Source organism: Vigna umbellata, chromosome 2 (genome assembly GCF_029865625.1).
Source record: "Vigna umbellata cultivar VRB3 chromosome 2, Vumbellata_1.0, whole genome shotgun sequence".
In the NCBI taxonomy this organism is placed as follows: Eukaryota; Viridiplantae; Streptophyta; class Magnoliopsida; order Fabales; family Fabaceae; genus Vigna; species Vigna umbellata.
This window is the reverse complement of record NC_142166.1, coordinates 44,563,673-44,635,761: the sequence shown is the minus strand read 5'-3', so window position 1 is coordinate 44,635,761 and position 72,089 is coordinate 44,563,673. Positions and strand designations below refer to the sequence as shown.

Here is a 72,089-nt window from a genome sequence, read left to right as displayed (position 1 = left end):
TCAAATTTATGGGAGTTATTTATGTATGAGTATGATTAGAGGAAAGTTGGAGTGTGACTATTTTTTATGTGTCGTGATTTTTTTTTATCAACGAGTGGTTCCTTAGAGTTTCAGAGGAAAATGACGTTGATGTTTTCATTTTTATAAACATATACACTTCAAAGTTTCTTATGTTTTTATGAGGGAAATGATTGTGTGGATAAGTTAACTAATTTAGTTTTGATTCATGGAAATAAATATAAGTTCTTTAATGCTTTGTCTCTATACATTAATTTAAATTTTTTTCATAATAAATATAGTTGGTTTGGTGTAATTTTTATCATCAGTTTGGTGTAATTCTTCCTACTTTGTATTTTTTTATTTTATTTTTTCTTTATAACAAATTTTTATGTGATGTCAAATTATTTATGAGTTTTAAAGTCTGAACATGACTTAGATGTCAAAGTTCGTAATGTATCATAACTTTATTTAGAAAAAAAAAAATCTCATTTATATATAAATATATTGATTACATTACTTTTATAATATATATTATACACGACATTAAAATTTTGACCTCTTAAGTGACATAAAAGAAATTTTAAAAGCATAAGATATAATGGTCCAATAATACTTAAATGATCATGTCATCCTTAAAAGGCATTTGCATAATTTAATATGTACAAAAACTCATATACTATCGAGATAATGCATAATTTTTTTATTTATAACAATTTATTTTATTTTATATTTTTCTTAAACAGAAAAGTGTTTATGAATACACTTTTCAATTATTAATATCTGGTACAGTAAATAGGATGACATAAGATGATATATTACTTATAAGCAGAATTTGACCAACTTTTTATCTTTTCCCACCGGATCACCATCATTATTTATTTTGCCCATTTCTGTCCATTAGACTACTTTTATTAGCGGATAGTGAGGAAAGAGGGAGGTTGTTATTAAAATAAAAATATAATTAAATATTATATATATAATAAGTTATTTTATTTTAATATTCATCATTACTATAATCGGTCATTTTGATTTACATATTTTATATATAATACTTATTATTATTATTATTATTTTATTTATACTTTTAAGTTATTTATATACTTGGACACTAAATCATATATATATATATATATATATATATATATATATATATATATATATATATATATATATATATATAAGCCATGCATTATTTATTATCTAATCCCTATTATTACTTTTAATTTACTTTTTTTTAAATGGATTTCCTACTTTTCACAAGTGATATAAAGCGTTTCCCAGTTTGATATGCTTTTATGTAAATGATTAAAAGTTGAATGATTATAAATGATAAAAACTGAAGCACTTCTGTCATATCCCAATTCGACGAGGTATTATTTTCATTCCTAAAAAAGCTACTGTGTCCTTATCCAGCATTTTCCAGAGGAGATTTATGGCTACTTTCAACCTAAAATTTTAACAAAATGATTGTGATTGTGAGGGTTTTTTTTGTCTCATTTAACATTTTCATTTCCTCTTTGAAACTTTTAAAATCGAAATTGTATTTCTGACAAGAATATTTTCTATGTAACATGGTTTGTTTCATAATAATCCATTGTTAGGACATAATTTTCTCTCCTTCCGTTTCAAAGCTTTGTTTCTTACATATGCAAAGCAGAGCTTCTCAAAGATGGTGTATAAAGTTAAGCTTTTGACAAAAAATACTTCATTGTTTTTCTAAAGTTGTTCCTCCACAGTCGGGCAGCATATAAGGAACCCAATTCTAAGATCAGGTTAGGATAACAGGTCATGTATAAGAAAAAGGCATTGATTTATGTTTTACTTTACCATAGTTACTGTAAATTGAAAAGGAAATCGACCCCAGAGTTCACTGAAAGTGTCTTTCGTTTTTCCAAGTGGTAGGAGTTGATGTGATCTTTGACCCAGGACACTAACGAATTAGAGACAAACCAAGGTCTTATTGAATAAAGTTGAAATTACAGACAAAAGTAAAGTATCTTTTAGATTCATTAATATAGAAAGACTACATCGCTACTTTCATTTGACTAGATTTGAACAAAACAAGATCTGTGTAACCATTCGATCTGCTACATCGGATTAAGCGAAAGTCACAATAATTGGCGTATCAGTATGCATTTTCAGCCAAGCACGAGTGCTGCTACATGCTCAAAGTCAATGTGTAAATATTTCAATGCTCGGTTATTTTCTCACTGTAGTTTTAATTCTAACTCCAAGTTTTGTGAAAGTTATACAAGTATAAATATAGCAGCATTTTCAAATTAGATGTTCTGATATTGTTTCACTACCTCAGTACAGTAGGTATGTATCCTTTTTCCTGTAGCGTAACATGCTTGGTTTCACGCTCAAGAATGAGCATACTTTTTGATTTTGATACTAGAACTTTTGTAATGCATGTAGGTAACCCCTTTTCTCCACTTTGAAGTCCATGAATTGTGTGAAGTGGGTGGGTGTGTGCAATATCCGATGGGTTGCACGTGGAGCCAATATTATTATTATTGAGAACATTAAAGTCCGAAAACAAAAGCCAGCTGTCTTTTATGAAAGAAGCATTCATGAAAATTGTGTTTGTTGTGTTGTGATCTACAAAGTAAGAAAAGAAGAGAAAAATGGCAAGACATCAACAATTCAAACACTTGCTACTACCAAAGAAGAAGACTTTACCAAAAAAATCAGAGGAAAAGGAGCTTTTTTGACTTGAAAGAATGAAGCCAAAGAACCTTTTGCATGGTCTCCGAGGGCTATAATTGAAATCTTGGGGGGCTTTTGAGAAAAACAAACATTGCAGCAGATCATATCCATGCCAGCCACACTTAGCTGGTTTGTCCCTTATAATAATGTCAGCTAGTTTTATATTTTTATGCTTAAACTCATCTTTACTCATGGAATCTTCTAACTGTGGAAACCCTCCAAGAGTTCTGATTCAACAAAAGGGAAAAAGGATTCTTGCATAACAATCATTACTTAGAGGCCATAGCATGATAATTTATTTTTTCAAAAACAAAAAAAGAAGACAAAATTCATTAAAAAAATGAAACTCTCACCTCTATCATCATAACATGGAAGGAAGGTGGGTCACAAGAAAGTTTGTGGTCTGGCCTGGTTGGGAAGATCCCCAATGTACCACCACTTTCATAATAAGTGGAATGCATTTATAGTGCTTAATCACACTAACCCTAATTAAGATAAGGATTAATCTGGAGCCCATGTATGAGAAAGAAGAAATCTTAAGCAATATGCATTTGGTCTAGGGTACATAATCATGGGATAAAATCTCCTTTCCCCTATTTCCTGTTCTCTGTACACCAGTGGAATTTTCACTTTTGGGAAATACTAGAGATGATTAATTTGGATAATTAATCAAATGATGGACCTAGCATGCGTTGATACATGCAACAAAGTGAGAGACAATTAGCAGAAAATTAGACGAGTTGTTTGAGTATGATTTAAGTTTGTTATGTATGAAAGGAGACCAGTGACTGATTATGAATGTAGAGCCATCATAGATTCAAACATGCATCATCATCAACAGAACAAAGAAAGGGGTGTCGTCTCCCAGAAGCCAAAAATCTAATCGATGTCTTTTATCAGTCCTATAATCATAACTTGGCGAAAGGTCATTTACAGTATACAGGCATTCAAACCTAAAAAGAAAAAATGCGTCGCCTTATCATTGTATTTAATATAAAAAGTTTCTGTTCAATGTCTGTGTCTGCTGGTTAGATTTTGTGATTGTATTATTATGACAATCACAACGTTCAATGTGACTGAATCATTAGGTCGCAGCAATACCAAATGCAGCATATGTTTTAGAATAAACCGTTTTCTAAATTTAGATTTATGTCACGTAACTTAATATAAACAGTGTGTATTTAGTACGTAAACAAGTACCATTTTTTGAGACATAGGTGTATCGAAATGTTCATTGACTTGTTTGTTTCACTGTGATACTGAGTTTCTGCATTTAGGGTATTGGTATGTATGGTGCACTTGTTTTGTTTTGTTTTTCGGCTGTATATTCTGTAGTAAATTTTGAAAAGAGTGTTTGGCAACAGGACAAAAGATATCATGAAACCGTATTGAACAAATAAATGGTGGTCCCTGAAAATGAGTGTAATTGTTGGGGTTCACTGTGGTGTAAAGATGAAAGGAGCATTCACTTTCGGATTTCTGTGATCATGAGAGAAACTCTTTTCTTCCATTCCCATATTTGTTTTCCTTGTTTTTTAAATTAAGATCAAACTCTTTTTTTCTAACACAAAATCACTCACATTTATATTTAAAATATAAGTAAATTTTACTACTTTCATTTTACTTAATAATAATAATATCATTAATAATATATTTTCTTTTTACATGTGATTATCAGTAAATTTAATTAACCAAATTTCTTAGTTAACATGAAACTTAATCAATTCTATTTATAATTGTTTTAAATGAAGACGGAAACAGTATATCACCAACAACTTTCACAACATTATACTTTAGTGATGTACTTAAAGTGGACATTATGTGGAAAGTTGTTAAGGTTAGAGATAAAATTATTAATCATAACACATCATCAAATCCACACTTTAGAAAAATAAGACTGAATAGGTATGTTAATAGTTACATAAAAAAATTGAAAAATGATTACCTCAATTCAAAATTTGAAAACTAAGTTAATTTAATGCAAAAAATGTTGTATTTAAATAAAATAAAACCGAAATAAGATATAATTTTTTTGTTTGTTTCAAATCCATTTAGAAAAAACATAAACAAGTGACCTTAATTTTCTTCCTCTTATTAGGTCACGTGTACAGATCGTCAAGGTTTGAAATCTTTCCATGTGGTCATTTCTTTCAGTGCATTTGACCTAAAAAACACAAAGAAATTCACCGTTGAACCCTTAACAAATGAAATGACCAGTGTGAACAAATTAAAAATTAAAGAACATAGACTAGAGGTCACAAATTTCCAACAAGAGGGATAAACAGGAAACTCCAATAGTTTAAATGAAGAAATTGAGTCAATTTCCATAGAATGTCTTTTCTAGTTTTATTTTATAATTTTAATTTTGACTTTAATAATTGTCTTTTAAAAAAAATTATTTGTGTTTAAAAAAATCATTTTGGAAACAAATATAATACAATAAACTGATTATATATATATTTTTTCAATTCTGTTAGTTTTTATAGATGAAGTATATTATATACAATTGTCTTAAATATTAAAAAAAATTGGTTATAGTGAGTATTATATTTAATTAGATTTATGATAATTTATTTTTATCTTTTATTGTTATTTTTGTTATTATTTTTTAAATAATTAAGGGTTTATTAAATAATTTTGGAAAAAGAAACATTTGGATTTTATTTTTTAAAATATCATAAAATTAAAGAATATATTATCATTTATAATTCGTTTAAGTATATTTTTCAAAACTCATTTAGTTTGGCCAAATTCGTTTAGTGAGCAAGATTAAATACCCTAACGAGTTATGCCAATTCGTTCAACGAGAATGTTGAATTTAGTATGAAAAATTAAGTATTTAAACATGTTTTCAGGAGGGTTTAGTCATTCTTCCATTCTCACAACTATAAATCATCTAAAGTGTTGGAGGAAAACTCTTGAAGTTTGTTTGGAGTGCCGAAAATATCGTCTTTGTAAATTAAAATTAAAATTGAAATTGAAATTGAGATGCTCTCAATGTATGAAAATAAAGTGAATAAAATCCAGTTTTTGTAAATATCTCTGTTAAATTTATTTTGCCCATCAAATTTTAATAAAACTAAAACAAGAGTTTTTTTTTTGTATTTTTTAAAAATTTTGTTGTTTAATTGAGTTACAAGAACCATCTAATATTGCACAAGTCTCTAGAAAAAATGATATATGAATTTTCCATTTTATTATCAATAGAATTTGACACACTTACCAATATTGTAAGAATTTACCAAAGACTTAAAAAAACAAAATTATTCTTAAGGAAAAATATATGATTAAACTATTAGTGATATTAAAGGATCAAAGCATTTAAGTCAAATATTATAATATTAAGATTGAAAGATAAAGTTATGTATTTTTTTAAGTGCTTTATGTAATAATTTAAACTTATGATATTAACTATTTATATATACGCAATAAAAATATCATATACAATATATATTCAATATATAGTATGATACACTATTGTTTCTCTCATCGGTTTGCATTAACAAACTTCTCACCTGTTCTCTTTGACATGTATAAGAAATCAGATTACCCATATAAAGTATTTGCTAGCTATGAATGAAAAGGAATATATAAAATATTATATTATATTTCATAGAAAAATATCACATCAATTAAATATAACATATACATTTAGAATATACAGATGAATACAAGTTTTATCTTATAAATTAGTTTTATAAAATTAAATTTAAAATTTACTTATTAAAATTAAATTATTAAAATTAAATTAAAAATAATTAGTCAGATTCATAATATATATAAATAAGTGTAAATTTCATTTTTCAAATTAATTTTATAAATTTAATTTAGATTTAAAATTTAATTCTTAAAAAATTATAAATATATAATTTCTAAATATAAATATAACTTTTAGTTGATCCATCCAAAGGTTATAATAAGAATCCGATTTAACATTGAACTAATAAAAGTACAGTTTAGAGGTTTAGTGGTCCAATCATAATTAAATTTAAACTAATAATTAAATACTTTATAAACATAAAAGAAATCTGTCATCATAGTTTTATAGCACTAAAAATTAAATTAAAATATCATTTTATAATTTCTTAAATTAAAGTATTCGTAAAATATCACATTAAATATATCTTACGCTTCAGTTTATGTTTAAACAAAATAAAATAACTCGTATGAGAAATAAGATGTTCAGATCTAGAATAAAGCAAAACTCAAATTCATATTAAGATCTATCAAGACATAATAACAATTGTAAATGAATATAAATGATTAATATATGTTTGTAAGAAAAAAAATATGGTAAGATACTTTATTCCTTATTTAATATTTTATTTTTTAAAATTAATTTTTAAAATAATTTTGAAGCTCTTTACCGAATTTAAACTTTTATATGAACCGGTTTTACTGTTATTGAGATTTATAGCTTTGTTGATAAATAATTATATAATTTTTCGCATGAGTTTATAAAAGCTTTACAGAAAATTAAAATTCATAAGAAATTCTACAAATCAGTATATAAACAATAAGTTTATTTTAATTTATAAAAACCTATACTCTAAACCTATATTTATCATGCAAACCAGGTGGTAAACAGTTCACGGGTTAACAAAAAGTGGAAGAAAAGTCATCTACAAGAATAAAAGAGAGATCCAGCTGTTGGGAAATATACAAAGATGTTGCATTGCTTTCATATGATTAATTTATTAATCACATTCAATTTATTTACATTTACTTTTACTTTTACACTCATCAGCACTATGTCAAGCATGCCCTTATAATATCAACCAAACATTTCTTCTTCAACAACTTCTGCTAAACTACAAACCTTCAACAAATTAAGGATTAAAACAAAAAAAGGCAAAAAGTGAAAACTCAAACAAGTAAATAAAATCTATAACCATAGGTCAGAGGAATGCTCATGAGATATATGGAAAATCACAGAGTTGAGTTGTCATGTTTTCAGCGCTGAAACTCAACAAAAACTAGTTCTCTGAAAACTCTCTAGGGCTTTCACTACATCTCTTGCGCATGGCCTTGCAGTGGGATCGGTTGTGGTACAGTGCAGCGCTAGATTCATCATCTCAACCATGTCTTTCTCATCCCTCAATGCATCTCCACCTTTCATCACAGGATCAATCCACGTGTCAACATGACAATCAGAGTAGCAATATCGGGCCCACTCCACAATAGTCTTGTGCATGCCATTTCCTGCTTCTATGTCTATGCCGCTCCTTCCCGTCAATAGTTCAATCAGCATCACTCCCAACCCATATATCTCACTCTTCTCTGTCACATTTTCCCTTTCTCTTGCCTCTGAAAATGTAGAATATTCAAGTATCATCACTCACACAATCCGAAACCAAACATTAACTTATGACATAACATAAGACATTGTGGATTATTATCATGAAACTCTCTCTCTCTATATATATATACCTAAATATGAATGTATATATATGTAAAATAGTGATTTAGTATAGTACCTTGGGCAAGGTATGTCGAAGAAGTGATACCCTTGACATCCAAACATGTCATTATGGGAGGGGTGACCTTAAGGCGAGGGACACCTTTGATGTCGACCCTAACTATCTCCCTTGCAACCTCTCCCACCAAAACCATGGATGAAGCGTGAGAATGCAGGAATTTAATCGCTTTTGCAACGCCAACAGCAATCTTGCAACGCTGTTTCCAACTCAAACTGTTCACAATCTCGCTTAGTTTCTTACCCTCTTCGTGTTCGTACACCAAGTACCCTCTCTTCCCACACCTACACGTCGCAACAAGATTGAAGATATTGGGGTGACGAACCTTTCCACCCTTCACTGTTTCTTCCCACATACTCGTCGAAAGAGAATTCAACTCACTGATTTCCATCACCGTGAACTGCATGCCATTCTCCATGCACTTCCCTTCGTAGGAAACCCAGTTCCTTCCTTTGGACACGACTCTTCCCTCTTTAACCGTAGAGAAAACGTTTTCTACCTTCATCAACTTCGCTGCTTTGTCACAAAATAACTGCACTTCCCAGGTTCCGTCTTGGTTTTCCACTTTTCGCACTTCCGAGAAGCTCTTTCTCTTGTGAACATAAAAGACGAGTAAAGAAGCTCCTGCGAACGCAACCAGTGTTAGTAGAAAACACAGCATGATGAAGAGCCAAGTTGGGTTCTGGTTATTGCTTTTGCACAGTGGCAACCCGCTTGAAGAGTCTTCATCACGGTCACAAAGGTTGTTGCCGGTGACTGCACTGGCGTTGATGGCGAGGAAAGCACCGGTAGAAGGTAAACTTCCACGAAAATGGTTGTGTGAAATGTTGATCTGAACGAGAGACTCGGCGCTCCCCAAATCCTTCGGAATCTCGCCGGAGAATTGGTTTTCTGACAGGTCAAGGAGACCGAGAACCGGCATCTCCGAGAATTTCATTGGAATTTCACCACTGAGCTGGTTGTGACTCAAATCTAAGGCCACAAGCTTCTTGCACGAGCAAATTTCTTCTGGAATGTTACCGAAGAGTTTGTTATAGCTGAGCTTCAATTCCACCAGCTCTGATAAGCTTTTATAATCTAGAGGAATAGAACCTGAGAATTGGTTGTTTGATAAGTCCAAGTCCTCAAGAATTTGTGTCCCGAAAGAGGTAGGGAGTTCTCCTGAGAAGTTATTGTTGGCCAAACTGAGCATTTGAAGCGACGGCATGTTCCATTTTCTGTCATTGATCCTTCCGGAAAGTTGGTTTCCAGAGATATCCAAGAAGTACACCTGAGGCAGTGTGGTTAACTCCGGTGGTAATTTCCCCGAGAACTTGTTGTTTTGCAGTCTCACTCGGCGAAGGCTTCTGCAAGAGGTTAAGCTCTTTGGGATTTCTCCTTCGAAATAGTTGGAGAAGAGGATCAGCTTGAAAAGACTACCTGAGTGGCATATGTTATCTGGAATCTTCCCAGCGAGGTTGTTGGTGGAGAGGTCCAACACAGTGAGGTTGCTATGTTTTCCAAGCTCCTCAGGAATCTCACCTATTAATCCATTTGACCATAGCTGAAGGACCTGGAGCCGAGGCAAAAATGCAACACCCTTTGGAATCTTCCCAGTGAAGTTGTTTGAGAAAAGGTGGAGAATCTCCAGCCTCTGGAGCTGAACCACGCGCTCAGAAATCAAACCCGAAAGAGAGTTATCACTTAGATCGAGTGAAATGAGCTTTTTCAGTTCGAAAATGGATTGGGGAATTGGACCACTCAGTTTGTTTTGATAAAGAAAGAGATATTGAAGCTCGGTGAGGTGTCCGAGAGATTGAGGAATCGGTCCAGTGAGGTTGTTGTAGACAAGGTCGAGATGATTCAAAGAGAGTAACTCTCCAATGCTAATTGGTATCTCACCTGAAAGGTTGTTGTAGCCCAAGTAAATCCACTTCAAGCTCTTCATCTGGCCAATTTCTTGTGGTATCTTATCCACTAACTGGTTTGAAGCCAACGTAAGGTACTGCAAAGTGGTCATGTTGGTGATGGAATTCGGAATCTTTCCTACCAAAACGTTTCCTCCAAGATCAAGATACCTTAGGCTGGAAAGCAATCCAATTTGGTGAGGTATGTTCCCTGAAAACATGTTGTTGGAGAGATCCAGACTTTCAAGGTTCGAGAAAAGCACGGAAAACAATGGTTGAGGCAAAGAACCAGTGAAGTTGTTGTTGCTGAGGTTAAGGTAACGAAGTAGAGACAGAGAATTGAGAGAGTAGTTAAAAGTGATTTCCCCAACAAACTGGTTATTGGAAAGGTCGATGTTTGCGACGTATGGAAGTTGAAAAATAGAGGAGACCTCGCCGGTCATGTTTTTTCCCGAGAGCATCACAGCGTTAACGTGGGAAGAGTTAACGTTGTTGTCGCAGGTGATGCCATGCCACCTGCATAAAGTGGCAGAGGAAGTTTCCCAGTTGGAGAGAAAGTGAAGCGGGTCATCGATGGAAGCTTTGAAGGATAATAAAAGCTGAACCTCTTTTGGATCTCCGTGGGATGAGTGGAAATTGAGCATGAACAAGAAGAGGCATATAAATGTCATGGATTTTGTCTCTGAAGATCCTTTGGCCATGTCTAGCTTCCTGATGAGTTTTATTTTTTGTGAAGCAATTCAGTGTTCTATCTTCAGCCTTGGATTTATCTCCTCGGATCCCAAGCTGTAAAAAGTGGATAACATGATTAACGTAACTTTATAATTAGATTAGTGATCAGTGATCAAAGTTCAATAGCATGTCAATTAGAATAATGATGGGCAGAAAGAAAAAAACATATACTAAAGTATAATGAAATATTCTTTATTCTATGTGTGTATGTTTTGGAAAAAGACAAAGGAATATATGTCTTGTGGTAACAAAAATGAAAAACACTTATGCAGCTTTTGCAGGTGGCTATGAGTGATGAGTTTGACTTCTAGCTACCATTAATTTCATGTGAGTCAGTTCATGTGCTAAGGGACATTATGCATGCGCCAGGATATATATGAAGTTGGAAGAGAATTTGTAAAAGTGGCATAGATAATGAAAAGATATTATTACGTACCTAACTATCATTATTGGAGGAGTACTTAGTTTCTGCTGACGATGATGCTCGGAGTCAAAATGAATTGAGGATAGAGAAGAATTGGATTTGAAGTAAGTAAAGAAAGGGAGAGAGGGATATGGTGAAATATTCTTGGAAATACTATTTGAAGAGGATGGGTTGGACGTGAGAGAGAAGGGTGTGTGCGTGCTTAAATAGATGGAATGCTACAAGAACTGGAAGTGGGCACTTGAGTTCATTCCTAACTACGAAACTGCCCCTTGACTTCTTAGAGATTGGCGTTTGAACACAAACGGTTGAAAGGGAAACAGGGACAGATGTTGGAAAAAGGCTCTGATTTTGTCGGATTGTTACCAAAATGCTCTTTTTTGACCGACTCACTGGCAGAGCACTTGAGAAAGTGACAAAGAATTTCTGTAACCGTTGAAAACAAACTCTTCAAACTCTTGCTATTATTATATTTAAATCACTAATGAAAAGGTTAAAAATGTGGAAAGCGCACACAAGAGTTGATAAATGTAATTTGGTGAATAATGATCATGCGTCATATCAGCTTCACGTTCTACTAAACGGTATCTATAATTTGCATAGATGAAAAGCATACGCTTAATTAACGGTTGGTCGATGAGAAAGTACGCTTTTGATTTTGAAGTATATATATTAAAATTTACTGGCCCGTCTGTAGTAATTATAGTTCGAATCGCGAACAAAGATACGACATGCAGGATGGTGCAGAGTGGTTTAATTTACTTTTGGTAAAGTTTTGGCTATCTTGGTACTTCAGCACTTGTTTGTTTTATGTTGTCAGAACATTATATGTTTGGTTTCTATTTGATGTTTCATTCCAGTCTTTCGTCTGTCGGACAAAACAACCATGCAAAGAAGAAGCGGGTATTTGAACAGAATAACTGATTCAATTCTATTTCTAAGACGAGGACAACACGTCCATGCATGCCAGCAATCTTCTTCACTTCTTTGCTTTGAACATTGTGTTGTCGGAAATGGAATCAATAAGAAACAAAATATTAAAATGATGAATATTCAAGATGTAAGAGATTATTATGCAATTTAATTAGATTGAAGATCATCTAGGAAAGAGGGTAATTCATGGTTTATTCTTTCGTTGACTGTAATCAACTCACATGGCGATTGCTTACATTTATCATTGAGTGAACAAGGGTTTATATATTCATTGGTGACTCGTTCAGATTACGTTCTGCTAACTAAAAATTATAATGGAGTGCACAGACATGGCTGCAGAAGAAATTAAAGAAATGGGGTGTGGGTGTAATTTTGTTATAAGTAGAGGGCAGAAGTTGGTGGAGCGCAGGATAGAGCAGCTTTCCATTGGCATGTTAAAAAGCAAGATTCTTGAGGCACTTTTGCTTGGACTTTATTTTGTTATCTTGGATTCTCGTTCTCACAAAGCAGAAAGAGGTGCAGAGAGAAAGAAAAAAGACTTTAAGGGAGAGAAAAAGGGAAAGAAAAATAGGAGATGGAAGTGAGGCAAAGGGGAATGAGCAGAGCCATGGGAGAGAAAAGCTGAAAGAGAATAGGGAAAATAAAATGGAGGAACAAAGTAGAAGAATGTAAAGAAAAAAAAAAGTTGCGAGTCTTTTACGTTACATAGACTGATGATTAGTACTGAGGCCGTGGGCACATTCACCTTATAATAATAATAATAATAATAATAATAATAATCTTTCATTCTTATTCAGTTGTCTTCAACCTCTGTATCTATCCCTCTGTGCTTTGAGAAGTAACGGACCCACCATGTCTTTCTCGAAGGAATATACAGTGTGTGGTCTTTGTCATACCCGGCATGCTTTGCCCATCTCCATTTTCTAGGGTTTTACACTCTAAATTTCCATTTCACCAATCTTATTCTCATCCTCCACTCCACTCCACTCCACGCCACCCCATTTTCCTTTCCTTTTTCTTGTCCTTCATTCCCACTATCTTCATTCATTATAATAAAACCATGCACTTTTAACATTCATAATTAATACACAAACACCATTCAACGGTTTTTCACCATTATCATGTATTTCATTTTCAAATTACCAAAATGTTACAATTTTTTTTAATAAAATTGCATATAGATAAGTCCGAAATGATTTCATAGCAAAGATGTGTGTCCATATGTAGTAACTTCACTAAAAATGAACTGAAATTATGTTAAGTTATAACAACTTTTATAAAAAATAATTTCAAAATAAAATTATGTCATATTGACACAATTTTTGTTAATTTTACTATAGAAGTAAAATCGTCTTATGCCATGACAATATCAATTCTAAATGAAATGAATTGAAGTTATGTCGATTTAAATTTTTTCAATTAAAATTGTCTCAAATTATAAGGATTTCACTTTTAAATAATTTTTAATATTAATTGTCATTATTTAATACAATTTTAGTTCAATGAAATGTTTTTTTCTTGATACGGACTTTTCTTTATCATGAAAATTGTATCAAATTGACATAATTTTCTATATATGATTTTTTTTTAAAATTTGCGCCATTTCCAAAATAAAATTACTCTAGAATGATGAAAAAACCTAATTTGGACAGTCCTAGAGCACAGGATATACTCTCATGCATATTGTATGCGAAATTGGAGTGTTTATATATATCTTCGTAACATTTTTATCGAACCCCTTACGCAAACTTTATGACATATGAAACATACTAATTAAAATCTAATCGATATTATTTGTGGTTAGAAATGAGAATTGAAATTAAGTAGCAGTGATGAGAGTACGGTTGGTGATATATAGAGAAGTAAACAGAGGTGATTCGTTGTTATTTAAAGCATGGCATGAGGTTGAACTCGTTTTGACATAGCTGTCGGTGATGATAACGATTGTAGCTAAAGTAGAAATATTATGGTGGGAGTGTGGTGCAGTTACCTAGCTAGCTATAGCAATAGTGATGTCGATGATGGTGGTCACTGCTCACTGCTCATCGTTATGGGCAGCAACGACTACTGAACTTTAAATTTCTTGCATGGCATGCACCTTTGATATTTAAATTTAAATTATTAGCTTTGAATTCAGAACAATTTTCCAGTGGATTTTAAGGTTGTGGAGTAATATTATCAATGGTGTAATATTCATGGCACATCACATATTAGCCACTCACTAAGAATGCTATGAAGCTTTATTAAGCTCGGTGTTTAATGATAACTCTGTAAGTAGATTTAGCTCCACAGTGGATAGCTAGTATGAAGGAGTAAAGCAACAACAACAGAAAACACTATTAGCTGTTTCAATAATTGAACCATTCAAACGTAAAAAAAAGAGAAAAATTGATTAGTTTATATACTTATATCATGAAGAAAAGTGGAATTGTGCCCATATGCTGTAAAGATAAGTAGTGCTTTGTTTGTCTTGGGTTAGTGCTTTCATTTGTACTAATCTATGGATTAGTATATATATATATATGAATCACTTTTGAGCTATATATGTATGTAATATATGTGTCTTCTCCTTAATAAATTCATTCACATTCTGTAATTATTCAGTATAATGAGGTATGCATGACGCGAAGCCGATCCATTTTCCTTTGATGGGATCTGAGTCTCTTTAAAATTTGTAGGGTTCCATGTTCTTCTTTAGTTGTCCAGTTCAATCACTCAGCTATACTTTAATAATGCTTTGATAGATTAAGCAGCATTATTCGATAGAAAAAGTTTTAATGCACTTTCAAAGAGAATAAATTGAAGTAACCCGTGCAGAAATATATATATTTTTTTTTTCCTTTTATAAAGGGCACTATAATATATACATATATTAATTAATGTTGAGCTAAAAGGTCCACTACGATGGTGACTAACTCACTAACATGGAGTATTAGAGAGATTAACGAAATTAAACACCACTTGGTGCTAACCCTAGCAATGGTGTCAAAACTCCACAGATTCCACTTAGAAAAAGTGATGAATTATAGTCAATTTCTTTGTTAATCATTCACATGAAACCCATCTAGAAACACTTGCAACTGGGATTTAAGCTGGCAAGGATCCACAAGTGTATCAATCAATGTAAGCAACCATTGGTTCAAATAAAGTTGATGTTGATGGATCTGCACTTAAGCAGTTTATTTTACTGTCAAATAAAACTAATTTTGAATAGTTAAATCTAGGATGTTTTGTACTATGAATTTACATTGGAACTGCTGCTACAATAATTGATTTCAAAAATTAATTAATAAATCAACCACTCATTAATTCTATATTTTTCTACCACACATTCCTTGTATTGGATCATTTCTTTATATGCCCTAACATCATTAATCTGGGCCCTACACCATTTGGATATATTTAAAGATAGAACCAAATTACATTGAATCACTATAAAACTACTTTCGTTAACCAAATAGATTTTATAAAGTAATTTAATTCCGGACTTTGTTGACAACGATCTCATTTTTTAAGATTCAATTTATTTAATATTTACATATTCTCGATTTTTTAAAGAATAAAATCACTTCGATTTTATAAACCTTTTTATATAAAGTGGTTCAATTGAAAATTTTAAGCAGTTTAATATTTTTAGATTTCACACCCTGTAATAATGTCTAACCTTCTGCATCTTACGCCATATAAATTACTTTAGGTTGTCTCTGTTCTGTGTTCAGGCTAATAAAATGTCTAACCACATGCTTCTTATGAAATACATTTTATTGATTATTTTTCTTTGTACAACCAAATTTGAAATTAAATCTTTCGATGACTTTTTTGTTGTGGTAGGTTAGTTTATTCCGACCCATTGTTTTTCAACCAATGACGAACTATATATTTTATCAAATGTATCTATGTCAATTTGGTTTAATCATCATATCAATCTAGATTAGAATGACCTTTGTTTTATTTTGTAGGTAAATCAATTGATGTCACTTATATTAGAACAAATGAATAACATAAGTCATGAGATGGATGTTCAGTGGGAAATTTTCATGTAATATGGTCTTAAAATGCCTAAATTATTGGGTGAGATTAAACCATAACAAAATCAAAGTTTATCTTTTGTTGTCTATAAGTAACACATTTTACGTTCAACGATTTCCAAAGATCCAATATTTGATTACTCAAAATTATCAACATAATATTCTTGTAACATTCACAATATCTAGATGCCTACAAACCTCAACATACATTAAACATCCTTCTACTAATACATAAGGAATCTTCTACATTTTCTTTTCGTCAAAGAAATTCTTAAGACATTGGTCAAGCCTAAAGTTGTCTCCTCTAGGCACAAAGCTACTATGGGCTTCACAATTTTACATGTCATATAATTTAAGAACATTTTCAATATAAGATTTATATTTTAGATAATTTAAGAGTATCCAAAGTACAATCTCGATGTATATATACAAAAGGTACATTACCAAGATCTTCTATTTCAAAATTCTTAACTAAAAGTCTCTTGGTTTCATTCATTAAATTGATATTATTATTCATAAGAAAAATATAATTAACATACAAAATTAAAAAACATTTTTATCCCCATAAAACTTATGATATAATCATCAACTGAACCAACCTCCAAACAATTCGGAATAATTACATAGTGAAACTTAAAATACCAAAATATATAAATAAAGGATAATACAATGTAAATGTATGACCATAATTGACTAATTGATTTCACCAGTAAAAAAAAAAACTTATCATATTTTTTGCACATCAATTAAAATATATTTGTCAACATATTTAAACATCATTATATCATACCAAAATATGAAAACAAAATAAAATCAATTATCTAATTATTAATATATTTTCACCAAATTGTAATAAGTACACATGTATGATTTTATTTTCACTAGAAACACGCTAAAAAGTATATAGAATATTATAATGAAGATATAAGTTCAAAAAGCGAAAAATCTATCATGTTAACCATCAAAATTAAAAACAAAAAAAAATGTATACTATTTATGGATATAAGTGAGATTGTCCTTTGTATTTTTATTTATCCATTACAAAGTACAATCATCCATTAATTACCACCTTAAAGTCATGCATTAAAGGTATCATAACCTTTTAGATACATAATGTAACACTCCAGCACTTAGAATACCACTAAGATAAGTAAAATTTGTAAACTTTACAATCTTTTATTTCGAAACTATGATACCACTACACTATTTAATATTAATGGAAATTGAAACTCTCATTTATTTTTTTTCAACAACTGAAGAGTAAAATTAAAAAAAAAGTATAATATTAAACCAATACTAAAATCAGTTCCATGTTCATAAAATATTTTATGGTTATACATAACATTATATTACCTTTCCACGTAATAATTTTAGAAACAAAAAATAATTAGTATTTAAATATTAATTTACAAACTAAAAATTATTGATATTTAACAATTTTTATTATAAATAAAAAATATAATTGAACTATGAATTGGTTGTTAAATTGGTTTCTAACATTATTTATTAAGATTTTAATTATGAAATAAATTAGGATCTAAATTAATCATTAATTAATTAGAGATTAATTTAAACACTAAATTTTAAAACCAACACATAAAACAAAATCACCAACCGGCAAAATGTTGTAATTTCCTAAAGTATTAAGAAAAAATAAATCACATCTATATTGATAAAATCATGTCGTAGTTTCATTATACCTACACCCTAAACAATTTATGGTAATTGCAAAAATCCCCAAAAGCTTAAGTCATATTTATATATTTTATATCAATACATCTTAAAAAAATTCTATTAGTGAGAATTAAACTCAATACTTTCCATATATTATCCAAATACTCTATCCAAATGAATTATATAACTTATTTAATTATTACACTCATTCCAAAAATTATAATTTAACTAAAGTCAACACTTTCATTATTTAACTTAACACTGTCATTATTCTACTAAATTAAAAGTTTGTAGGATCTTACACATAATTACTAAGACACTTAACACCATCATTTTTAATTTAACACTATTAATATCTTTAATATATAATTATTCATATATTAGATCAATAGCGAAGGATGTAACTTTTAACCTTTCAGATTAATTTTGTTAATAAACGTAAAATATCATAGTGAAATTTTTATACATCAAAGATTGGAACTAACATTGAAGAGTTTATATATTTTAAAAAAAAAAGACTGTATCCCTAAATATTTACAAACAATTCCAGAAATAGATTTATGAACAAAACACCTTTATATTTATTTCACTATACATAATACATTTTGAATGTAAAATTGCATCAGAGTCTGTTTTCTTTTTCTTCTGTTACATGGGCCAATGCTAAAAACTCGGTTACTACTTTTTATGTTCATTTCATACCATACACGTCTTAGTCTAATTATCTTTTCTTTTTATTTCTTTTATAAAAACTTTCACTTGAATTGTTTTAATTCAGCATCATCAAAGTCATCCTGATTGTGCGAAGGGATTTTTGGGTTTTTTTTTATATCAGGGAACATGTATCGTATATGTGAATTTAGATGTCTTTTCGCATATTATATATATATATATATATATATATATATATATATATATATATATATATATATATATATTGATAATTTGTGTGACTCTAATCATATTTAACTCTAGCAATTCCTGCTTTGAACTCTCTTTCTTGAACATTAATGTGTATCCAATTAGAAAAATTAGAGCTTAATATTCCACATGAATTTAGCTAAGAAGAAACTTCCTCCCTCACAATTCCTCATATGTTTAATCACCTGCTTCGAGAATGTCAAAAAAGAATAAAATATTAAAAATAATTCAATAATTCATTTAATCACTTACCTAAAAGAAAAGTATTAAAATAATAAATATTTATGAATAATATGATAATAATCTAAAAGGGATAGTAATCAATTTGTAAAATAAAATTTGCAATTATTGATATATTAATGTAAGATTGTTTTTAGAATGTTGTAGGAAATCATTATTGGCTTAGGCTTGTGATTATGCAAAGAACATCAACCTGATAGCCAACTTCGATAAACCTATTCCGAATATTAAAGTCTAGAAAAATGAAATCAACTCACAAGTATTATAAATATTATTTTAATCTTCATTATGTAGGAAATCAGGAGTTTACCTGGTAGATGACACTGCTTAAACGTACAGGAAAAGAGCAGATCTGGAAAAATAAAATAAAAAATTAAATATCTTGCTGCGTATATGTATATATATCATACATGTTCCATCTTAACTTTACTATTTATATAAGTATATATAAAGAAGGAGGAAATCCGAAAGAAAATGCGTATAGGATCACAACACAACACAAGACATGCATGCTAATTTGGTCTCGAATTTGGTACAGTTGGTAGATATAACCATCAAATTGAATCCGTTCAATAAAAATTAGACAACTCATTCACAGTTGGATTTTTATATATATAATCGTGGTGTAGAAATGAAATACTTATAATCCACTTTATTAATTGTTAAATTTGTATTAAAATGTATTATATTTATTCTTATCAGGAAGATGTCTTCTCAAGGTGGAAACTGAAGTTTTTTAGAATATGAGCTTGAATTTTTAAGTTATAGACATCAAGTTGGTGATGAACATTAAGAAGTTTACCTAGTAGTGTATATGAATATTAAGTAAATACTCTTAAAGCATCATTATATATTATAAGCTTTTTCATTCCTAAGCCAAAACTCAGTAATCAAATAGTATAATCACTCATATAAGTAGTTGAATAATACTGTATATATATACATATATCTTTCATACTAATATTTCGTTGTTAGTATATGAATAAAAAATCATTGATAGCTATTACTTATATATTCAAGATTTTGAACATATCTTAATTACCTATATTTAGCTATAATTACATTTCTAAANTGTGGAATTGGAATGGCTTCAAGCAACTTCTTGTTTCTGCACGAAGCTTGGTCAAAGATGTATATGGCTTAGCTTTGGAGACATCAATATCTAACCTTACTTTTTTTTATTTGCAAAATATGGCCTTCTCCTTTATTTATATTATCACATATTTAAGAACGCTCATTTTTTGTCTTTTCAATCTTGCTAATCATGTATCAGATCACACCTCCGTCAATATGCTTAATTTGGTTTATACCATATTTAATATTTTATTTATCCGACCTTTTGGATCAAAAACTGTTCAAATCGTAGGTTAAAATCGAGCCACTCGATATTTGAATGAAAAAAAATAACTTTTGAATTATGTATAATCAAGTCTCTATTTTTTTTCTCTAATTTTTTCTGTTTCCATAATTTGAGAAAATGATATATGATGTGTTATAAGTGAAGCATGTTGGTATTTTTTACATTATGAATGTGAGAGAAGTTATAAAGAGTAGGAAGATAAACCCTAGTTTCATTGGTTTGGGCTTATTGTGTGGGAGGTGAGGTCCAGGCACATTGACCCGTTAGGATTAAAACAGATACCTCAACAGTAACAAACATACACACAAATTTTAATAGAATAATGATTATTTAACACACATCAAATTTTTATATTTATTTGATACTATCTTTACTTACTTTTTACTTTCTTCTTTCTTAAAAAAATACAAAAATTTACACTTTTATAATCATTTTACCCTCATACTTTGTGTCAAATCTAATAGGGTAATTTTTTTTAAAAATATTCATTGACACATAATTTTTTTTACATTCATTTGATATTATTCTTTCTTATTTTTTACTTTTTTTCTTGAAAAATTATAACAATTTATATTTTTATGATCATTTTATTCTTGTACTGTGTGTCAAATGAACGTAGAAGTATGTCATGATATTATTATTTTCTTTTATTGATTTCTCCAATTAAGAACTAAGTTAGTTTTTCATGAAAATGGCTTGTGAAAGAATCTTTATCTGAGGTGCTACTTTAATTGCACAATTAATTAATCACATAAGGTTATCTAATTCAGAAAATTATTCTCACTCAGTTGTTGCAGTTTCTCCTTTCCTGAATTTTAAAATGTTTCATGAGAAATCATGTCCAGAATGCATGAGGAAGAAAAAAATATTCCAAATTCAATCTGAGCAAAGGGACAACGGAAAACAACATACGTGGTGGCCTTAAATAAATGCATGAAGGTAGTGTGAGTATAGAGAATGACTTGTGAGACTTTTTTATTTTAGGGTTTAGTCTTGTGACTACGTATTTGCCATTTGCCATACAAGTATACGTATATCAGTGTGTATGCATACATCACTCATTGGTACAGTGATCTCGTTCACGCTCAGTGGAAGAGTGTCATGTGACCACCGCAATCTTAGCTTCCTCTCAGTCTAATAATGCACTGCTTATTAATTTAATATACTCGAGCTTTTGTTTATAAATAAGATTGGGGTAAATTAAATAACCCTCTTCTTCCCTTTTCTTTTTTGCTTTATTCTCTGCATATTCTTTTGAGACTTTTTATAATATATTGACTGAACAAAACACGCAACCTACAATTTCAAGCAAAAGAAAAAGGAAATAAAAAGAAGAGGAGAAGATTCATATTTAGCTATTCAAATGAGTAATTTAATAACACTGTATACAATAGAATTAACAATGATGGGAAGACGTTATCTTGATATAACGTTATATTAATATTATATAATATAGTATAAGATATAATATAGTCCTCTGGATTTGTGTTGTCTGAGGTCGTACATACACTCCCACAAGTATATAAAATGCATTCGTGAAAATTCTTTTTCTCGATTTCATTACTTAGCCAATCAGCTAATTAGTTGAAAATAGATGAATCACATGGGAGTGATGGAGATGGAGAAATGGCTGTGAAGTTTCCTTTTTCCATCTTCTGTCACATGCATTGTGAACTGGGCTCAGACCAAGCAAGAACAAATTCTTTCACGTGCATGAAAATTCAACCTATTATACTTCGACCACTCAAACTTTTAAGAACAAACCAACTTTTACTCTTACGTTTATTTACTATATTCATTTGCTCACTGTGAAAATCAAACTGTTTGATGATTCATTCAGATATCTCATGTCTATTTAGTGTTTCACAGAGGGAACCTTTTTCACTTCTTCCCATGTTAATTCTCTGTAATTGTTTTTTTATCAATCTTATAATCATTTTCTTCTTATTTTATCCACTACTTCTCTTCTAACATGTTTTATCTTACATAATAATTAACGAGTGCAATACTTTTTCGAATAATTAATATTTTTAAAATGTATGGAATTTCTTTTAAATTTAGATTTAATATAATATGCATGTACCTTTCTTATCAATTATAACTTTAAACAACTGTTGATGTAACAAACACTGAACTGATGTGGTCAATCAATTCAGTAAAATCAGTCTAGAAATAGAATTTTAGATATATAGGTAGCTAACTGTTTTCACATTTTGATTAAATTTATTATTGCTATTCTAAAAAAAATTAAGATTTTTTAATCTCAAAGTTAATTGTATCAAATTTAAGTTCAGTTAAATTTAAAGTTTATATGGTATCAAAATAATAAATTAAAATTTATTTTAAAAAGATTTTGTTTTATTTTTATTAAATCATTTATTAATATTTAGTTTTACGTTTAAAATATATATTTCACGAACTAAAAATTGTAATTACTTATAAAAACAACACTCATGTATATAAGATATCAATAAAGTGACCTTATTTGCAATAGAAAAAAAAAGTCTACCTAATATTTTATATTAGGAATACTTTGTTTATATAACACATTAACGAATGCGAGTGAATCACAACTGTATATAAGAATGAGTCATAGAAAAATTAGAATAGAAAATGGACTAATTGTTAAATATATATTCTCAAACCTTACAGTGTAACTCGAGGTTCTTAGTTCGGTGTGGAGCATCATTTTGATGAAGTTTTGACCTTTGGAATTATAGGTTTACTCTAACAAGGACTATTTAAGATTATAATTTATTTGGTACATACTCTAACTATTGGAAAAAAACATTTAATCATCATTCTCATAAGACAAATCTTATGTATAGTTCTAATAAAAAAATTAAAAAACTGGATGATTTAAAGAAGACAAAGAGAAACTAAATATATAAAAAAAATATACATGACTTATAATTTTAACAGCAATGTGTATGGTTGGATGATATGTATATAAAAATAACTGTGAGCAATAAATAACAATTTTACTGAAAGATTTAACTGAAAGAAAGAAAATAAGAAAATAGGAGAAAGGAACATTTACCAAAAACTGAAAATTTTATGCTGACGACTCAGAAACATGACTGGTGCCTAGATTTGCCACCAATAATACCCTGACATGAATGGATGCGAGATCGATGTATTTGCATGCGATTTTTACTAAAATGTCGTCACATATTCTTTTTCTTTGCTTTTTTATGTGCAACTTTTATGCCATTCTAATGCTTATCCTCCTTTTATCACATGAAATATAGAACAAAGAAACAATATATTAATTATTATTTTTGGTGTTTTTCTCCTACATTAGAAATTTAGGAGGTTTCGTACCGTACAGTGGTAGCTCAAGTCTTTAATTGTTTGGACATAGTTAACAGTGTGCCGGAAAATTGAGTTAGACTTTGTTAAAGTGGTCCATACAAAAGCAACTGTTATTACCCACTACTACTATTAAACACTTCAATTAATTTTTCTTTAAATACTACTCTTATTTACAAACATAGTACAAACCGTGCTTAAACATAAAAGTATTAAGTTATTGTTCAATATTATTTCTTTTTATATACTACCCATCTATATCATAATTTAAAGATATAAAGAAGTGAATTGGGAAAAATTTTAGTTTTCGGAGTTTTCAAGTCTGTCAAAATGACTTGAAGAAACATGAGAGCAGTCTACATATAGCATAAAGTGAAAATTTTCAAATTACAGAAAAAGAAATAAAATAAATCCCTAGAAAAATTAGGTAGGAAATTAAGGAAAAGAACTGTAGGTAGCTACAAAATACCCGAAGCTTCACCGGAACTTTACTAGTCTAGCAGGAGATTGGATGAGGTGTGGGAAGTCGGAGCCCATTGCTGATGGATCAAATAATCCTCACCGTTGGATGGAACATCGAACATCATGTTCTGCTGATGTTGCAGATGGAGCAATTGCTGCTGCTGGACCCTCACCATTTCCTTCTGCCGTCGCAGCTCCAACACTTTCCGGTGCGAGTTCGAGTGTTTTGTCAGCACGAAGGTTGGGCTTGCGGCGGGCCTGTACTCCGGCACCAGCCTGCCGGACTTGTACCTCACGCCGCATGCATTGCAAAGTGTTTTAGGACCCATGGGACCCGTCCGCCACTGTGGCGTTTTGTCTGTTGCGCAATGCAGACACTTCCTGCCCTCGCTGCTGCCTTCGCTCACATCCCTCCTCCGCGGGGCGACCTTCTTACCGCTGTCTGAATGAGAAGACTCCGGAGACATCGTGTTCGGAGAGAGGACAACCAGTCGAGAGGACCAATTGCATGGTGGTCCACGAGTCCGCTTACTCCTCGCCTTCCCCCGAACCGATACTTGAGGGTTGAACAGAGCCGGGTTCGGGTCTCTCGTTTCCGATGCGGTTTCCTTTTGCACTCCGGCACCGGATATCAGCTGCAGCTTCTGTAAATCCTCACTGGAAAAGGATTCCTCGGCGAATTTCGACAGCCACTCCAATTCAGCAAGATCGTCATACTGTGCAGACACACAATCAATTAATTAATTAATTAATCTTCTTTATTATTTAAAAAAACTATAATATTACCGAAAGAAAAAGGAAATTGCAACATTAACAAAAGCGAAAAGCGTGTATGTAATAAGGACAAGAATTTGTTGTATTGATTGGACGTGGCATTAGAATTGAAAAAAAAGAAAAAAATAAATTTATTGAAATTAAAATTTTTGGGTTTGGGGAGAGTGTAGAAGTAACACATAGGCAGCCGTTGCATTTGTTAGCATAACACATGTATAGAGTTTAGAGACACGTGTGTACCGGGAGGGAGAGGTCACCGGAGAAATGAGCATCGGTGGCGGAGAAATTGGAGTTGTTGGTGGTGGTGTCGAGGTTGGTTACGGTGGAAGAGTGGTCAGTGGGGAGAGAGTCAAAGGTGGCGTCGATGAGGGGAGCCTCGTCGCTGTTTGAGAAGTCGAAGAAATCTTCGACGATGAAGTGGTCGGTGGTGGAGGCGTTGGTGTTAGAGGAAGTAACGTTGTCGGAGGAGAATTGAGGGTAAAAGGTGTTCTGGAATAACTCTTGTGCTTCCATGGCTTCTGGTTGTTGTGGTGGGTTCAAGGAAAATTATGAAGAAGGTGAAGTGAGAAAGTATAGGGAGTTCCAGACACAAAGTGTGCCAAAGTTGTGGTTTTGAGTGGTGAGAGAGAAAACCAGAAGAGGGTTTATTTGCGTTTAAAGGGGACAAACGGACACCTATATGGGACTACTCTCTCTTTTTTTTTTTTACTTATTTATTATTTTTTCCCTTTTGCCAATGTAAAAAATAAAATATAAAACAAAAAGTCTCCTGTCCTAAAAATAATAAAGCGTAAAATATAAATAATAAGAGGCTTTAATTGAGTTAAAAGAAACTGCGAGAATTTGTGATTCAAGTTACTTTGGTTATTTGCTATTACCTTTTCTTTTTCTTTTGAACTCAGTTTTGATTTTCTAAGTTTTCTCTGCTTTTCTTAATGTAGGGTTCTTCTATATCTCTTCTCGCGTTACTTTTACGTAATTGAAAGAATATACAAATTTGAGTTTTAAAATTTAAAATGTTACATAGACTATATGCATCGTGATTCAAATTGTACAATACATCAAATAATTTTTCCATGATCACATACAATATCAATTTAGTCAAATCAGCATGTTGATCAAGCAGTGTTAATATCTTAGAAACTGCTAAAAATAATAGTGAGATACGTAGCATGCACTTGTTTAAGAAAAAGTACTTAAGATCATAAACGGTTACAATATATATTCAAAATTAAGATATTTACAGTGAATGAGACTGTACTCACGAGCATCCCATGTAGACTTACGAAAAAGTCATGTAATATTTGTAAGAATATACATGTGTAAAAATATGAAATATATATATAAATAAGATCTTTTATTATTTACCAAACTAATTAAGTAGAAAGGGCTACTAACATTAAATTAAGTGTGACATTAATAACTCAAAGATCAATTAAAATATGCAACATATAATAAGAAAAAGTCAAAGATTATATTATTATAAATATAAAAATATCAATGTGTACTAGTAAAAAAAAATCTTAACTTTTAATTAGAAAATTAATTATTTCACAAACACAAATATTTTACATTAAGTTGAAATTATTTTTTAAAAATATATAAAAATTTATTTTTTTATGTGTGAAAGATAAATGTGCTTCATCTTTTATCAGTGATATTTGACTTAAATCTTAATCGTGATTCCTAACACAATATTAGTTTATTTTTGAGTACAGACTATGCATTATAAAAAGTAGAACAGTTAAAGTGTAGAGTGAGGGCTAGGTTTGAAGATGGAGAGCTAGTTAATTAAATATGGTAAAGGGATATAGTTGTCACTTTAGTTTGTCTAAAACCAAACCCATTTGAGAGTGATAGAGCAAGTTTATAGCTAAGGGTAGAACATTAGTGTTGTATTCAACTTCATTTGCCAGCCTTTCCTCTTCAATTTTTCATTGTTTCTTGGGAACTGGGTTTCTTTTTATTATTTTTGTTCAGTTTTTTCAGATGCTATAGTCACATACTAATATATTTTTTCAATTAACTAATTATTATATATTTTTAACATTAATGCATTGTTTTTTTATACAGAAGAATCAAGACAAGAAAATTATTATGTGGTCCAGCATATCATTTATCTTAGCAGTCAATTTTCAAGTGATAAGTAGCCACGTTCCTTGATTTGCGAGAATAAGTTAATTAAAAGTTGCTATACATGTCATAAATATTCTCTTGCAAGAATCTCTTCTTCTATGCATGTCAATGATTCTTGTTTGTGTTTTAACCTTTAATTGCTAGGGTTCAACAAGTAAAATCTATAACCCTCGGAAGAATAGTAAAGAAAATAAAATTATACACACAAGAGATAAAAAAAACAAAATTACAAAGAAAAAGCATAAGGCAGTATTAATTTTTTTTGACAAACTTTACTAATTAAACAAATCTAAGTATGTCACTGTATTAAGCACAAGTTACGATACATAAACAGAGATAAGTAACTTTTTAATCATTTTACTGCTTCACCTTGAAAAGTAAATAGCAAGTAAATTAGTGCATAACTATTACATCTAAATATGTTAAATTTTTTTTTTCTCTTCCTCCTACCTTACAAGCATATCTCTCTTAGTAATGTTTCAAGTTTCAATTTTGATATTGGGACATAGTTTTTCAGTTAAGATTTCAGCAAGTCCCAAGATTGATATTATGAAAAACAACAACAATTTTGCATTATGAAAATTATAAATTAAATAAAATAATTTAATTACACATTGGTGGTAGAAGAAATAATACATTTTTTGTATTCTTATTAACAAATCTAGCTAAGTGTAGAGAGAACATACATATGCTTTCCCTCGATTCAATTATCTTTATACATTTAAGTTTAATTGTTTTTTTGACATCTTTATGGTCATCTTAATTTTGTAAGGTAAATTATATTTTCTCTTTAGGTAACTTTCCTTCATTTTCTTAAAATATACATTTTAATACCGTTTTTAACAAGGAATAAGATATAAGGTTCCTTATCATCTCCACATTTGCTGATAAAAAACAAAACCAGCTCCACAATTATATAACTATACTTTTAAAAAGTAAAGTTCAACAATTATAGCATTGCTTACCAATGTTTTAAATTTATTTATTTTATCATTATTTTTTATTATATTCAATAATGTGTAGTATTGCGGTAGTGTTTGTACATATACTTTATATATGCACATTCTTCAAAGAATAAAAAGGTCAATGTTTTGTTTAGTCTCTTTATCTTTTGGTTAGTTTTAATTAGTGATGTGAAAATAGACCGTAAAATCTGCGAGCCAACTCGGTCCATCATAGATTTGAGTTGGGTTGGCTTTGAAAAAAATGTAATTTTTTTATGTGGGTTAGTTTTCAACCCGACTCATCGGGTTGAACTCGTGATGAGCCGGGTTGGCTCACCAACCCACCTAATTTAATTTAATTATTTGTTATTTTTCTGTTTTAATATTATTAGTTAGTCTTTTTTTTATTATATTTAAATGGGGACAAAAGAAAAAGATGTTTCAAAAGGGAAAAATATTATAGATCTATCTATTCAAGAATCTAATATTATAAATGGACAAGTGATACAAAAATTATCAATATTAAAAACTTATGTGTTTGCCTTTTGTGTTTGTTTCTTGGATTGTATGATATTTTTTTATTTATTTTGAATTGTTTTTGAAGTTTAACATCATTTTAGAGTGAAATTTATTTAGATTTAAATTAATAAAATTATAATTTTTTACTTTTTAAAAACATTTATAATTAAGTGAGTTAGTAAGTCAACCCGTTTAATCCACCAACCCGTGGTGGGTCGGGCCAGGTTCGAATTTTTTCAGCTCGCTAATAAGTGAGCCGGGTTGGATTGACTCACTAAATGACCAACCAGTAGTGGGTCGGGTCTGGTCCACCCGGATTACCCATTTTGACAACTCTAGTTTTAATCTTAAATTAATTCTATAATAATTTTTCCTATCACTAACTATTCTTTAAAAGCTATAAATGGTTAAAATTATTTCTAACAAATATTAAATTTATATAAAAAAGTAAAATTTGTCAAGTCCTTTATACATAATAAAATAAAATTTAAGTTTAATTCAATATGAGTCACAGATATCATTTTACATTTTCTTGTTAATATAGGAAATTTATGATTGATTTTATTATAAAGTTTTTTTTTTGTAGTAAATCCATATTAGCAAGAAGCTTTCACATGAATTTGTTAAAAGAAATGTGAAATTATTACAAGAAAAGAGAAACAAAAAATATGGAAAACCAAACCAAATTTATATAAAAGAAAATACAAAGTAAATAAAATTTAAAATTTTTTATTATGAAAAAAGAAATCATGTTTTATAAGGAGTTCATATGTATATATAATAAGAAATTCTATATTAATGGTTTAGTAGTTAATATTAAAATGTTATAAATATTAATTTAAAAAATTATATTTAACAATAGTATATAATCACTACAACCAATAAATTTCTTATTTCAATATTTTATTTTTACTTGATTCAACCATATGGTTCCAGGAGTGTACAGCTATATTAAATAATATCCGTTGAAAGTAAAAATAAAAATGAAGAGGAGAAGGAAGACATGCATGTGATGTTGATGTAAGTGTGAATAAATTCTGGTGTTCTCTGCCACGTGTCATCCACCGACAAGTAAAAGAGTGCTAATAACTGTGAATTTATCGTGACGACAATCCCTATGCAGCCACAGGTTCTAATCTCGTAGAAATTAATGAATAATGGATAAGGTTGTGCTCTTAATATTTTATTGCTTCAATTATAAGAAAAATCTCATCATTTAACAAACATAGTATTTGTATATCCACTACCCTACTTCATCTTTCAATAGTGCTGTCAAAATTAGATGGATTATAATCGTTGGGCTAAGTCGATTTATTATGAATTTGAGTCAAGTTAGATTTAGAAAATATAAATTTTTTATGTAAATTAATTTTTAATCTGATCACTTAAAATTTGATTTATCTAAATTGATTCACTAATTCATCTAGTTTAATTTAATTATTTATATTTTGTATTTTAATATTGATAGTTAACATTTTTTACTATATTATTATAGATGGAGATAAAAAAAAGATATTTCAAGAAAAAAAAATATTATAAATTTATCATATTATAAATGGACAAATGATACAAAAGTTATTACTATTAAAAACTTATTTGCTTATCTTTTGTGCTTGATTTTGGATTACATTTGAATTGTATGATATATTTTTTTATTTTGATTGTTTTTGGAGTTTAAAATTATTTTAAAGTGAAATTTATTTAGATTTGAATTAAAAAATTATAATTTTTTTATTTTATAATTAAGTGAGCTAGTGAGCCAACCCATTTACTTCATCAATCCATAATGGATTGAGTCAGGTTCAAATTTTTTCAACTCACTAATAAATGAGCCGAGTTGGATTGACTCACTAAGTGATCAACCCATGTTAGACTCAGTCGGGTCGAGCCGAGTTACCGTTTTGACAACTCTTACGTTTGTTTAACTTATTAAATTCAATTATAAACATGTAAAAATAAATTCAAATTCCAATTACAATAAGTAAATAATATATAATTATGAATTACTATATGTAATATCATTACATAATAATTACACTTTGTGAAAATAAGGGAGAAATGATGATTTTCATTTTTGTGAATTATTACTATAATTATAGTTAACAATTTCATCATAATAATAGTTTACAGTCATTGGTTATAGAAAAAGTAAAAATAAATTTACTTACAGCTTACAGGTATTGTTTCTTTCTAATATTTGTTTCATAATTAAAGGTAGCCGAAGAATTATTCTGAATAAGCATGCTTTATTTTTATATATTTTTTATAACTGTATTTGACCTTTTACCTAGATGTTATATAAATACTCTAAATGGTTTATTAAAGTTGAATATTTTGTTCATATATATAATTTGGTTTCTTATAACTCATTTGAAATTAAAATGTATTTTCATGTCACTTTTGTATGACTTAAAATTATAGAATTGACAACTACCTACATAGTATACAACATATAGCAAACATGATTACTAAATTTAGAAACATGATTTAGTAAAGATAGTCATTGAAAAATATCAAATCAAATCCTAATATTGTTTCTCATGATATAATTATTGTTTAATAAAATTATTAGACCATTCGGATGAATATTGTATATATACACTAGTAATATGATATTATACAAGGTATTATAATAATTATTAGTTATTTATTTGAGTAATGCATTAAATTATTAGTGATGGATGTAATATTTACAATAATTAATTAAAATTATTATTATTAATAATAAGAAGAAGAAGTAGCATGTATGAGAAGCATGCAAACTATATTAACCTTTAAGTCTGACCATACCTAACGTGACTTATGAGAAAGCGGGTTAAATTTATAAAATAAAGAAGAGCGTGTAAATTTTATTTCTTTAGTTTCAAATATTTACATATTTCATTTTTAAGTTAAACCCTCACTCTAAAATTAAAAAGTATAATAAATTAATGTGATATATAATTAATGTGACACTTTTATACTTAAATATTTTATTTAATTTGGATAAATTAATTACATGTATGTTGTACAACCGTGTTAACTATAGGATAGAATTATTTGAATTTAATTCAGATTATTTAAGTAATTAAGAAAATGAAAAAAAAAATAAAGTAGGGGGACGAAAAGTGTAATTAAAAAATCATGGATTTGTATAGTAAATAACAAAATACAGCTAACTGCTGTGGAATGGTAACATAGGACACAATGTGATTATATAAATTCAAATAGAAGAATCAAAACTATAAAGAAAATTATACGCAGTCTCAGTGGTCTATATATTTATGAATTTTGATAATTATTTATTTTAAGTAAACTTTCAACTGTAAGAGTTAAAAATACATTTGATCAAAATGGTAAAATAAACTGATTATATAATATATATATATATATATATATATATATATATATATATTAAGAATTTGGTATTTAAATTTGAGAGGATGATTATGATTATTTAAGAGGCGTGGGCACAAGGTGCACGTGATTGAGAAGGATGGGTAGTGTGTCACTCTGTCAGCGAGCATGTGAGTGTTACGCTCGTGTCAAAAGCCAAAACAGACGGTGGTCAATTACACGTGGCAAGAATCTATTTGTCACAACCTTTTTTATATCATCTTTTCTCAATTTTAAATATCCTATACGAGGCTACCATAACGTGAGACCACGTGCCTATCTGCCACGTGAGTTGGGTTAGGATGTTCTTGCTTTTTCCTGATCACACTACTGCTTAAATAATTAATAGATGAATTTCTTTTATTCTAATAATCTTTTTCACAATAATTACAGTTTTTGAAATAATCTAATACACTTAAAATCTCAATTTCCATTCTCCATTATTTAATTCAAAATCCTTCTTCGGCCTTAGTGTATTTTAAAAATTTAATAGAAAAGTCATATAAATTTATCTTTACCCCTACTAATGAAATTTATTACATTTCTTTTACTATTCAATGTTTGATGGATGGAGCTACTAATTTATTAAGAGCATAATATGATTATTTTTCTTAACTTCCTACCTTTAGGTTAAGCAGAGTTTTAATTATAGCAGAAGCTCGTGTAAAATAATTAAATGATATACCCAATTCAACAAAACCGACATTTTAGAAATGGTGCACAGGCTGTTTGATGAGAAAATGTGCAGGATTGTGTATATGCACAATTTGACGGTGGTTTTAAGCAGACTGTGTAACTTGGCGACATGTTGAAGAGTGTTTGAAGTTAAATCCGAGTTTTATGACATAGTCACATGGTTTTAGGAGAAAATGTTTTAAATATCTCTATTCTAAGTTCAGAGGCAATACTTATGGGAATTCTTATTCTTGCTATTCAAAATTTGGCTAATCTTCTTCATAGTCTTCCAACAATAACATACTATAAGATCTTATTTTCCCTCTCATATGTTTCAAACCTGCATAGTTGAAAGAGGATTTTCTTGTACAATCAAAAGTTTGGTCTGAACTTTGCTCCATATGTGGTCTTATATTCTTTTAATTAGGTTTGTCTAAAGGTTTTTATTGCTTCCTTCACAATTAAGCATTCCTAACAATACTTATCAGAAACTTCAAACATCTCACAATCATCAAACCATCTTCTTCAACATTCTCACAAAGCTTCAAATATCCAATTTTAGTGATTATCGAAGCTACATTTGCACACCCTACAATATACTAACTAACATGACCGTTGGTTTATGTAATGAAATTATATTAAAAATTTTGATTCAAAGGTTACTAATATTTTACTGATATTTTGATTAAAATTTATTTTAATACTATATTTTATGGATAAATAATATATGTTCTGGTGTAAAAAGTTTTATTTTCACTTCAAACAATCTTTTTTATTCCTTAATTTTTTTTATTATTCGTGTTTTCTCGTCGATCAGGTATATCGATTAAAAACACTCTGATGTTTAAATTAATTTAATATTTAAACTGTTTACTAATTAATTCGTAAAATTTTCAAAAATCATATAAAGTTAATTACGATTCAATTTTGTTAAATTTAATTATTTATTTTTTTATCTTAATTGAATGCTTAACTGAATCTGATAAATAATAATTAGTTTCATCCAAATTCGTAAAATCAATTTGATGTAATTTAGTTGACATGTACCTGTCTATATATATAGATTGCCTTACAATATATTTGCTACATCAGTTATGAACTATCAATATGCATGGAATATTGTACAAAATATTTCTTAAATTGTGAGAGTTTAATGGGGAATTTATCTCCGTTTGATTCTTATTCTAAGTAACCTTATGCATGCACTTGCACTCTGGAAGAGCAAAGACGGTAATGAAGAATACAAAGGCTGGCAGTGACAGATAATGAATTGGACAAGCTTGAGTGAGAAGCAAAAGGCTGAGATATTTTGTACCTCTTTTTTGGCTAACTTGTGTTTTGTCCCTTCTTTATCAATTTTCATTTTACATGCAAAGCAAAAAATGTTTCTTCTTCAACCATTTTTAACACTTTAAAGCAACCAAATGTTTGTCACTCTGCAAATCTCTCACCCCACTTTTTTTTTTTTTGCTTTTCCTTAAATTTTTGTTGCTTCCAGCATTGACAAACAATTTCTTTTACAACTTTGACAATCAATCATGACTTCAACAAGTCCAAACTTGGACACCTTTAAAATCTATAAATTATCTTATTATATTATTTACCTAAGATTCAGCTTGTCACGCTTGAAATATAATAGATTTTTCAAACAAAATTTTAAATTTAATTTTTTTTAAAAAGCAATTTCATCTTATTTTTATATATTTGAATAAAATGTCAATAACGTAGGTATCAGTTAGTTGCACAAATGGAGTAAAAACAACCTTTAAAAGACGGAAATCGTGTTACGGTCAATAAAATGGTTTCTTTAGAAATTTTAATTTTCTTATAAAATTGTGTGTTAAAATTTTAAAGAGTATAATGAAAAGAAAATCAACACAGAATTTTTATCTTGGTTCAAATCAAAATATTCTATGTCCGGTAACCTTTTCACTAAAATATTGTTTCACATATTACAATAATATGAAATAAAGAGTATGAATAGAAAATACATTGGAAGAATCTTCCTTCGATAAACGAACCGAAAGAAAACTACTAAGCCAACTTGAAGAGAACTGCCCCGATCATAGACCCACTAAGCGCAGGCTTCTCCTATTTACAAGACTTGACAAGAGCAACTATCACTTGAGAACTTCCTCATAAAATCTATGTATTATCAAATGGCATAAATTTTTTTTCACTCACAAAGAGCTTCTCTTAGGCACACAACTATAATACTCTCAAATGAAAAGTTACTTTCTAAGAATCGTGGAAAACACTTTTATAACCTAAGGTTCGTGCAAGGTCAGAAAGACATCTTCCAACTACCACAAATAATCTATTATCATAAGTAATAGTTGATTATTTGTGTCTGTTGTGGGGTTTCAAAAAGTGATAATCGATTATTCTAAGGGATAATTGATTATTTACGCGACCTGGACAATATTAAATCAAATAGTGATAATCACTCGAGATAATCGATTATTTGCGCAATTAATCCCTAAGAAAGAAAACTTCTAAGTATTTATAAAAGTAAAATTATTCTTATACAAATGATTTATAGAGAAATCAATTTTAACATTTATAATATAGGTTCTTCATGTCTTTAAATCTTAACTTGTATCATCATCAAAATTACTTCAAAGCACCAATGTTTTCCATTGATAACATAATCATGATCAAACATATAATTAAAAAAACCTTTAACATGTCTATGGTTGAATTTAACTCAATCTAACTCAGAGATTGAGTCGATTATTTTTTTAAATAGTAAAATTTCAGTTTATTTTATTCTATCAATTAAAAATATTTTTTTAAATTATTTAAATAGGAAATAATATAATAATTTTTCAAAAAATACTATAAAATACCGAGAGAGAAAAAACATTTTAATTGCACATTTTAGTTAAAAACATTTTAATTGCACATTTTAGTTAAAAACATTTTAATTTTATAACTTAATTGACTCAACTCAATTTATTACAATAAAAAAGTGGATTAAATCTGACAAAATAAAGGATATAAATTGATCTAGTCCAACCTAATTAAACTTGAGATTTTCTTATTGGACCCATAATGACTTTACCTAAACCCACTTAATGTCACGTGTATACAGCCTAATAAGTATTACTATTTAATGAATAGGTTGTAAAATGAAGCTTGAAAAGATATTATCTTAAATAGAGAATGTAACTTCAGTGATAAAAGGAAAATTGAAAATATTAAAACATTTTATTTAATTAAATCAAATAAAAATAATGGATGAAAAAGGAAGGTAAAAGGGATAGTATAATTTATTTTACGTTTTGTTTATAGCAAATAATGAAAATATCGGCATTAGTTGATAGTTAGCTTATAAATTTATGTAATTTGACCAGTAGTTAATATTAATCCAACCATTTCAACTGCTCAAATTATGTTTTTAAGATATATATATATATATATATATTATATATATATATATATATATATATAATGCAATATGACACTTTCTTAAGTGCGTTTAGTCCATTATCTATTGCGCTTTACAATCTTTTGGGTCCATTTTACGATATTAGACAAATACCACATAGTGGACATGATTCTCCAACCTAAGAAAAGATAGAGATTGTTTTTCCACTTTAATTTTAACGTATAAAATTTCAATTTTTTAAATTATAAAATAGAAGCAAACAGCGCCATAAATTCTGTTTTCTTCTCATTGTAATAGAAAAAGTTAATCAGTTTTTACCATATTTTGTTTTCTTATTAAAACCATGATAAAATTAAAGTATGTTTATTTTAAAATTATCTCATATATAATATATAATAATAAGTAATATTAATATCAAACTCTTATAACACTTTAATACCATTTCATATGTATCATGAAATGAAATAAAAATCATACGAAAAATTAGTAGAATCTGAATGAAGAAATTATAAACCAAAATTAGAAAACCTAAATATGTCATAATTCATTTTAAGATATGAGAAAAATATGAAAACGTTGTAGGTGTTTGTATCGAGGTTAGCATTTAGCAATCAATAATTGCATATTGGGTGTTACTCCCTCCACCCCCACACGTCTCTTCCTCCACCTCCCCAATTTTCTAAAATGCCAATTATATCTTTCTAAAATGACAATTATATCCTCAAAAGTTAAAATTTTTTATTTTTATTATTTTAATATTTTAATTTATTTAAAACTTCTGATTTACTTCCCTCTGCACCTCTTCCTCTCTTCCATTTTCGTTTACCTTTCTCTCTTCCGTTAAGCTTCTTCTCCACCTATAACAAATTCATATTTTAACAAATTCATATTTTAACAAAATTATTACGTTTAAAAACTAACCATATATAACATTTAAAATTATAAATTTAAATATAAATTACTGTAAATAAAATAAACAAATAAAATAAAAACGAAACGTAAAAGGAACACTGCCTCTGGACGGATGACATCCTTCAACGGATGTCAACATCCGTTGAAGGCAAAACGGATGTCGACATCCGTTTTGCCTTAAACGGATGTCGACATCCGTTTTGCCTTAAACGGATGTTGACATCCGTTGAAGGATGTCATCCGTCCATAGGCAGTGTTCCTTTTACGTTTCGTTTTTATTTTACTACGTTTTGCGGCTCATGCAAGGATTATAGGCTTGGATATTAAAAGGATTATTGGAAGTATGGGAAGGATTTAGGGTTTAGGATTATTGGAAGGATTATGACTACGTACCTGGAGATGAACCACGACAAGGACACTACACCATAAACGCACTGCACCACGTACTGCACCGAGAACAAGAAGAAGATTGTTTGATAATTCTTTTCACGATCACCAAGCTTTGTAGAAAAATATTTTACTCATACAAGAAACTACGTAGGTTATCAGTGAAATATGTTATAAATGAATAAAATTAAAAAACAACAATTTTAAAAATAAAATTTTACTGAGGGGCAAAATAGTAAAGGAAAGGTAGAGGAAGGGGCAAAATAGTAAAGGGGAGGTGGAGGAAGAGATGTGTGGGGGTGGAGGGAGCAACACCCTTGCATATTTTATGAGGACAGTGAAGTGGTGTATGAAGCCCAGCCCACTAAAGTTTTAGAAGCCTTGTGGTCAAGCCCATGGATATTAAAGACTGTTGCTTGATTCAATAGGTCTATTGTTCTAATTTTGCTGGAGATGATATTCACCAATATACAACTAAATTTATTGTAACATTAAATAATATTAAAGAAAATAATTTTTTTTAAAATTTATTAACATCTCCAAACCTTATTATTTAAGTCATTCAAATATATTGTTCTATGAACAAAAAATATTAATTTACAGGTATTAGACTTTAAAGCAAAAGAACATTTTTTCCAGTAATTTTGGAATATTCTAATATTTAGGAGATTACAATACCATTATGTTTCAAAAATCCCTTTTTCCTTCATTCCTTTTTCTGATTTGACTGATGCAAACTTTAACAATACGTGTTTAGTAAGAATGAAATTTTGTTACGCATAAATTACATATTATATGTTAGTAATTATATTAATTAGCTAATTTAGATTATAATATGTTTAAATGTCATTGGTGTTCTTGCTAGACTTCTAAAAACAAGAGTTTGTGAAGGATAAAAAAGACTAAGATGAATCCAATTGAGTTAGATAAAAATCGATAATTTTAAAATTCATTTCAGATTTTCAAAAATTAAAAAAAGGAATGAACTGCATTCAACTTGTTGCTGCTAATTTTATTTTTGTTGTTATTTGGTATCTTATAATGTAAAAATTGTATTTTCTCTTTTGGATATTTACATTGATAAATTGAATGCATTTCTTATGATAGAAGATGTTAATATGTAATGTTATAATTCATTTTGTCATTAAAACTTGAAAGGAGATTTTTATTAATGTTTTCACTATTTGATTAATTATAAATTTTTTTCATTGTCTAGCATCTTAAGCATTTTGCATATACTAGTGCAAAAAGCTCATGTAACTTTGCCTATTATGAGTAGGTTTTAAGAAAACCGTAACATATCAAAATGAAAAAACATTTTTTAAATTATTGAGAATGTTGACATTTCAGTTCTAATAAAAACTATATAAACTTTTAGTTTTGGTTGTCTAGAATCAGTATATAGAAGTTTTTATTAGTTTGGAAAATGTCACGAGTATTTTTTTATTTAATTTTTGGATAGAAGTTTAGGTTTTGATTACTTTTAAAATTTGAATTTTAAAAGGTTTTACTAATAATCGAAGTTTAAACATTTACTTAGGATTATTTTTCTTGAAATTTTACGTTCGCATTAAATATTTCGTCTCTACAGAAGTTGTTTTTTTACTTCCTTTGCCACAACCCCGCTCCCTTCTTTCTTTATTTTCTTAAGGATTTTCACCCAACACCGTTGAAACTTAGTCATAGTTGTTGTAAGGTCCTGTGAATTAAAAAGGGGCTATTGGGCCTTAGTTGGAGGCAGTCAGGCCCATACTAAGGAAACCTGATCTTAGCAAGGGTCCTTCCCCATAAGCCAAAGTCTCATTTCTGCTTTTCCCTTTCTCACTCTAAAAAGAAACGCTTGCCCTAAAAGTTTTCTCTGCCTTCTCTCTAGATACCCAGAACCTTGAACCATAGAAAGTTGATTCTGGTGCTACCTAAGCGTTTGCGGAGTAGAGGGTTTCATTTCTACCGAACATTCTCTTCATTATGAACGGTAAGTTTCCTTTTCCCTTCTCTTTCACTGTTCTAGAACCTAGGGCATGCAACTTTGCTGGGTTCACGTGCCTTGTACGTTTTTCCTTCCATTCTCTGTCTATTCGAGCTCTAAGAGCTATGTTCTATCACCAATTTGGTGATCTGTAGGTTCTGTCAAGTTTCGCTCTGTGTGGAGGGTACTGTTAGGGCACTCCAGTAGGATATACTGCTCAACTTCAAGGTAAGGAGAGCTAGCTATTTATTCTTCTTTGTGTTTTTGAAATGTATGATGTATAGGTTTGATAAATTAGTTTTCTCGCTGTCTTACTGTTAAGTGTATTTTTATGGTGAACATGTTGATTGGAATCTGTTGAATATGTGAAAATGTGTATACATGGTGTACTGAACCTTGTTTGACTTGTATGAGCATGTGTTGGTTGTACTGGTTTCTGGATTGGAGTAAGAACTCTGGGAAATAGTTAAAATGGATAGTGAGTGGATACATGTACTGTTTCAGGTTACTGTGAGGGAAGGGGGTACCAAAATTGGGCAATTGGAATCTAGAGTATCATAGGGCAGTTGGGATGACTTAGGTAAATAACTTGGGACTTGTTGAGAGTACTATGTTGGTAGGATAGAAGAATCTTAAAAACCTGAGTTGGCACATCCCTGATCATAGAGCAGCCCTGGCCTGGTCCAGTCAGTTGTGACTAGTCATAATGTGCTGGCGTCGAAGGTGAGACTGATGCGTTCAGACATCTGATTCTTCTCCGATGACCAATTGGGTTAGCAAAGTGGGGATGAGGTGGAAATCATGTGTCAGTCTTGTTAGAGGAGAAAGAGGTTAAAAGAGTGTTGTTTTTGATTCTTTGGGAGGAACTGAGGTAGGGAGTTTGAGCATAGGTGGTCTTGAGAGCAATTGGACAGTGTGGCTAGCTTGTATGAGTCAATTAGAACAGGTTAAGGTCATAAAACTGAGTAAAGTCATGTTTAAAATGGTAGAATCAAAATTGGGTCCTTGGGTTAATTAGATTGAAGGTTTAAGTTGAAATGTGATAGAAATCACTCTAGAATCATGTTAAGAAGGGTTATAATCAATTAGACAAGTTTAATTAGGTGTGATACAAGGATTAGGAGGGTTATAAGTTGGGAAAAATAAATGGAAATGGTAAGGATTAGTGAGAGTGTGTGATTCTGCAGAATTCACGTTCTGCAGATTATGCAGAGTCGCTATGCAAGTTGTCTCGCATAGCGAGACCCTGAGAAGGGTGCTCACTGTCTTGGAAATTCACTGTGCGAGATGGTACGCTGTGCGAATTTCCAAAGGGTGATGGTCACTATTTTTGGACTCGCCATGGCGAATCCTTTCGCTATGCGACTGGTGGTGATCTGGGATCATTGCTGATGGAAGCTACTCCAGGATGCGCAGAAGAAGCTCCACAATGCAGAGAATTGGCAGCGGATTGAATGAATCAGTGGAGTTACGGAGTGCACGTAAGGTATTTGTGAATATGCTGGAGGTGTTGAGTGGCTGTGTTTGGTAGAGTTCTAGCTCAGTAGGCTTTCCAAAGGGGAAAGAAGCTAGAGGAGGTGCAAGATAACAATGCACAAGGTTGAACTTGAGAGTAAAAGCTAAAAATTGGCAGCATTTCCTTACTTCAAATCAAGTTACATTTACAAGTGATGAAGCTCTCTATTTATAGAAGAAGGAGAGCTTCTAAAACGTATTTTTAAATGTGCACATGCTGTAAAACAGATGGAGGAAGCTTGGGGAGCAAGCTGTAGTTGCCAACTCAACAAAGCATTTGGAGAAGATGGAGTTGCTGTCTTTGGGCGTTGACGTAGTGCAAAGGCCGTGGACACCAACCATCCATTTGTGCTTCTTTGGTTTTCTTACGTGGCAGCCTTTTGGAGTTGCTTAGACATGGTTCCTCCCTTTTATTAATATTCTACAAAAGCAATGTAAAAGTATTTAGCAAAGAGAACATTTTAAGATTTTTAGAAAGAAAAGATTAAGTCCTTTATTCAACTTCCCTTTCTTGGTCTTAGAGTGAAGTTGATACTTCTTTGGATGGTAAGTCCCTAAAGGGGTTGCCATCAACTGCCCATTTAATTCGAAGGGCGAGTGGGGCGCATAGCGAGGGCTTTGGGGAGGTTGGTCTCTGTCTGAGTTCTCGCATAACGACCTGGGTGCGCTATACGAGAGGCTTGAGGTCTGATGAATGATGCAACTTAATTCGCTATGCGAATTAAGGTGCGCTAGGCGAGATGATCATGTTTCGCCTTGCGAATGGGATGCGCTGTGCGACTCCTGTCGAGTCAAGTCTCTTATTTTAATATCTTTGCTTGGATAAATTGTTTGGAATGTATAGTATGAGGTGATTTATGTGGAAAGTATGTGAAAGTATGAGAATATTCAACATGTGATGTATGGTTAAAGAAAAAGGATATGTGGTTAAGAGTATGGTAGTTTGACGTAATTCCATGATCTTCAAGGAGAAGATTCATGGTGGTGCAATAGTGTTTAGAATGATCTACAGGGAAGCTCAGTCTTGGGGGTTATCCTAACGCTCCAATGGTCTTTCATGCTCAAGTAGAGAGGATTGAACCATGTGGTGAGGAGTAGCAGGAGGTCTTAGTCTTGGGGGTTTCCAGTATGCCTCAAGGCCCGGAACAGGCTAACCTCGTGAGTGTGGTAGGGTGGGGAACCCAAGTTTCATAAGCCACCACGAGTGCATGACCCGCTATAGCTCGGTAATCATTCTAAGTCCGGACGAGTCAAGTCTAGTTTATGACATGTTTCTTGGTATGATTTAACTTGCTTGGCTTAAATTATGTATTTGATGAATTGTTTACTCTAATATAGTATGCTTGTTTGTAAAACTAGCTCACCCTTGCTTGTTTGTGTGCTTGTGGTATGTGTTTTCCTTTGCAATGATCATCCAATTGGATGTGAGCAGATGAAGAAGAGGTATCTGTGGAACAAGCGCTGGAAGATGGTGATGTTGCAGCTTAGTATGCTTAGGATTTTGATTAGTAGAACTATTCTGAAGAAAATTTCCAGTGATCCTCTGTGTTTTAGAGACCAACTCTGACCTTAATTTAGATGATTGTAACTCATATAGTCTGCCTTATGTCTCTAACTACTTTCAAATATTATAACTGAATGACATCTTTATTATATATGCATGTCGTATATTTTGGGGATGTCACGGTTGTTCCTCAACATCAAACAAACGAACAGTGTGGGAGTTTTCTATCTTTCCCATTCAATTTATTTTTGTGTTTTTCGTTAAGTTAGAGTTTTTGTGTTGAGACTCCACAATGTCGAAAGTGATCCACGTGGACCTTGATTGAAATTTTTTATTGTCCTAAATTTTGCACATTAATAATTACATGTCTTAATTTTTGCAAATTTGAATTTTTGGTTGAAATAAGATTTTTTTTTGCAAATTTAAGGCATAATCTCGGTTCTCAATATATAAATGAAAATGATGGATCTCATGTCTTAAAATTATTTTTTTCAAAAATTGAGTTTTAAAAGGTTTTACGAATAATCGAAGTTTAAACATTCATTTAGGGTTATTTTTCTTGAAATTTTGTACTTGCACTAAATATTTCGTCCCTGCAGAAGTTGCTTTTCCACTTCCTTTGCCATAACTCTCCCCCTTCCTTCTTTCTTTCTTTTTCTTAAGTATCTTCACCCAACAGTGTGTGAGTTTTCTTTCTTCTCCATTCAATTTATTTTTGTGTGTTTTTCGTTAAGTTAGTGTTTTTTGTTGAGACTCTAGATGATCCACGTGAACCTTGATTGAGATTTCTCATTGTCCTAAATTTTGCACATTAATATTTAGTTGTCTTAATTTTTGCAAATTTGAATTTTTGGTTGAATTAGGATTTTTGAAAATATGAATTTTTGCGACATAATCTCGGTTCTCAATATAGAAATGAAAATAATGGATCTTATGTCTTTAAATTATTTTTTTATGTATAGAGGTGAAAATATGATGGAGAAAAAAATGGTTAATGTGGAAGAGGAAGAACAAAATAATGAATCAGAGAGGATGCTCAACATAATGTGCAAAAAAAATATTAGGCTTTGATTCTGGTAAGATAGAACTTTAGGTTTCAGTTTATAACCAAAGTGAAAAATTCATATTTTTTTATTTCGTCTAGACGTACTTTGTTGTTGAAATGAAATACAATGTCTAAAATAATTGGTATCAAATCATTTCTCTATACCATTGACTATGTTAGAAAATGTTGAAAATTTTCTCAAATTTTAAGTTAAATTAATATATTTCTTTTAATTAATTCTAAGAAGGAAGAGTTTGATATTAATAAGAAAAATGGAGGAGTTTCTAGGTTTGTTTTCTTGAAATTATCTATAATAGTATTTATTTATGTTTAATTTTTAAAAATTTCAAAGTTGATTTAGCCGGATGATTCTGATTCATATATATATATATATATATATATATATATATATATATATATATATATATATATATATATATAATACTTTCCAAGCAAATATAATAGATATAATTATCCAGATTATAATATGTACAACATAGTTAAGAAAATATTTGTAAGAGATCTGAACATATGATTTGAATGATTGTATTTAACTTTTGATTTTGATGTATTGGTTTATGTACACAGTCTGAACATATGATTCGAACATGTCTTTTGAATTGTTTGGATAAAATTCTAATATGCATTTTTTTTTACGTTTTAAGCTGCACAACTAGGGTTAAACAGATTTTATTTCCAATACAAGCCCCTATTACAAAACTCAGTTCAACTTAAAATTCAATTTTTGTTATTTTTATTGGTTATATGATAAAATATTTTGTTATGTAAAAAAAAATATTGGTTATATGATTTGTATTAGTTTTATCTCTAGTTAATCTGAGACTTCCAACACTCACCCTTCATGTCTAGGTACATCGTCTTAAATGTGAAACTAGACATTAATAATGCTCTGATAGCGAGTGGAACAATATGTCCAAAAAACAACAAATATCCTTAGGATAGACAAACTTTAATACCATAGTAAAAAATGGATTCAACTCCATAAAATCGACTTGTAATATAAGATTTCCACCCATATACACACATATATATATATATATTATAAATTGGTTTTATCTCTAATCAATTTGAAATTTCAATCATCTAGTTAATCAAAATATATTTTATGCATCGACTCGTTTAACTTTAAAATTTTGGAGGACTGATAATGTTACACTAGTAAAAAAACTGCTTTTTAACTCGCGTTATATGCTTCGGTTTAGGTGCAACCGAAGTCTATTAAAATGCGGTGGCATTTTTGTAATTTAAGCCAACTTATACGCCTCGGTTCAAAATCAACCGAAGCATATAAGTCATATTACCTCGGTTAAAGTAATGACCGAAGCCTAAAAGCCCACCTGCCCCCTGACAGTCTCTGAATTTTTTTTTTTTTTTTTTTTTTAAGAACTATAGGCCTCGGTCAGGTGTAAAACCGAGACCTATACGCGTTTATGGCTTCGGGCGAGCAGAGGACCGAGACCTATTGATTTTCCAGATCTCGTTAACAATGCCTCACTTTCCCTGCCTCGCTCCCTCCTCGCTCCCTCACTCTCCCTCCCTCTCACTCGTTCTCCCTCACTCTCCCTCCCTCTCACCCTTTCTGCCTCACTCTCCCTCCCTCTCACTCGTTCTCCCTCACTCTCCCTCCCTCTCCCTCGCTCTCCCTCCTCCCTTGCTCTCTCGCTCCGTCAATCTCTCACGCCCTCGCTCTCGCTCCGTCAATCTCTCACGCCCTCGCTCTCGCTCCGCCACTCCCTCCCCTGGCTCTCGCCTCCCCTGGGTCTCGCCTCCATCCCCAGGCGCTTCTTCCTTACCCCCACGAACCTCCCACAACTAAACCACACCACGCCGCCCAGATCTGCCACCGTTTCCGTAAAGAGCACCCGATGAAGAGGAAGGAGAGGCATTGCGCAGTCGGCGGCGGCGGAGGAAGAATATCGGAGAAGAACGGTGCGGGGATGGGGGCCTTGTGGCGGAGGCAGATGTGGAGGCTGCGAGGGTGAATGCGGAGGGCGCGGAGGGTGCGGAGGGCGCGGAGGGTGCGGAGGGCGCGGAGGGCGCGGAGGGTGCGGAGGCCGCGGAGGCCGCGGAGGCGAATGCAGAGGATGTGGCAGAGGAGGAGGAGAAGCGACAGAGGCAACGGTGATGGCGGAGGCGGAGGCGGATGCGGCGATTGAGGTGGCGGAGGCGAATCCAGAAGCGTTTTTCTCCAGATTTCTTTTATTTTTGTTTTGAATTGAATCTGAGATTGAATTTGACTTTACTTGTTAAATTGATTGCTTGAATTGAATCTGAGATTGAGATTGATTTGTTGAATTGAATCTGAGATTGATTTGTTGAATTGAATCTGAGATTGATTTGTTGAATTGAATCTGAGAAGCTTGAGGCACCAAAATGATTTTTGTCAAGAAACATGAGGAATACAGAAGCTTGAGGCGTGATACGAGTGGCTAAAGAAGAAGAAAAATAAAATAAAAAATGGACGATACTGCCTCGGTTCAGGCTCCAACCGAGGCCTAATCGTATCATTATATGTCCCGTTTCAAAAACCGAGGCATAAAGTCCACCGCTTTTTACCTCGCCCGAATATGCCTCGGTTCAGGAACCGGGGCCTATTAGCGAAAATAACCGCTGTCGTATCCCTTAACTGTACTAGTGTTACAAAAGTACATATAAAATGAATTACATAAAGTGCAAACGTAAATAGAAACTCATCCACATATTCTATCATGATGCTACTATTTTTCTAAACGCCAGAGTTATATAAATCCATTGACTTTTTCTTAATGAATTACATTAGAAAAAAAATCATCTTCAATGAATGTTTTGGTGAAGAATGTTGTTAACATCTGTACGTTAATTATTTAATAAAAAATTCATTTAATTATTTTATACTTATTAGAAATTTGTAAAAATAAAAGTTAAGTTAAATATATATGAAGTTAAGTTATCTAACTTCATATATTTTGGTTTTTTCACTTTAAAAATAAAAATATTTAGTGTTCTTTATTTATTAATTTTAATTATTTTAGGTGTTAAATAACAATTTTAATTTATATTAGAGTTTATATTTATTAAAGTGTATAAAAGTCTCAAACCTTATTTAACACGTTCAAAAATTTAATCTATTTATATTAGAAAGATATATTTATTTATTTTTAAAATTTGAAAATTAAAATATATTTGAGAAAATAGTTCTAATCTTTTATTAAAATATAAGGATTAAATATGTATTTAACTTTAAAAAATATTTTTTTAATAATATTTTAACTTTATGCATTTCTTATTGCGCTTCATCATGTGCAATTTTTATTCATCTCATGAGTTTTTAAAGTGATAAGATAGGTCAATTGTTTCATATATATATATATATATATATATATATATATATATATATATATATATATATATATATATATATATATAAAAACTATGATACCAGCAAGAGTGAAGTGGAAGATTTAGATGAATGGCAGATTACAAAAGCTCATCAAACACATTAAACTTAAAAAGTAAAAAAAAAATAGTTTGTGAGTAAAATAAATATTTTTAATTTTGCTTTGAAAAGAGTTTAATCTTAATTTTATAAATTAAGTTGAGTTTATATTCATTGACATTATAATCAAAATCCAGATTTAACTCATTAAATCATAAGATTTTACAATTGTATATACAGTATTTTTAATTCAGATCATGCTCGTAATACAGTAAAATTATTAGAACCTTCAAAAGTTCATATGTATCACTTGTTTTCTTAAGCATCAATTGTTTACTTTTTAAGTAAGTGAATTTAAATTATATAAAACTTAAGCCTAATTAAAATTAGTATAATTAAAAAATGAAACTACTGTGTGTATGATGTCAGTAAAAATAACACTATCTAATTAAAATTTATTTGTTTTATCAGCTATACAACAACACTTATTTGATTTTTTTAAACAGGATTTCAATTAAAATAAAATGCAAACTCAATTAAAAATTATAGATATGTTTTATTGCATTCTTCCCCCTATTAAAATGGGATCCTATGGTTTCATTGATTTATCAAACTCAAATGTCTCATGTTTTTATTTTCTTTAAATGAATTGAAGTAAAGAAAATTGGTTCTGAAAAAAAATTTAGTGGTTATATGTTCTTACGGCATAGACTTATAATTTATAAGGTGAGGAAACCTAATGGAGAGGTATGAAAAATCGGAGTCTGGGTAAAGTGTTTGAGAATGTGGTGACAGGGTATCATAACAGTAGAAAGGAGATGAAAACGAGTGTGGCAGCAGTTGCATCGTAACACTATTTACTGTCTCCTAAATCTCATTCCCCAATAACTTTAACTCGTGCTTGGAGATGTAGGGTAAAAGCAAACACGACCAATACCTTGAACATGCTTCCATTTTGTAACAATTTTAGTATACAAACTATTGTTTTAGTTGAGTAGTTTAAGGAATATATCTTACGAATAACATGCATGCAAATTGCTCATACCTTATAACAATCTCACGTGCTTACCTCACCTTCTCTTATTCGCTCTCATCAACAATATCGATACACCGATACGGTTGAGGTTAATATTTTCACAGTTTTAAGTCAGTATTAGTTTATAAGATGATAAATAAAAATTATAAACGATTTGTGAATAAAAAAATGTGTAAAAGAAGATGTAAAAAGTTATGAAAGGTGGAAGTAAAATATTTGAAACGTTGAAAAGTTGAGTTTGAAGGTTAGTGGAGAGAAAAAAGTGCGTTCCGTTGACAATAAGCGATAAGCGTGAAAAGAAGAAAAGGAGAAAGGAAAAGTAGTAAGAATAAAAAAGTAAGAAGAAGGGAAGGAGAGAGAAAGTGCGTGACAGAAAAAATGAAGTGGCATGGAGGACACGGTGTTGGAAGAGAATGTGTGTGTTTGTTTGGTGTGGTAACCGTAGGAAACAGAAACGGACGCCGAAAGGTAGAAGAGAAAGAGAAAGAGAAAGTGGTCCCCATGCATGGAATGGAGTGCCACTGTGAGTGTCGCACCTTATTCTAACACCTCATGCTTTCTGCTCCCTCTTCCGTTTTTTTTACTCTATGCACACAAAATCAGATTACGTTACAACTTTTCTACGACTGACTCTAAGATTTACTAAGGCTGTATAAAATTTAATTAAAAGAGTATAAATAAATATACACAATTCATTTCTTATATTATTATCTTATTTATCTAATGTCTTTATATCCATCTACAATTTTTCCCAAAAGATATATATCAGTTAAAAAATAAAAAGTACATTAAAAACAAAAACGGATTTACCTATATGCAAAAGTTACTGTTTGAGATGCATAGTCTGTTAATTTTAGTAATATACACGTGAATGTGAAAGAAAGGTACATATAGACACCAAGACAATGTTTAAAATAGTATATGAAAATGTGTATTACTCAATGTTTTTGTACGTATAACTGTTTGGAACTCGTCTGGACGAGTAACTGTTATGAATTCGGCCTGTTCTGTCAGGTATCAAAATACACCGATTAAATATTACAGAATTCTTAATCAAACATCTTTTGTAATAAAATAATCAAATTAGATTAATGTTTTTCTGCTAAAAGTTTATCATATTAATATTAAACTGACTAGTGACTTTATATAATGGATGTTGTATTATTATTTATACTATCTATCGTGTTTAGAGATAAAAGAACATCGGTCATTTATCTGTTCGTTTTTAATAATCCAAATTGATTGATAATATAAATTTCTAAAGAAACATTGATCTATATACATATATACCATCAAATTATATAGGTTAATTTTTTTATAAATGATTTTTGTAAATATTAGAGTGAAATAAATCAACTTAAAATTTGGACAATTATGGATTATGAAGGTGTATGAAAAGCTGATAAAATTTGAGTAAACAAACTATGATTCATTATAAAAATTCTTTAAATTATTGATAAAAATTCATTGATAGAAAGAAATTCATCATAGATTTGAATTACTAACTAACATAGATGTCAAAATGAGTTATAAGTCATATTCAACTCTGTTTATGAATTCAAGTTGAGTTCAATTACAAAATTTCAATTTAATTTAACGTGGTTAAATGAGTCAATTTACTTAACCCACAATTTACTTAGTCGACGAGTTAAACAAATTTAAACTAGGTTAAAGACGGATTGACTCGTAATCTACTAACAACACTTTATTAGTATTTTTACAATTTGTTATAAGTTTTTTTATTAAAAGTATTCACTACTTCTAATTATATATAGGTTCACAATTTGGTATTTTAAGTACTAAAATATTGTTCAATGATATTTGAATATTAGATGCTTAATTTATTTATTTACCAAGTTATACACGTTAATACTTTAATTTTCAATTACTGTCTTTATAATAATATTTAAGAAATTAGGTAAAGACTTTGATTCCCCTGTTATAAAACAGATGAATCAAATCGATATACTTTTATTGTACTATAATAGATATGTAAATAAAATTAAAAAATTACAACATTCATAATAAGTGAGTTAAATTACTAATCCACCAACCCTTTGAGTTAGGTTACAAAATATCTAACTCACCAAAAGTGAGTCGAGTTGAATTGATCCTTTTTAACTCAATTCGTCGTGAGTCAACCCGTATAAGTTGAATTGACTAACTTTGACACTCTTACTAGTGAAATTTATTGATGAATTTTAAAATTTTAATTATTAATCAAATATGTCATTAAATATATTTTCGTCACTAAAATCTTTCGATAAAATTCATTAATAAAATAATTTTTCATTATCGACGAATTTGTTCATTAATAAATTCGTCAGTAAAAAAGAGGACAAATTTCTCACCCAACTCTCATTTTCTTCATCCTCACAAGATATCACAATGAAGTAACATCCAACTTAGATACACATCACCCACTCAACAGAGTCTTCGGTTTAATGTTTAGAGTTTAAAAAAATGTTGTACTATAGTTCAAGTATTATTTGTCTATGATAGTATAAGACTTACTCTTGACTTAATACATATAGACCTTTGAAATCGATATATTTTTTATCCAAACATATTTGATCAGGATGAGATCATGAACAATAATATAAATAACATATTCTATGAGAAACATTAATCATGTTTATTAATTACCGTACTTATTATCATCTAACCCACTTGAGTATTGAAATGTCTTCTATGAACACAACTCCTACCCAATTAGAAGAAAAAAAACACTCTTAAAAAAATGAACATACTTGTAATTAGAAGCTTGAAATATTGAGAATCTTTACAGATTATATCTTGTTCAATAAAAATAATAAATATTTTAAAAAATTAAAAAAATATGAATTGATATTTTTTACAATTTTTAATTATTAATAAATATTTATAGAAGGTTTAGTCCAATGGAGTTATAATACATATCATTAGAAGAAAACAAATAACATTATAGAAAAAAATACCATAAAAAACTTTATAAGAAAAGAAAAACACATACAATAAAATGTATATTTAAATTAAACTTAAAATAATTAATAATTTTATTTATGATTATCCATCAAATTTTAGCATTATCATTTATAATATTTTTTAAACATTTTTTAAAATTACTGAGTTTTTTTTATACTATTTTCATTTTATTTGGGAAGAGTTGGCTGGGAAGATAGTTCGGAAGTGTGAAGAAGAATAGGTAAAGAGTATTGGGACTGGGGATTGAGTCTGATGAGTATATTACACGCAGTGAACGGTGGCAAAGAAAGCAACAACACCCTTCACGCGTGCGGGCCCACACTATTTTATGCTCTTTCTCTTTCTGCATTCGATGTGGACCCTGCCTCCCACCTTTGCTCCCGTCAATCATACGCCACCCACCTCATTCTCTTCCAAATTTTTCATTCTTATTTCTGATATGTCTATATCCACTCTAATATTTAAAACACAATATTTTTAATATCTTTAATATACTAAATTTAATATATTTTAAAAACAAAACAAAGAACAATATCAAAAACACTGAGAATCCAAATTCATGATGTAAATTAACATTAATACCTTAATTTTTAAAATACTTTGAGGCTTATTTACCTATATATTCTCATTCCTATTTGTATTTTCATCTTCCTCTTATCACTACCAATATTAACAACAGTAAAACTTAATCATTCTTTTTGATTTCCATCTTGATAAAAAAGTTTTAAGTTGATTATTATTTTCGGAAAAAATTATATTACATCCTAATTTTAGAAAATAAATGCTTTAATTAGGTTATTTGAAAAGGTAGCATGATAATATCATAAGTTAATGTAAAATGTTATTATCTTGATTTTAATTTAGTCATTATGTATATTTTTAATTAAATTTACTCTAATTTTTTAAAAATAATTATTTTTTTCTAAATTAAAACCAAATTTAATATTAATATAAATATTATAATGATAATTTTGATTAAAAATGATTTTATATTATTGTATATTACTAATAGTGTTAAGTGATGTATCAAAACATTTAAAAAAAAACACATATTAACATATGGGTTGTGATTAACATTATTAGTAAATTTTTTAAATGACTTAATTAAAATACTTTTAAAAAAATGATATTGAAACTTTTTGAAAAAATGAAGACTAATTTAACCAAAAGACCAAATAAGTAATTAAAATTAATAACAAAAGGCAATAAAAAGGGCATAATTTGGTGGGACATGATGCTACTCTCTGCTTGTCTTTTAAGCTATGCTGATTTAGACTTTATTACTTTGATTGATTCCATTACCCCAACTAAAGCAATTTACTCTCTCCCTTTCTCTAAGGATCATTAACTTTTCATTGGTGCTCTATAAACTAATCCATTGCTACTATTGGACCAGGATGTGGAGGATCGATTCATGATACGATTTATTTTAGTTTCTCTTACAATGCGGAATGTTCAAGAATCAATTTCCACTTTCACTCGTCCCCTTCTTTCTTTTATCAATTATTTTATACTAATTTAATTTACAAGTTTCGAAAAGAAGGAACCTCATATCTTTGCATATATGGATCATTACCTTTTTTTATTGACTTTGCACATTCATTTTTGCCCAATAACATTGACTTACCGCTCTGCTTTTCTTCACAAAAAAGTAGTCTCACCTTTTATATCATATCATATAATAAAACAACATTGCCACCGATAAAAGAAAAGTGTATTTAGGTTTGTAATTAGGGGTTGTAAAGCTCGTTATAATTGGCCTCAACCCAGCTGGAAGATGCTTTAAATTTTTGTACGAGAATGGGTTGATCAGGATTGATTGACCATGTTAATCCTATACATAAAAGTGAAAAAATAAAATACCTTTTAGCAAGAAAGATTACAGCAAATACAGTAGATAGGAAAATTATTAAAATTCAGAATTTTTTCACTTAGTTTTTATCGATAAAATTAAAATTAGATAAATGAACAGCTTTTATCAGTTAGAGCTGTTTTTAACAACAAAAATTCTTTATACCAAATTAATCATTAATGCCTCTATATAAGCTAATTAATGAATTGTTAGTCTCGTGAACCTAACTGAAATGACTTATAGTTTAGTGGGTCTACCAAATAAATTATCAATGGACCTAAATATTATTCACATAGAGCAATAATATATGGCTAATTGAGTTAACAATCACATAAAAAAGCAGCCGCGTGTCCTTAATCTATTTGATTTTATTTGATAATATGTAATTAGTGCGCAATATTCATGTTGCGAGGCAATTATCAAAATGTCATACATTAGTTGCAATTACAGACTCAAATGGTTTGGTAAGAGCGTGTTGACTAATCCATTCACGATTTTACGTTAAATTCTCAAAATTTGATAAAATTTCCTTCTCCAATAATGTATAAATCCGTGTATGCGGTGGAAACGTAACTAGATAGTCGTATTAGTTTTGAAGATAAAACATAATCTTAATAATATATATTTTGTTGTATGCACAGCTAGTTTCAAACTTTTGAATACTATTCTAGGATTACAAATGCGATTCTCCTTTTTCACAAGTCTTAACTACTACAAACACCGTAATGTGATTTCAGGTCAAATTGAAATACACGAAATAAGGAACCTGTGTTTAGACTCTGGCATAATTATTTTGACCAAGACAAACCTAAAACGAGATACGTAGGGCAACATCCTCGACCAATGTAGATAGAAAAATAAAGGTGGTCTTTGTAATCTTAAACCAGCCTCTTTTATATCAGCAATAATCATATTCATCACTTCATCTATAATAATGGAAATGAAGGAAGGAACCGTTTTCTCTTCCTTCCCATGCTTACTGGTATACAATACTTTGCGTGCGTATCAGTGCATTAAGTACACGATTTTTCCTCATGGATGATAACCTCAGTTTAACATCATCATTGAACATATTTATGGCATGGATAGGGACAGGTTCTCATGGCCCTGTCATTTTTTTCTTTTAAAACACTTAAGTTATATAATATAATAGTTTACCTATTTATTTAAAAAATACCATAATATCGTTAATATGAAAGTACATTTTATTCGAAAGATGGTAGGACCGATCCTCTGTATGGAAGAAGAAATTGTGAAAATATGAGGTGAAATGAAAATGCATTCGAAATTAAACGTAGCTTCCCGCATGCAGAAAACCCTAATAATGGTGTCTCAGTGATGCCCTTAGGACTCCATCACCAACTCCTCTAACTCTCCAAATATCATATTGAGGCGACACAGACATAATTATGGAGTCAAGAAAAAAATGATGAGTATAAAATTATCTACTATTAATTAGTTAATGCATATTTCTCTACCAACCATTATTCTCTCACCTCTCACAAGCACACACTGTTTATATTCCTACAAAACATTCATTCCTAACTAATTACAATAACTAAAGAAAAAGTACTGTAATTTATGCACTGCATTTCAACTGCCACCAATAAATTAACCTACCAATTCATGCTTATGCTAATGTGTATAATAAAGGGCTAATTTCTGTTTTCTTTTTCCATTAACATCCATAAAAAGAGAAAAAAATATACTTTCTACTGCTCATAATAATCTTATTTATTTGTGTAACCTTTACTTGATTATATCATGAAATATGCTTGTAATTTCTGAATGGAAAAGAAACTGAACAATACAGCTGTCTTTGGCTCACGTTGTCCACGACGATGATACAACCTCAGTTTGAGGTGTATAAATACGTGAGACCACTCTGCATGTCAGTAATTTGTATTTTGATTTTGAAGAAAAGAGAGAGAAAAAAAAAAAAACAAATAAAACATAGCTTGTTGTCCGATATATGGTTGTAATCTTTGTAAATAGAATGTGGACCATGCATAGACGGTATAAATTATGATGCAGCATGGGCAAAGGGTATATTTGTGCGAAGGAAGGACAGAGCACATTTTTGACAGTGGCAGTGACATACATAAAAATGAAACGAAACGGTATCTGGTTTTGTCTATTGTGCATTCTCCAACGTCCAATAATACTATACAGTTTTCAGCGCACGCGTCGTGAGCGAGAAGGCGGGTGCCACTTTTTTTTTTTTTTTTAATTTGTTTCTCAGAAGTCACAATAGAGAGAGAGTGGGGTTTCCTTTCCAAGTGTTGGAAAGTGCCAAAATGAAGTAGTGCAAGAAAAGCAACAGCAAAAGCAACAGGCAAAACAGCTAAAGAAGAACAGAAAGCAGAGGGAGAATGATGTGAAAACAAAAAATGTTTCCCTATTCTGTCTGATATTTGGGGTTATTCTCTTATAAGCAACCCCATCTCTCTGTCCCATCCCAACATACCAGCACTCGTCCTTTTCCATTCTTTATACAGACACACACACAAAATAAAGAAAAACAACCTTTTCCGTTCACTTCCCATCCCTCTCTCTATCTCTCTCTTCTCCCATATATCATCCAATATAATATAATACAATACAACCAACAACTGTCACAGACAAACTCTGAGTGGTACCTCTTTTAAGTTTCTACTTTCATTCTCCTTCTCCCTCTCCCTCTCCTCTCATTCATGTCCAACTCCAACTCATCTCAAACCTCCTCTTCTGATTAATGAAACCTCTTCTTTTCTTTTGTTTCTCTCGTTCAAACCAATAAATACAATAAATCGAGAAGGGATGATGGCTGTGAGTTCGGCCTGCAAAGATGGGAGCAAGGTGGCAATGGACAACGGCAAGTATGTCCGCTATACACCCGAACAGGTGGAAGCACTGGAAAGGCTCTACCATGAATGCCCCAAACCAAGTTCCCTCCGCCGCCAGCAACTCATAAGAGAGTGCCCCATTCTCTCCAACATTGAACCCAAACAGATCAAGGTTTGGTTCCAAAACCGAAGGTAACTTCTTCCCTTCCATCCTATTCTCCTTCTTTCTTCAATTCTTTCCTGATCACCTTCACTTTACATCCTTAGCTTTCAACATCCATCTGCATACATAAACTTTGTGTTGAAATTTGAAAGTAATTTGATTTATCAAAAGGGTTGCTTGATTTCTGTAAATCTGACTTTTTTTTATTAATCCTCTCTTTGTATTTCTTGTCTCCTTTTCTTCCCTTCAACCAATATTTTTGTTATCTTTGGCAAAGATTTTTAAAAAATTGGTGGTAATTTTTCATTTTTCACGACCTACCAACCCAAGTTCAGGTCTTTCTTGTTTGTCCTTTTTTTTCTTCTTCTTGGTCTTGTTTCATGACTCAACAAGACCTTAATTAAAATTTTCGCAGTTAATAATTTCAGAGGGGTAATAATTATGGTGTTTTGTTGGTTGTTGCAGGTGTAGAGAGAAGCAGCGGAAAGAAGCGTCACGGCTGCAAGGTGTGAACAGGAAGCTGACAGCAATGAATAAGTTACTAATGGAGGAAAACGACAGATTGCAGAAGCAGGTGTCACAGCTGGTATATGAAAACAGCTTTTTCCGCCAACAGACTCAGAACGTAATAAAACCATACTATATTTTTTCTTCATCACATACAAATTAAAACGGTGATTCATATTCATATCTACTGCAATCATTTCCTCCAGGCTACGGTTGCCACGACAGACACGAGCTGTGAGTCGGTGGTGACGAGCGGTCAGCGGCACTTGACGCCCCAGCATCCCCCGAGGGATGCTAGCCCTGCAGGGTGAGTGAATAGTGAACTGTGAAAACGAAAATAAAAACCTGGTTTTTCACATTTCCTGTTGGATCCTATGTTTTATCTGTCATTGTACTGATGGAATATTATTATTCTCGTGCTTTGCGTTGTCTTTGTCTCTTTTCTGCAGACTTTTGTCCATTGCAGAGGAGACTTTAGCAGAGTTTCTTTCAAAGGCCACTGGAACTGCTGTCGAGTGGGTCCAAATGCCCGGGATGAAGGTTACCGCACTTTCCTTTTTCTCTTAAACTGTTAATTCCATTTCCGTTTAGTGAAAAAAAGTACATCCACCTTCAATTAACGAAACCAGATTGTTAATTAAACAAATAATCTTCTCAGTCCCTAGTTCCTAGCTCCTACCCTCCGCACTCAACTGTTTTCTTATTTATTTCGTAATCTGTCAAAGCCTCGTATTAATTTTCACTTGAAGCATCTATTAACAAATTGATTTTATTAAGAATTTCCAAAGACACACCTTAAATGATCTGTTGCTTTTATCTGGTTAATGGGAAAAGTGGATGTAATTTTATTTTTACCATGTTTGAAAGCTCTATTCTAGTGCCGTGCAACATTAATATCTTGGGCATTTTCTAGTTTGTGGTATAATGTTAGTCTTAACGTTTGTTCTGAATGTTTGTAGCCTGGTCCGGATTCCATTGGAATCGTTGCTATTTCTCACGGTTGCCCTGGAGTGGCCGCACGTGCCTGCGGCCTTGTGGGTCTAGAACCTGCCAGGGTGAGTTCCTTCCTCTTTCTTAGAGGACTAATCCTATGGAATTATGTGGGGATGCATTGATTGAAAATTAAAATGAAAATGTTGTGCATAGGTTGCCGAAATCCTCAAAGATAAGCTCTCATGGTTTCGTGATTGCCGAACCGTGGACGTTCTAAATGTCATGTCCACTGGAAATGGTGGAACCATTGAGCTACTTTACATGCAGGTATAACAATATAATCTGCATCTCTCAGAATTAGTATACTTGCAAGCTTTAGTAAATGCAAATTTCAACATATGTCATTTTGTTCAGTTGTATGCGCCAACAACTTTAGCACCTGGTCGTGACTTCTGGTTGCTGCGCTACACATCACTTTTGGAAGATGGTAGTCTAGTGGTATGTAACTTACGGTTCTTTGTTATCTTTAGAACAGTTCTAAACTTTTCATTCTCCTCCCCGGCCTAACTCTGACGCTCATGTAATTTGAACAATGTTAGGTCTGTGAAAGATCACTCAACAATACTCAGAATGGTCCTGCTATGCCTCCGGTGCAGCATTTTGTTAGAGCTGACATGCTGCCAAGTGGCTATCTGATAAGACCTTGCGAAGGAGGGGGGTCCATTATCCATATTGTTGATCATATGGTTCTAGAGGTTTGTCAAATAAACACCTTTATGAAGTGACGTGAAATTCTTCCTTCTTACTAGTTTGATAAATTATAATGACTTTCTGCCTCAGCCATGGAGTGTTCCTGAAGTTTTGCGCCCACTTTATGAGTCATCAATGTTGCTATCTCAGAGGACTACTATGGCGGTAAGTCGTTTGTTTCTGCCTAATAGCTTTCTCTGCACATTTAAAACGATCTGGAATCCTAAATGTGATGCTTGTATAAGCCTTTGTATTTTCACCTGTTAAGGACTGTTGTAATTGTAATTGTCATTCAGGCCTTACGTCATTTGAGGCAGATTTCTCAAGAGGTTTCTCAGCCAAGTGTAACAGGATGGGGAAGAAGGCCTGCAGCTTTACGTGCACTGAGTCAGAGATTGAGCAAGTTTGTGTCACTAATTGTCCCTTGCTTGATATAATTGACTAGTTATAGTATCTAACTTTAAACTTTGTTTTTTCGCAGGGGCTTTAATGAAGCTGTCAATGGCTTTGCCGATGATGGCTGGTCCATGTTAGAAAGTGATGGCATAGATGATGTCACTCTTCTAGTGAATTCCTCACCTAGCAAGATGATGGGAGCTAACCTTGGCTATAACACCAATGGATTTCCTTCTATGAGCAGTTCTGTGCTATGTGCCAAAGCATCCATGTTGCTACAGGTAGTATATACTTAACTCAAGCAACATAAATTGATTCTTTACTTTCCAATTTCCACCTTATTTTACTGTATTTTGTTGTCTCATACTCTCTCTGTCCTTGTAGAATGTTCCTCCAGCAATTCTTCTTAGATTCTTGAGGGAGCACCGGTCAGAATGGGCAGACAGCAGCATTGATGCCTACTCAGCTGCTGCCATTAAAGCCGGTCCCTGTAGCTTGCCAGGGGCCCGACCAGGAGGAGGTTTTGGGGGTCAGGTTATTCTTCCGCTAGCTCACACAATCGAGCATGAAGAGGCAAGTTATTTGCTTCTAATTTAGGCTTTTCCTGCATTGAATATAGTGTTTATTATTTAGCATTTTTTTTTCTTTCAAAAAGAAAATCAAATGGAAAACTCATACTTCTTTTGCCTTAGGATTTTGCATTAACATTCTTGTAGTTTTCTATAAGTGTGTACTGGTGCCTTGCTGACCCTTGATCTCTTAAACAGTTCATGGAGGTTATTAAGCTTGAAAACATGGGCTACTATAGGGACGACATGACTATTCCTGGTGATGTTTTCCTCTTGCAAGTAAGTATTTGTTTTACAGTACCATTTTCTTCGGCACATATCTTTCCATGTACTACCTCATTGCAATCCCGAATTGAGAGAAAAAAGAAAAGCTTTTAAAATTTGCTACCTAATCAGCCATGGGTTCCATTCTTTGCGTACTTGTTGGATTATTTCAGACTAAGGATGCATGAATGAAAACGAGATTTTTATTACAATTATATCTGCATATAGTTTAGTTTAGAAGGTTATTTCCAAACTCCAGAACACGGCTAACAGACCTGAGTGTCGCAAATGTTCACAGCTTTGCAGTGGAGTGGACGAGCATGCAGTTGGCACCAGCGCAGAACTTGTTTTTGCTCCAATAGATGCATCTTTCTCTGATGATGCACCCATTTTACCTTCTGGGTTTCGCATTATACCACTTGATTCTAGCTCAGTAAGTGGATTTTGCTTATACAAGTATTGTGTTGAGTTAGGATTCTGATTTTTTTATTTGTTTTCTATTATGGTAGTCTTACGTGTGATATGATGCAGGATGCTGCTAGTCCAAACCGGACACTTGATCTGGCTTCTGCACTTGAGGTTGGAACCACAGCAAACAAAGCAGCCGGTGATAACGCAGGTCATTCTGGGAGCACAAAATCTGTGATGACAATAGCATTCCAGTTTGCATTTGAAGTCCACCTTCAAGAGAACATAGCAACCATGGCCAGACAGTATGTTCGTAGTATCATTGCCTCTGTTCAAAGGGTTTCATTAGCACTTTCTCCTTCCCGTTTTGGTTCTCACAATGCATTTCACTTACCACCTGGCACTCCTGAGGCTCAAACACTTGCTCGATGGATCTCTAACAGCTATAGGTGAGTCATTTAAAACCTAGACTATGTTGCTCAAGTTTCGAGAATTACCAAGGAAAGAAGCATGACCTATAATAGCCTGACACGTGCTATTATGATTGTTTCCATGGCAGGTTCTATCTAGGGGTAGAACTTCTTAAATGTGAAGGCAGTGAATCCATTCTCAAGCCTCTTTGGCATCACTCAGATGCAATGTTGTGCTGCTCTTTAAAGGTAATAATATCTTTTAGTATCTTTCTTATTCTGCAATGTTAATATTTATGACAGTATAAGTTAACATACATGATTTTTGCAGGCATTACCCGTTTTTACGTTTGCAAATCAAGCTGGACTTGACATGCTTGAAACAACTTTGGTTGCACTTCAAGACATAACCCTGGAAAAGATTTTTGATGACAATGGAAAGAAAACCCTGTGCAGCGAGTTCCCCCAGATAATGCAGCAGGTAAAATGTTTTCTGCAGGACCAAATAAAATCATTATTTACCTCTTCACTGATTATGTTTAAGTTTATAACATTTTAGCATGATTGTTGTTTGTTGCAGGGTTTCATGTGTATTCAAGGTGGAATCTGTTTGTCGAGCATGGGTAGGCCAGTGTCCTATGAGAGAGCAGTTGCATGGAAAGTATTAAACGAAGAAGAATCTGCTCATTGCATCTGTTTTATGTTCATCAATTGGTCTTTTGTCTGATAGATTAAACACTGTAGGATGTAGGAAAGAAAAGTAGAGAACAAGAGTACCTTAACTTTGGCGAATCCCTAGAATGCTTTAAACTCCAAGATCTATCTATGGTCCCATTTCCTTCTTTTTTTAATTATTTCTCCTTATTTTTCTTTTATTCTTCTTTAGTATTCCTGCATATAGCTTTCATTCTTTAATTTCTGTCGCTTAACGATTACTAGAATTACATTGGTAGTTTAGATTTTATGACCATGGTAAAACACCTAGAGTTTAAAAAAATTATATGAATTAAAGCGTGTTAATACTTTTTTGACAAATATAAGAGCCGAAAAATAAAAGAAAAATGTACATGTACGTTGACTTTGAAAATAAAATTTTCACATAAACAAATTGAAATAGAAAGTGTGCAATATGGACTAAATATCTAATGAAGTCAAAAAAAGTAATAGTAGTGGGAAAATGTATATTAACTACAAATGAAACATTGTCACATCAGAAAATATAATTTGAAAATGAACTATAAATTATTATATTGATTTACATTAATATAATCAACCTTGGGACCAAAGAAATTAATATAATCAACATAGACTTACCTAATTATTTATGGTTGATACATCTTTCGTTTAATTTGCTCCAACCTTAATCTCACTTTCAGAAGTAGTGCAATAATAATTTGTTTTAATGCGCAAGATACATAACTTAAATTTATTTTAAAGGTTTTATTTAGAGTGTTACTTCCTCCACCACCACACAATTCTCCCTCCATCTCTCCATTCATCTTTTGCCCTTCTAAATATTTAATTTTTTGTAATTAAAAATTTTAACTTTCACCAACATAATTCATGAAACGGATGTCAGTATCCGTTTATTCTTAAACGGATATCAACATCTGTATTTGCCTCCGTTGAAGGATAAGAGATCTGTTTTACTTCTTTCAGTTCTACCTCTTGGAGCTCACTAGCAGAACTAAAAATTGAGTCGAGCTCGGGAACCCCTTTAGAGCCAATCATCGAGCCACTTTCCCAGTACTCTTCATCTTCTTCAGTTTCATCCTTCATATCCTAGTTAACATCAACAATAATATGACACTTCCACCAGAATATAAAGAAGCAATGAAGAAGCAGTCATTACTGATATAAAACAAATGGAAATGAAGAGATTATAATACCTAATACAACCATCGTCCAAAAAAGCACCTTAGTGAATTTCAATACCCTAGCAGAATCTGTAGCACAAACAAAAGTTGCAACTTTATTCAGCTCAAACTCCTCTTTCAACGCTCATCGTCTAATTTATCATTTTGTTGGTTGGGCGTATTCTTTTAATAATACATTATTATGTGTGTACTTAATATCGAACATTTTTTATCAATACTTAAATATACATAAAGTGTGGAACGGCGTGGTTTTGGGGCAGTGGTTTCGGCGATGGGAGGAAAGCAAAGGAACGCGACGAGGAGTGTGGCAGAGAAGGGAGGAGCGGAAGCTTGGGAAAATGAGATATGCAATAGGCCATTGGCATTATGGAAGAAGAAACTGAAACTGTAATTGTAACTGGGTCAGTTTAGGGTTTTAGTGTCCTTTTAATGGGCGAAAGTACTCCATAGTTTCATTTATGCCAGTTGGAGCATCACCGACGGGTGAGGTGATCGAGACAGCGACATCGCCGACAGGTGAGAGGCAGCAACATCCTGGTCAACAACCACAATTTTAACAATTGCTACAAATAGCATAAACAAACCTTGATCATCGAATTTATCACATGAGTCAGTGACAATGGAAGCAACAAAAATGGAGGAGGAAACGAAAATAAAAAAATAAGAGAGCTAAGAGGAGGAAAGGAAGAAGACAGTGAAAGGGAGAAATGAAGGTTATGTGAGCGTGTGGGGGGTGTGGGGATAGTACAGCAGTGAAAAAGCGAATGGGAATGGCATTAGGGTTTTAGATTAAAATAGGTAAAAGTAAAAAATAAATATTTATATAAGGTTAGTTTTGGAAATAAGAAAAGTTGGAGAGGTGAGGAAGAGTGGTGGCGGGAGAGTAACACTCTTTTATTTATTGCACACCAGTTTTATTGGGCCTAGTAGCCCAATATAAGATTGCTTTCTATATCTATCAATATTTTTCTTACACCCTATTACTTTCGGAATACAATGAACACTTCCAGAATTTTTTTTTCTAAAAAGCAATCACTCTTCCCAGTCATACGGAACAAATTTCTCTGTAGTTTTTTTATGGATGAGGCAGAAATTTGATTGGGTGTAAGAAGCAATACGCATAGGAGAGGAGAGGAAAATCATCTTATCCAAACATCAAAACCCAAAAAAAAACTGCATCACTGGACATTATTTCCTACATTATCATATTTTCTCGTTGCACGTCCACAGATGCAATAGAATGACAATTTTACCCTTATTGCTGTGTGAGAGTCAACGATAGAGTCACTCAACCATCATTCAAAAGCGTTGTCAAATATTTGAAATTATACAATTGAGAATGTATTGTAAAATTTGTATTTTAAATTACGTAATTCGAAATATTAATTTTACATTCTACCTTGTTCAATTTAAAATACAAAAATATAACATTTTTACGTTCTTGATTCTACAATTTAGAAGATTTAAGGATCGCACGGTTCAAAACTTAAATTGAAAAGAAGAACACCTTTTTTTATATATTTATTTCATTGAGGGTAGAATTGATATTTTAGACTATGGGTGCCGCAAGAAAACATAGAGGTGCTGGAAGCAATGGCCTCTATGTGTCACTTGGTGTGCACAATTTTTCTCTCTCTCTCTCTCTAACCTTAATACTAATGCAAGTTTAAAATTTTTGTGATGTTTATTTAATTTCAACATTATTTAACTACGTATAGATAATATATGAGAGGAAACTAAATAAAATTTGACTTATTGATATAACACGTAAATTTTAACATGATGAAGACTGAATCATTTATTGAATCCTACTCTGGAGTAAATATTTTATGAAAAATAATAAATATAATATACATTACAAATATATTTTATTAATTAAAAAATATTTTAATATATTCTCATTAGAAGGATTATTAGATGTTAAACTCAGTTGAAATAACATGACGCTCACTAAATTATCCAGGAGGAAATCTCGTGAATTAAGTATTTGATCATATCAAGTTAAAATAAGAAGTAAGAATGATTAAGGGTTAAATTAAATTGGTTTATAAAATATTTTCAACCAATCCAAACAAATTTAGTTAAACAAATAAATCTGTGAGTATAAATGTTAAGATTATATTTTCTTTATCCAATTTAGTGAATATTTAATATTTTAAAATTTAAAAACTTAATTATATTTTGATACTTTTAGTTTAACGTGCGAGAAACATTAGTTTTAAAGTTTTAATTATTTAATTTTGGCCCATAATTTTACAACTAACAGTTTTCTAGTCTAAAGTTTGAATTTCTTAATTTTAATCCATATATTTAGAAAATAAATCACTTTAGTTTTACGCTTAATTACTATCCAATACTAACGTGATGATGAAACAACCCTATTGACCTGTTTTAAATTTGATAATTGTAATTTAATCAAATATGCTAGTCGATATATTCATATTATAATATAGTAGTAGAAACATACGTGTGAAAGCATATGTATTTTTTTTTATGATAATAAAAGTATTATTGTTATTATCATAATTATAAAATTAAATATAAATAATTTTATTATAAATAGTTTTTATTTATTTTGAAAATAGTTTTATAATTAAGAAAATATTTAAATATAAAAAATAATCAAATCAAAAAATAATTAAATTTAAAAAATAATTACTTAAAAGATAACATTAATAAAATAATTATTTTAATTTAAAAAACTTTTATTTAAAGAATAAAATTGAAAAACAAATATAGATTAAAGAGAGGAATCTTCTTGTACTTAACTTATCTTTTTTAGTTGTCATGTAACTTTTCTTTTTCAATGGCTAACGAGATGAAAATTTACTTAATTGGATTTTGAATGACAGTATGGTTTTTTCTTAAAAAGTTTTACTATTCTAGTACGTAATGTTTGGATTGGAGAAATACGATTTAATTGGATGACGTCTCATCAATTAAAACTTTTGTTCTTTGAAAATTGAATGACCAATTACATGTTGATTTGGAAATGAAAAAAAAAGAGTATGATTTTATGTTTTATGTGTTGGATAATAATGTTGATTCTTTCCCTTATTTATCCTTTCATTATTTTATTGATATATAATTGTGGACATAGTTGAAAGAAGTTTTTCAGGATTTGTTATTTTTTTTTGGATTTACATTTGTAGTTTTTTCTTTAGATTTGATTGTTTAGTATATGAAAATCCTTTACTTAAAGTTACTATCATTACTATAACTATTTGGATGATTAGAGAATGATATATCATAGTAGATTTTAGGATCCAATTGCGATTCTTTCCATTATTTTTCAAATTAAGGGTTAGTGCGTATGGTTGAAAATAAATTTAAGAAATGTATAAGTAATATTGTCAATGATTTTTTGGTGTTGAAGTTTTTCAATATTCAAACTAAAGAAGGTAGGATGATTTCATTTACAGACATAATATGACAAATTTTCTTTGTCAATATGCTTAAGATGAATACTAATTGTGCACTCAAAGATGATTCTAGTTGACTTCATGTGCTGTTAAGTCGGGATGAATATGGGTAGTTGTTAACATTTTTAGGACTATAGGCTTATATTTATGTCAAATTTATGGGAGTTATTTATGTATGAGTATGATTAGAGGAAAGTTGGAGTGTGACTATTTTTTATGTGTCGTGATTTTTTTTTATCAACGAGTGGTTCCTTAGAGTTTCAGAGGAAAATGACGTTGATGTTTTCATTTTTATAAACATATACACTTCAAAGTTTCTTATGTTTTTATGAGGGAAATGATTGTGTGGATAAGTTAACTAATTTAGTTTTGATTCATGGAAATAAATATAAGTTCTTTAATGCTTTGTCTCTATACATTAATTTAAATTTTTTTCATAATAAATATAGTTGGTTTGGTGTAATTTTTATCATCAGTTTGGTGTAATTCTTCCTACTTTGTATTTTTTTATTTTATTTTTTCTTTATAACAAATTTTTATGTGATGTCAAATTATTTATGAGTTTTAAAGTCTGAACATGACTTAGATGTCAAAGTTCGTAATGTATCATAACTTTATTTAGAAAAAAAAAATCTCATTTATATATAAATATATTGATTACATTACTTTTATAATATATATTATACACGACATTAAAATTTTGACCTCTTAAGTGACATAAAAGAAATTTTAAAAGCATAAGATATAATGGTCCAATAATACTTAAATGATCATGTCATCACTTAAAAGGCATTTGCATAATTTAATATGTACAAAAACTCATATACTATCGAGATAATGCATAATTTTTTTATTTATAACAATTTATTTTATTTTATATTTTTCTTAAACAGAAAAGTGTTTATGAATACACTTTTCAATTATTAATATCTGGTACAGTAAATAGGATGACATAAGATGATATATTACTTATAAGCAGAATTTGACCAACTTTTTATCTTTTCCCACCGGATCACCATCATTATTTATTTTGCCCATTTCTGTCCATTAGACTACTTTTATTAGCGGATAGTGAGGAAAGAGGGAGGTTGTTATTAAAAAAAAATATAATTAAATATTATATATATAATAAGTTATTTTATTTTAATATTCATCATTACTATAATCGGTCATTTTGATTTACATATTTTATATATAATACTTATTATTATTATTATTATTTTATTTATACTTTTAAGTTATTTATATACTTGGACACTAAATCATATATATATATATATATATATATATATATATATATATATATATATATATATATATATATATATATATAATATATATAAGCCATGCATTATTTATTATCTAATCCCTATTATTACTTTTAATTTACTTTTTTTAAATGGATTTCCTACTTTTCACAAGTGATATAAAGCGTTTCCCAGTTTGATATGCTTTTATGTAAATGATTAAAAGTTGAATGATTATAAATGATAAAAACTGAAGCACTTCTGTCATATCCCAATTCGACGAGGTATTATTTTCATTCCTAAAAAAGCTACTGTGTCCTTATCCAGCATTTTCCAGAGGAGATTTATGGCTACTTTCAACCTAAAATTTTAACAAAATGATTGTGATTGTGAGGGTTTTTTTTGTCTCATTTAACATTTTCATTTCCTCTTTGAAACTTTTAAAATCGAAATTGTATTTCTGACAAGAATATTTTCTATGTAACATGGTTTGTTTCATAATAATCCATTGTTAGGACATAATTTTCTCTCCTTCCGTTTCAAAGCTTTGTTTCTTACATATGCAAAGCAGAGCTTCTCAAAGATGGTGTATAAAGTTAAGCTTTTGACAAAAAATACTTCATTGTTTTTCTAAAGTTGTTCCTCCACAGTCGGGCAGCATATAAGGAACCCAATTCTAAGATCAGGTTAGGATAACAGGTCATGTATAAGAAAAAGGCATTGATTTATGTTTTACTTTACCATAGTTACTGTAAATTGAAAAGGAAATCGACCCCAGAGTTCACTGAAAGTGTCTTTCGTTTTTCCAAGTGGTAGGAGTTGATGTGATCTTTGACCCAGGACACTAACGAATTAGAGACAAACCAAGGTCTTATTGAATAAAGTTGAAATTACAGACAAAAGTAAAGTATCTTTTAGATTCATTAATATAGAAAGACTACATCGCTACTTTCATTTGACTAGATTTGAACAAAACAAGATCTGTGTAACCATTCGATCTGCTACATCGGATTAAGCGAAAGTCACAATAATTGGCGTATCAGTATGCATTTTCAGCCAAGCACGAGTGCTGCTACATGCTCAAAGTCAATGTGTAAATATTTCAATGCTCGGTTATTTTCTCACTGTAGTTTTAATTCTAACTCCAAGTTTTGTGAAAGTTATACAAGTATAAATATAGCAGCATTTTCAAATTAGATGTTCTGATATTGTTTCACTACCTCAGTACAGTAGGTATGTATCCTTTTTCCTGTAGCGTAACATGCTTGGTTTCACGCTCAAGAATGAGCATACTTTTTGATTTTGATACTAGAACTTTTGTAATGCATGTAGGTAACCCCTTTTCTCCACTTTGAAGTCCATGAATTGTGTGAAGTGGGTGGGTGTGTGCAATATCCGATGGGTTGCACGTGGAGCCAATATTATTATTAAGAACATTAAAGTCCGAAAACAAAAGCCAGCTGTCTTTTATGAAAGAAGCATTCATGAAAATTGTGTTTGTTGTGTTGTGATCTACAAAGTAAGAAAAGAAGAGAAAAATGGCAAGACATCAACAATTCAAACACTTGCTACTACCAAAGAAGAAGACTTTACCAAAAAAATCAGAGGAAAAGGAGCTTTTTTGACTTGAAAGAATGAAGCCAAAGAACCTTTTGCATGGTCTCCGAGGGCTATAATTGAAATCTTGGGGGGCTTTTGAGAAAAACAAACATTGCAGCAGATCATATCCATGCCAGCCACACTTAGCTGGTTTGTCCCTTATAATAATGTCAGCTAGTTTTATATTTTTATGCTTAAACTCATCTTTACTCATGGAATCTTCTAACTGTGGAAACCCTCCAAGAGTTCTGATTCAACAAAAGGGAAAAAGGATTCTTGCATAACAATCATTACTTAGAGGCCATAGCATGATAATTTATTTTTTCAAAAACAAAAAAGAAGACAAAATTCATTAAAAAAATGAAACTCTCACCTCTATCATCATAACATGGAAGGAAGGTGGGTCACAAGAAAGTTTGTGGTCTGGCCTGGTTGGGAAGATCCCCAATGTACCACCACTTTCATAATAAGTGGAATGCATTTATAGTGCTTAATCACACTAACCCTAATTAAGATAAGGATTAATCTGGAGCCCATGTATGAGAAAGAAGAAATCTTAAGCAATATGCATTTGGTCTAGGGTACATAATCATGGGATAAAATCTCCTTTCCCCTATTTCCTGTTCTCTGTACACCAGTGGAATTTTCACTTTTGGGAAATACTAGAGATGATTAATTTGGATAATTAATCAAATGATGGACCTAGCATGCGTTGATACATGCAACAAAGTGAGAGACAATTAGCAGAAAATTAGACGAGTTGTTTGAGTATGATTTAAGTTTGTTATGTATGAAAGGAGACCAGTGACTGATTATGAATGTAGAGCCATCATAGATTCAAACATGCATCATCATCAACAGAACAAAGAAAGGGGTGTCGTCTCCCAGAAGCCAAAAATCTAATCGATGTCTTTTATCAGTCCTATAATCATAACTTGGCGAAAGGTCATTTACAGTATACAGGCATTCAAACCTAAAAAGAAAAAATGCGTCGCCTTATCATTGTATTTAATATAAAAAGTTTCTGTTCAATGTCTGTGTCTGCTGGTTAGATTTTGTGATTGTATTATTATGACAATCACAACGTTCAATGTGACTGAATCATTAGGTCGCAGCAATACCAAATGCAGCATATGTTTTAGAATAAACCGTTTTCTAAATTTAGATTTATGTCACGTAACTTAATATAAACAGTGTGTATTTAGTACGTAAACAAGTACCATTTTTGAGACATAGGTGTATCGAAATGTTCATTGACTTGTTTGTTTCACTGTGATACTGAGTTTCTGCATTTAGGGTATTGGTATGTATGGTGCACTTGTTTTGTTTTGTTTTTCGGCTGTATATTCTGTAGTAAATTTTGAAAAGAGTGTTTGGCAACAGGACAAAAGATATCATGAAACCGTATTGAACAAATAAATGGTGGTCCCTGAAAATGAGTGTAATTGTTGGGGTTCACTGTGGTGTAAAGATGAAAGGAGCATTCACTTTCGGATTTCTGTGATCATGAGAGAAACTCTTTTCTTCCATTCCCATATTTCTTTTCCTTGTTTTTTAAATTAAGATCAAACTCTTTTTTTCTAACACAAAATCACTCACATGTATATTTAAAATATAAGTAAATTTTACTACTTTCATTTTACTTAATAATAAGACTTAATACCTTATTTTGTCCTCAGTTTCGTTCGAAAATGTCAAATTAGTTCATTCTTTAAAAAATGCGTCAATTACGTCCTCACTTAATAAAATTTGCATCAATGAAATCCCTTCCGTTAAATCCGTACAAACGGCGTTAACTAAAGAAAGAGAAAAATAATTAACGCCGTTTGTACGGATTTAACGGAAGGGATTTCATTTATGCAAATTTTATTAAGTGATGACGTAATTGACACATTTTTTAAAACATGGATTAATTTGACATTTTCGAACGAAACTGGGGACAAAACAGGGTATTAAGCCTAATAATAATATCATTAATAATATATTTTCTTTTTACATGTGATTATCAGTAAATTTAATTAACCAAATTTCTTAGTTAACATGAAACTTAATCAATTCTATTTATAATTGTTTTAAATGAAGACAGAAACAGTATATCACCAACAACTTTCACAACATTATACTTTAGTGATGTACTTAAAGTGGACATTATGTGGAAAGTTGTTAAGGTTAGAGATAAAATTATTAATCATAACACATCATCAAATCCACACTTTAGAAAAATAAGACTGAATAGGTATGTTAATAGTTACATAACAAAATTGAAAAATGATTACCTCAATTCAAAATTTGAAAACTAAGTTAATTTAATGCAAAAAATGTTGTATTTAAATAAAATAAAACCGAAATAAGATATAATTTTTTTGTTTGTTTCAAATCCATTTAGAAAAAACATAAACAAGTGACCTTAATTTTCTTCCTCTTATTAGGTCACGTGTACAGATCGTCAAGGTTTGAAATCTTTCCATGTGGTCATTTCTTTCAGTGCATTTGACCTAAAAAACACAAAGAAATTCACCGTTGAACCCTTAACAAATGAAATGACCAGTGTGAACAAATTAAAAATTAAAGAACATAGACTAGAGGTCACAAATTTCCAACAAGAGGGATAAACGGGAAACTTCAATAGTTTAAATGAAGAAATTGAGTCAATTTCCATAGAATGTCTTTTCTAGTTTTATATGATAATTTTAATTTTGACTTTAATAATTGTCTTTTAAAAAAAATTATCTGTGTTTAAAAAAATCATTTTGGAAACAAATATAATACAATAAACTGATTATATATATATTTTTTCAATTCTGTTAGTTTTTATAGATGAAGTATATTATATACAATTGTCTTAAATATTAAAAAAAATTGGTTATAGTGAGTATTATATTTAATTAGATTTATGATAATTTATTTTTATCTTTTATTGTTATTTTTGTTATTATTTTTTAAATAATTAAGGGTTTATTAAATAATTTTGGAAAAAGAAACATTTGGATTTTATTTTTGAAAATATCATAAAATTAAAGAATATATTATCATTTATAATTCGTTTAAGTATATTTTTCAAAACTCATTTAGTTTGGCCAAATTCGTTTAGTGAGCACATAAAATACCCTAACGAGTATTTCGTTCAACGAGAATGTTGAATTTAGTATGAAAAATTAAGTAGGGTTAAATATGTTTTTAGTCCCTAAACTATAGGTCGTTTCTGGTTTTCGTCCCTCTTTCAAAGTAAGGTACGATTTGGTCCTCAATCTTTTCGAAACTTTGGTTTTAGTCCTCGAAAACTAACACCGTTAAATATGTGCTGATGTGTCTAACGTCTCTGTCCACGTGTTCTAACGTTTGTGTCCACGTGTTCTAACGTCTTTGTCGAGGTGTTGTTACAGCTGAAATGCAAAGTTAATCCAACATTGGTAAAGTTTGGTTTATTACTTTCACTGCAAAGTGTTGTGTGAAGGATTTGAGCAAAGACGAAGTCAAGGTTGAAGCTTGGATATCACTTTCTTGGGCATTGGTGGAGTTGGGCACGTAAGTTCATATTCGTCTCTCTTTAGCACCAAAAGTGGTGGTTTAGAATGGGAAATGCGCAGAGGGACTAAAACCACAAACTGCCACAGTAGCTTAACCAGTTACAGCATAAGTAAAACCAAAGTAAAGTGGTCCATATTGATTAATAAACAAGTCGTTCAAATAGTGGTCCCAACATACTTTAAAGGGTTACAGTCACTACAAGACAAAAAAGTGGTCCACTACAGGCACTACTTTAAATACAACTTCCTTGAGACCCTACAGCCACTACAAATTGTTTGAAATTACATCCTTGAATTACAACTTCCTTGAGACCCTACAATTTGTGCAGCCAATCTTGAGGATGCTCTTCTTGCCCCTTGACGCATAGTTGCAGATCCTCCACCTTGTGATGTAGAAGCAGCCCCAACCCCTGCATCTCTGGCTGATCTCCTTCCAGCTTGTGGTGCAGATGCAGATGCCCCCTTTCCAGCAATTGATGCAGCCCTTCCAGCTTATGATGCAGATGCAGATGCCCCCCTTCCAGCTTCTGATGCAGATGCAGATGCAGCCCTTCCACCTTCTGATGCAGATGCAGATGCAGCCCTTCTTGATGCAGATGC

The 72,089-nt window shown here is 30.9% G+C and overlaps 2 protein-coding genes, 1 long non-coding RNA gene and 1 pseudogene across 4 annotated transcripts; 2 read left to right on the top strand and 2 right to left on the bottom strand.

Annotated features, from left to right (window-relative positions):
* Positions 1-7,357: 7,357 nt before the first annotated feature.
* On the bottom strand, positions 7,358-11,390 carry LOC148204090 (uncharacterized). The gene is made up of 3 exons (XM_088107001.1): positions 11,241-11,390; positions 8,187-10,858; positions 7,358-8,016 (listed from the first exon to the last, which is right to left on the bottom strand). The coding sequence occupies exons 2-3, from the start codon at positions 10,771-10,773 to the stop codon at positions 7,676-7,678; spliced, it is 2,928 nt and encodes a 975-aa protein (XP_087963127.1). The 5' UTR covers positions 10,774-10,858; positions 11,241-11,390; the 3' UTR covers positions 7,358-7,675.
* A 12,594-nt stretch (positions 11,391-23,984) lies between these two features.
* On the bottom strand, positions 23,985-25,592 carry LOC124823511 (GATA transcription factor 9-like; annotated as a pseudogene). Its single transcript, XR_015784542.1, has 2 exons — positions 25,173-25,592; positions 23,985-24,874 (listed from the first exon to the last, which is right to left on the bottom strand). The product of XR_015784542.1 is annotated as a GATA transcription factor 9-like (transcript).
* Positions 25,593-39,110: 13,518 nt separating this feature from the next.
* On the top strand, positions 39,111-42,446 carry LOC148204089 (uncharacterized). The gene is made up of 3 exons (XR_015784462.1): positions 39,111-39,246; positions 39,396-39,468; positions 42,188-42,446. It is a non-coding gene; the product is annotated as an uncharacterized LOC148204089 (long non-coding RNA).
* Positions 42,447-55,068: 12,622 nt separating this feature from the next.
* Positions 55,069-60,668, top strand: LOC124844600 (homeobox-leucine zipper protein ATHB-8). Its single transcript, XM_047321563.2, is given in 19 exon segments — positions 55,069-55,609; positions 56,046-56,205; positions 56,294-56,394; positions 56,537-56,627; positions 57,047-57,142; positions 57,234-57,347; positions 57,435-57,518; positions 57,620-57,775; positions 57,861-57,935; positions 58,067-58,173; positions 58,252-58,447; positions 58,551-58,739; positions 58,934-59,014; positions 59,298-59,432; positions 59,531-59,856; positions 59,967-60,066; positions 60,149-60,298; positions 60,398-60,506; positions 60,509-60,668. Coding segments are annotated over 19 exon segments (2,532 nt in total). The 5' UTR covers positions 55,069-55,391; the 3' UTR covers positions 60,553-60,668.
* Positions 60,669-72,089: the final 11,421 nt, after the last annotated feature.

Bases quoted from the DNA above. Each gene is read 5' to 3' on its own strand.
- LOC148204090 (XM_088107001.1), bottom strand. From the start codon at position 10,773: ATGGCCAAAGGATCTTCAGAGACAAAATCCATGACATTTATATGCCTC. The intron at 8,017-8,186 runs GTACTATACTAA...CTACATTTTCAG, and splicing joins TTCGACATACCTTGCCCAAG to AGGCAAGAGAAAGGGAAAAT.